The sequence below is a fragment of the Gallinula chloropus genome, assembly GCF_964237585.1.
Source record: "Gallinula chloropus genome assembly, chromosome: 1".
Lineage (NCBI taxonomy): Eukaryota > Metazoa > Chordata > Aves > Gruiformes > Rallidae > Gallinula > Gallinula chloropus.
In genome coordinates, this window is record NC_140085.1 from 107,052,427 (window position 1) to 107,124,515 (window position 72,089).

Below are 72,089 nucleotides of genomic sequence, written 5' to 3' on the forward strand. Positions count from 1 at the left end.
CCAGTGGGGTGGGGGAGAGCATTGAAAAGGTGAAACTCATGGGTTGAGATAAAGTCAGTTTAATAAGACAGAAAAAGACTCTAATTGTAATAATAACGATAAAAGATTATGCGAAAAAAGTGATGCACAGCACAATTTCTCACCACCCTGAAGCTGAACCATGCACCTCCTGGCCAATCCCCACCAGTTATATATGGAGCAAGACATCATATGTTATGGAATACCCTCTCTGGCCAGTTTGGGTCAGCTGTCCTGGCTGTGTCCCCTCACAGCTTTCTTGGTTGCCCCCCACCTTCTCATTAGCAGGGCAGTGTGAGGGGCTGAAAGTCCTTAACTGTTTGGCAACAACTGAAACATCAGTGTGTTATCAGCACTGCTCTCATCCTAATTCCCAAACATGGCACTACACCAGCTGCTAGGAAGAAAATTAACTCTATCCCACACAAAAATCAGGGTTTTAGTAATTGGCTGGGGGGGTAGGGAAAATCTTTAAAAAGGAAAGAAGTCTGGGATGTAGTAATAAGCTGAGTCAAACAGGCTCTTGAAGATATGGAACAACTCTTTCTGAAAGAGTTTAATAATCAGAGCATCAAAGAGTATATTGTGGGTTTTACAAGCTGCAGGATTATTAAGAAAGGTGATCCCAGCAATACCACATCACCCAGACCTGGGCTGGAAACCCATGTCTAAAAGCAGAAACTATTGTAGCAGACACAGCAAAGGCCATGAAGGTACAGGTACAGAAGGAAGAACAGATGCCCTGGAGAGGCTTTATGACTACTTTACTATAGTACAGAAAAAAAAATGAAGTGTATATAAAAAAAAATAATAAAAAGATCACCTCAGAGCCCCCACATCCAAGCGAAGCTCCAGACAGCTTTCAAACAGCAACTGAGTGAAAATGCAGCTTTAACTGCAGGTGACAAGCTCACAATACCTTTTTCTGGCGATGGCTGGTTTAGGTAAGTGCACACCTGTATGTGCACTGCTGGGCAGGGTGCCGCTGCAGCACCCATCTGGAAGGTACCAAAATGACTGTATTTTTGAAAGGACTTTATCACGCCCACAAAAGAATGGGAAATAGCTAATTCTTGCATTCAGTTCAGTGATTTAATATACTGCTTACAGCTGCCCATGATGTAACAATGGTGGGCAGTCTTCAAGAAGGAAATCTTAATGGTGCAGGAGCAGGCCATACCTGTGTGGCAAAAGACAAGCTGATGGGAAAGACTAGCCTGGCTAAACAGAGAGGTTTTGCTGGCAGTCAGGAAAAAAAAGGAGAGTTTACAGTCTTTGGTAGAAGGGGTAGGCAACTCGGGGGGCTGGAAAGATGTCATGAGGTCATGCAGGGAGAAAAATAGAAGGGCCAAAGTCCATTTAGAATGTAATCTGGCTATGTGTCTGTAAATACATTAGCTACAGAAGGAGGGCTAAGGAGAATCTCCATCCTTCATCGGATGTGGGGGGAAACATAGTGACAAAGAATGAGGAAAAGGCTGAGGGACATAATGCCTTCTTTGCCTCAGTCTCTAATGATAAGACCAGTCATTCTTGGGGTACCCAGTCCCCTGAGCTGGAAAACAAGGACAGAGAGCAGAATGAAGCCCCATAATCCAAGGGGAAATGTTTGGTGACCTGCTACAGAACCCAAGCACACATAGGTTTATGGAGCTGGGTGGCATCTGCCCAAGGGTGCAGAGGCAGCTGGTGGAAGTCCTCACCAAGCCGCTTTCATTAATTACCAACAGTACTGGCTAACTGGGGAGGACCCAGCTGACTGGAGGTTAGCAAATGTGATGCCCATCTACAAGAAGGGTCAGAAGGAGGATCCAGGGAACTACAGGCCTGTCAGTCTGATTCTGGTGCCAGGGAAGTTTATGGAACAGATCATCTTGAGTGCCATCATAAGGCATATACAGGACAACCAGGTGATCAGGCCCAGTTAGCATGGGTTTATGAAAGGCAGGTCCTGCTTGACTAACCTGATCTCTTCCTATGACAAAGTGGCCTGCTTAGTGGATTGGGGAACGACCATGCATGTTGTCTACCTAGACTTTAGTAAAGACTTTGACACCATTTCCCACTGTATTCCCTTGGACAAACTGACTGCTCGTGGCTTGGATAGGCATACATTTTGCTATGTAAAAAACTGACAGGGCCAAAAAAATTGTGGTGAATGGAGTTCCATCCAGTCAGTGACTGGTCACAGGTGGTGTTCCCCAGGGCTCATTATTGGGGGCAGTTCTGCTTAATATCTTTATCAATAATCTGACAAAGGGATCAAGTGCAACCTCATTAATTTTGCAGTTGACACGCAGATAGGTGGGACTGTTGATCCCCAACAGGCCAACAGCATCCTGGCATGTATCAGGAATAGTGTGGCCAGCAAGAATAGGGAGATGGTTGCCCCCTGTACTTGACACTGATACAGCTGTTGACAGAAGGCGCAGTTTACGAGTCTTTCAAAAATACCTTGTCATCTAGCACCTTTCTGTCACATACAATGGAAAAGAAAAATCCCCAAAGTTCATGTGAACCTCTCTTTCTGACTCACATTTACACACTCCCAGGCTTTTGCATGTTGTTATAAATCTTGACAAGCTATTTTCATTTTCACATCAGTTCTGTGTTTTGACTCAACTCTAACAGGAGAAAAGGTCACAGAAATATGACCTGCTACTCATCCCTTTAAAGGAGATTTCTCATTGAATTTTTTTTTTGGGGGGGGGAGGGGGCAGGAGGGACAGGAATGTTAGGTCTCAGGCATTGGCCATTTAAAAAAACCCAAATCCTCCAAACAGCGGGCAGCCATTGGTGACCAATGCACTGGATCTAAATGAGCTGGAGTTGTTTTTCCCCAAAGCAGCTGGGTATTGTATTGGTAGCTAGCAAGGTGTTGGTAACACACCAGTGTTTTGTTTACTACTGAGCAGCACTCACAGACAATCAAGGCTGCCTCTCTCCAGCATTTGTGTCACCCCTCAGCAATAGGCTGGGGGTGGGCAAGATCTCAGGACAGCTGACCCAAACTGACCAAAGGGATATTTCATACCATATAACATCTGATCAGGAATAAAAGCTAAGAGAAAGGGGAGGAGGGGGCATTCATTATTTACAACATCTATCTTCCAGAGCAACTGCTAAATGTATGGAAGCCCTGCAGGATATCACTTGTTGATGGGAAGTAGAGGATAATCTTTTGGTTTTGCTTCTCTTCCACATGCAGCCTTTTGCTTTGTTAAACTGCCTTTATTTTGACCCATGAGGTTTTTTCCATCTTATTTTTCTCCCCTCCCTGTCCTGCAGAAGAGGAAAGTGACAGAGCATCTTGGTGGAAACCTGGTGTCCAGCCAAAGTCAACCCACCACAACCAGTTACAACCAAACGGATATAATAAGTATCACAGAACTCTGATTTACACTTAATTTAGCACATTTTTAATAAAGATCTACCATCCAAAGGAGAACTTTTCTCTGCAAAATGCAGTGACAATTTCATTATTCAACAATTTTACATGTGAGCTTTTTCCCATATTATCAAGGAAAAAGTCAAGCTTGTGAAAAACGTATTTTGAAGAGGTTGTACCTTCCAGAGCCATCTCATCTGGTATGGTGAGAACAGGATTCAAGACCTGGACACGTATATTCAGCAATTAGGAACATGAGGCAACTTCATGAACTTCACTTCAATGAGATCAACAGCTTAAAGTATTTAAAGGACCTAAGGCTAACTCACCTGACCCCTAGAAGACCTGAACTCTTTAGTCACAAAGCCTCCCTGTTACTATTTTGACATGAATATTTAGAAAGAAAGAAAGGAAAAGTAATGAAACAGTAGGCATGTAGATGCTGGCTCAGACAACATGAGCATATACTGCAATCCTGCTGTTTCATGCTCACCAAAAAATCAGAAAATCAGGATGACTTCAGCCTATGCAGGTCCTTTCCTGCATCAGGGCACAGAATGAGCATGCAAAGAGCCCCTTCAAGTTCTGATACAAAGCTGCTCTGGGAACACCTCTGTCCTTATCTGTGTGCTCCCCAACAAAGCAGAAAGGTCTTCAACAGCAACAGGACCTTTCAGGGAAAGAAATTGAGTTTGGGAATTTTTGTTTGTTTGCTTTTGGAACTGAAACTTAATCTGTATGTGTATACTTGAACCAGTGTCCATTTCCTATTAATCCAGTCATGGGCGAAAAACATAGCCTCCAACTAATTGTGTAATTTAACTTGTAGCTTTAGTTTTGAATATTGTATTTCTATAACAATTTTTTGCATAAACTATTGAGCAACTCATGCTACATGGCACACAATTTGAACAGAAGTGGAAGCAAAACTAATGAAGGCCTAATCGCCAGCAAATTAGTCACTGAGCTTTAACCAGCGCGTTCTCCCCAACACAACAAGGTGTTACATCAGAATAATGATGATAGCCCCCCCTGTAACTGTTGGGGTTTTTTTTTTACCTTTTAAGGGAGGGTATTTGCTTGATATATCATCATCTCACTAGGAAAAATACCTTTAATTGCATTTTTTGTATACTTTATGCATACACAGGTATAAAATATAAGCACATACAAACACGTACTCTATTTCCACCTCCATTTTGAAGACATCATCTACAAATTCTCATTTCATGAACACTTTAATTTCTGAATGGTTTCTTCTCCCTTCCTATGACACCTGCCACTCTCCTACGCAGTTTATGCTCTGTGAAGGCCAGTATAACAGCAAAAGCTGTAGTTTGGAATATTTTGACAGACATAGCAGTCAAATCCAGATGAATAACATCCTCCAAAAAAAATCATATCAACTCCCTGAGAAATTAGTTTAAAAAATTTAGATTCAAATGTGAAAGAACAGAATAAATTATATTTAAGAGCTCATCTAATACATCAAAAACATCAGCTATCCTGATGAAAAATTATATTTAATGGCTCATGTAACAGATGAAAACTTCCAGCCAACCTTAGAGCTTTTACTCCACCTACCCAGTTCTTCCTCTTCCTTCCACATTTCTTCTATTTGCTTTACCCATTGTGTGTCTGCTTCTTTTCCCCCTTGCTGATCTACCTTACACACTTCCACACATTAAATATTTCCCTTCTTAAAAGCTTTCTAACTTCCTTCTTCCTTTATAACTATTTTTCGCCTATTTTCCTCGTCGTCATCTTCTCGCACAGTTTAGGGGCTACACTGCACGGGCAGTTGCTCAGACTCCTCACCAGCCATGTGACACCACAGGGCCAGTGGTGTCAGCCAGTGTTGTCAGCTCACCAGTCTGGCTTTTGGGACAGTGGCACCGCCTGTTCACACCTATTTCCTACAGCACATGGGCAGGGAGAGGACCCTTCTACTTGACCTGACCAAGTAGAGGAACACCACAAGGGATAGTGTTGTGGGATTCCCTGACCCTGCAAACACAAGAGTCTCAGACTAATTGCAAGACTTATTGTTCTAGTCCTTGTCCTGTCCTAGCTCTGGTTTAATTTTGTCTTCACATAGGCGTTGTTCTGCACCTCATGGGTCATCTCATAAAAAGGCTCAGGCTCTAGCAGCAGCTTGAAGCTGCAAGGCCTCTGTTATTAGATGACACTGCAGAGACACAGGGAGCATTGTTCTTTGTCCCTTTGGACAGGGACTTGTCTCTCCCATAGTCTGGCACATCTTACACACAGGAATTTCAGTGACTTGCTAATGGGGCATACTTGAAAATGGGGCTGTGTGGTTGCACCCATGTCTGAGCTCTGGGGCCACAAGCACGACTGGCATTAAGCTCCTTGTGGAGCCTCACTAGTTCGCAACAGGTTGCCTGGAACTGGGCAGAGGAGGTAAATCCTTCTGCATCAGGTTGACCAGAATTAAGGAACCTGTTTCTTACATCCAGCCCTCCACTAAAAGCTCTTGTACCTTTGTGAATGCAAGCACGATGCTATTTGTCACACTGGCTTTGTAGGCAACAGCTTCAAGTGCCAGTTTTCACAAACATATGCATAAACTCGAGTGCACTAAGCCAGAGGACTGTCCTCACGGTCAGACTCAGTGAAAGCCCTGCTAGTTTGTCTATTTATGGTATGTCCAAGTAACCTATCACCATGGCAGCTAAGCAGAGAGGAGAAAATGCTGCAGATCAGACGGCAGCGCTTGTAAGACATAACCACAAGACTGCATGTTACATCCTCCGCTGCTGCTGCCATGACCCATTTATGACTTGTACCTGAAAGCTGTACAGTATGAAAAAGTTTTGCTAACATACCCAAGCTACAGTCTTCAAAGATCTTACACCAGCAGTAACGGAAAACAAGAACATAAAAGCAGGCTAGAAAAAGAAAAAAAAAATACTAAAATAGAAAACAAAATCTCATTGAAATTAACATTATAAGATGTACTGCAGTGAGCCAATCTCAGAAGAACGCACTCAGCTCACAGGGTGCCTCAAGCAGCTTCAAAGGGGAAAAAATAATACATTTAAAATATATACAGAAGCAGCTCAAGGTTTGTCATCATCAGAGAAAACTGATGGCTGGGAAGACATGAGAGATGGCAGCAGCGGCCAGTCCATCCTGGGCAGATGTATGCCAGCCCTGTGTTTTGTGACCTCTCGCTGTGGGTCTCAGCCTTCTCCTTCCCTCCTGTGTATTACTAAGCCTGGTAAATCCACACCGGCTGCCCACAGCAAGCGTGCTGCCCCCACCCCGCCGGCTGCCAGCGCTGTGTCTTAAAGCAGGCGGCACTCCTGCAAGGGGCTTTTTGGAGGGCAGCTGTGCAGCTGCAGCAGTCTGCTGCCTTAAGCAGGGTGCATCAGTTTTAGCGCTTAAATTCAGGTCTCCCAACTGCCCACACTGAGTGTGTATCATTTCACATCGTGGGGCGGTCTCAGAGTAAGACAGGTGGACTGCTTTTAGACAAAGTTTAACCTGAGGGTGGGTTCCCGGGTCTGACCAGGTGTGCTCCAACTGCTAGCAGCAGTTCAGCCTGCTAGATCCTGTCCACAGCAAAAACCCTCATGGCACATACAGTAGGACACCAGCTCCTCAGCACTACTTGTTTTCTACAGATCCACTCCTAGGGTGTCACACCACTTGCCTGAGCATGAAGTTGGGGTCCCCAACATATATATCTTCTGAGAAATAATGTCATGGCCATTGGTTCTGGTTCACCTCGAGGCAGTTAGAGGAGAACCCACTCTCTTGTGTGCAACGGTGCCATTACCATGAGATTTTGGTCTAAAAACAAAACCACAGGTCAGAAGGCAGGTGCATCTCAGGAGGGAGAGAAATGCCCTAGAGATTTCAGGTTCTTTCCTGCTTATTAACTTAAGTCACACTACTTCCTTCTCTTACATGCATCAACAGTCTCATCAACAGAATAGTAAACACTCTAGTATTATTAGAAATTTCCTTTGTCCGTTTCTCACAGGGAACGCGTGATCTGACATCCAGTTGCTCTGGTAAAGTACTGATTTGTAGTGACCCATTTCTGTAAGAATCAGCACCAGTGACCAAGAGGTCAAGCTAGCATTTGTGAACAAAGGAAGTGAGAAAATGCTCTGATTTGCCTTCTTGGAGATCTTCTGGAAACAACCAAATTCTAAAATTATAGTGAGGTTTACTTTTTTTACAGGATTGACTTTTCCCCCATGAAGCAGCAGAAGAAACTGATCTCTATTGATCACATATAAAATTTGAGAAAGACACAGCAGATGGAGTCCAAAGGTCCTGCGCTATTTCTCGCAGCCAGTGGTACTCAAGGTTCCTAAGCAGCTCCATGGGACTGGCCTGCTCCGCCCCAAGTAGCTACGGGCCTTCGGACACGAACGACAGATATCCTAACCCTGCTCAACCCCTGCTTCTGCCTCTCTTACTAGGAAAAGGGATTAACCCATGGGATAATCAGACATTGTTTACTCTTCTATAGCCCATGCAGAAAAAGATTAAGGCCAAGATTTTAGTAAGTGGGAATCTAAAGTTAGTAAGCTCATACTGAAGCACTTAAATAAATGTCCTGATTCTTTTTTTTTTCTTTTTTTAAATCAGTGACCTCCCCGTTGCTCCCAGAAGCTTGACATGCTCTGTGAATGCATACCCTCTGATAATCCGACCTTTCTGTCTTGAGCCAAGATTAAAAGTGTTATTGGAGTAAGGAAATTATCCTAAGTAAGAATTAAAAGTTTGGAAAGAGTTAAGAATAGACAAAGGCACTCCTGTAATACCAAGTCAAAACTCCAAGCAAAGCAAAAGAGCAAGGAGAAGGAACAGTGAAATATTAAATGCAGATGCTTCTTCTATTTGCAGTTTAATAATTCAAGACCTATATTTATTTATTCATACTAATTGACCGATGAAGTTATGCTGTGGAATAGCTGAAGAGAAACTAATTGCTGTCTCATTTTATTTTAATAGTATATTAAAACGTAAGCTAGACTGGAGACCTCTTCTCGACTTGTGCTGATGTTATCTGCCCTGAGACACTGGCAACTGTCCAGGGACTTGCCTACACTGGTATTTAGGACTAACCTTAGGAGTCAGATTAGGTGATTGTGCCTCTGGCTATAATGGACCACAAATGTGAAGCTCATTTCTTTTCGAGATCAATCTTTTCTCCTTTCCATTTATTTTTTTCCACTTAGGTTCTGTTATCATTTGCTCAGCCTGTAGAGGGGCTTTAAAGTGGATGTAAATGAATTTTTCAAAACCCACACAGGACCCTTTAATACCATTGGTGTAATTGGGGCTTAACTGCAGTGAATCCTGAAGCATGCTATCTAAATACAGGCATTCCCAAGCATTTCTAAAGCCTCATAATTAACACTCCCACAAGCAAAATGAGACAAAAAATACATGCAATACGTGTTCTGCTCTGGAGTCCTCCATCAGTTCCTGACCCTTTAGCATTTTCCCTACACCGCTCTCCTGGTAACTAAAGTGATGGCACTCTCCTCAGCGCCCTTTGTCCTCTCCCTCACAGTCCTCAGGTCTTGGACCCCTCAACATGCTCCTTCCTCTCTCCCAGCCCAATTCCCACAGGCACCCGGCCTCTTTTGTTACCACGAAGGCTGTTACTACAGCTCTGCAGGCACAGTGGCTCTTCTGCTCCTGCCTTGGCTGGGGTGCTGAGCTGCCCTCCCCACAGGCATCACCCCTGCTGCCGCCACAGGCCACAGGGCAGAGGCATGGGCACAACGCCACTGACGTCAGCAGAGTAGCAAACAAGCCAAACCAAAAATTTGTCAGTATTCCAGTATCTCACCTCACAGACATTTGTAGTCACAGTATTATGGATACACCATCCAAAGCGCTAGAGAAGACTCACACCCCTTACCAGAACAGCACGCACGTGGCACTGTCAGCAGCACGTGGTGGGTTGTGAGAGTCCCCACGTATTCAGAGCCCAGCATACAGGCTTGGTTCACCCTAAATAGCTAGACAGACAACAAGGCACTGAACCAGAGCTCTGGCAATTTACATACCCTTTGCATAGATAGAAATAAGCTCAGAAGGTGAAAGGCAACAGAAAAGCAGGTCCTTTGAGTGCAGATCCTTTCATCTTCCACTTTGCTAAGGACAGATGTAAAGGCAGCTTATGATCCAAGTTGTGCACATTCCTCCTTTGAAGCTCTACCTTTCTCCCAGCCCAAACTTTGCCATTTAGCAGTCTCATTACCTCTTAAGGTCTGCTCCTCCCTTGAGTATTTAGGCCCTCAGTGGAGCAGCAGGCAGTTTCCCTCCCTTCCCAGGAATCTTAATTAACTTTTTTTTGGTGTAATTTTTCCACCCACCCACCCCATCCCTTTAGACATACCAATACCCTCAGTTACGTTTCTTTCAAAGCTTGCAAAGTTACCTTTAATTGCATTTTTATTCTGTATAGGTCACCAGATGACCTTCACACAAAACATGGTGTGTATCAGAATTTGAGCATTCATATTGTCTGCACAGCATAACATGCAGAGCTACACCTGTAGTGTTATTTTTGACAGAGATGGCACCTGCTGTTTTGAACTATGTCTGTTCTATACTTAGAAAAGTCTAGAAATTACTTCTGTTGATCTCTGTGTATTTGCAAAACACGCCAAGTCTTCCTATTATCTGTCTATCCCTATTACTTCACTGGCTGGGCCAAAAAGACTCCCTTGGTTCTTTATCATTGTTTGATTTATAATCATAGAATCATAGAATGGTCTGGGTTGGAAGGGACTACACAGATCACAGAGTTCTAACCCCCCTGCCACAGGCAGGGCCACTAACCTCCAGGTATGATGTAGACAAGGTTGATTTCACTGAAGCCAACTGATTCACATCAGTTAAAAAGATCACTTCCCTAGTACCGCATCTCATATTTTAAAGGTGTGGGGACCTCTTTCTGTTTGAGGTCCAGATAGGATTTTGGGGAAGATGGATGTACATGGTCTGAGCATGGTTTGTGACTCTGAATTTGAGCTTGCTCATAAAAGCAGGCAGAACATATTGTATCACCTTCTTTTTTATGCATATCTTCTTGCTTTTCTTCTTTGATCTCAGGGAACCGTAACAACCTTCCCCCAGACTTGCTCTGATGAGAGAGTTGCTATTTCCGCCTCTTGGGGCTCATGACACCACCTCTCCAATACCAGCAATGGTATGTAGAGTCTAGAAACTGATCCAGGAGGCAAATAAATGACCTAAAATCCAGCCCACCTTCACCTTCTGCTAGAAATCTTAGAAACAGCTCTCTGTAGGACTCCAAAAGATGGCCTAGTGGGGTTTGGGGTGGGGCTCTGGATCAGCTCTACACCCTCCCCCTGGGCTGCACCCAGTCCTCCCACACTGCAGCTGACAAACAAGGAGGCCTTGGCTCCCAAGTCCCGGTAAATTCAGCCAACAAAAAGAAGTAATTAGGGGTCTATTCCCTCCCAGAAAGCAGATTACAAATTACCCACATTCAGCACTTGGAAACAAGATTATTTGTGACCTAACAGATTGCCACCATTGTAATCCAGCCGCTGAAAACACTTGTTGGTTGCTCACAGGCAAATGCAAATCTGTGTCAGTGTAGCTGCTTTTAAGTAGAGGTGATCACAAATCACCAGATGCCAACATCTGAACCCTTTTCTGTGCCACTAACCCTGTTTCCTGAATGCCTTCCCTGCTAACCTTAATCTGAACATTGCCTTCATCTTCAGTGGCCCTAGGACTGGGTTTTTTTGGGAATTCTTTTATAAACCAAAATTAGGTGCTATGATAGTAAGTGGAATTTTACGGGGAAAAATTAATGATAAAATAATATTCAGTAGAAGACCAGGCTAACCTGGCCTGTGCTCCAAGAACCTGTTTGACTGTGTTGTTCAATGATTTTTTAAAAAAAATTTAAAAATTAAAAGTCAAAGTAAGAAATCAACGTGTTATGGCTTGGTGGCATCAGGCATCTTCAAACAGCTCTTCCAGCACCTCATTCCTAAATCAGGAAATGAGAGGCTGAACCTGAAGCCAGAAGTCCCTGCAGGTGAAGACTGGATGCACCGATACCGTGCCAACGGGATCTAAGCAACACTTTCACTGCGAGAGTTTTGGATTGGCAGCTGTGCAAACACAGGCATTTTCCCTTAAAGAAGGCTGGTGAGAGCCGAGGTAATGAAGGATTCTGAGGCGGTGTGACAAAAACCATGCAGGGGATAATCATATTTGTTCAGTAAAACAGATATTACTAGTTTATGGAAACAATGAGGTATGAATCAAAAACTGCTTAGCCAAGGTTTCCGCACTCATTATGAAAATAGCACAGAGGCAGCGCCGTTAAAGGCATTTCCTAGCAGTCTTTCCATGCCCTCACCCTGCACTGCCTGTCTCTTAAGAGCAGAAGATTCCAATGAGATGATAAAGGAAGAGCCGGTTCCTGCTCATTTTACAGAACCACACTTGGGCCAAGGGCTGGAAGTCTGAGAACGGTTAGTGCTTGCTTATGTTTTCATTATTCAGGCCTTGTGGAAAATTTTCCGTGACACCCAGAGGATGTAGGAACATGACAATTATGTTTTAAGCCATGATTTAATCACAGTGAAACACTCAGATGGCATATGCATTTGCAGAAGCAATGCACCATGAGAAAATGTCTCCTTTGTAAGTTCCTAAAAGACCTGATAAATCCCTTCAGTGTCAGAGGTTCTGACACGGAGTTATCTTTAAAAATGGCATGTGCAGAGCGATGGGCAGGAGGGTCATAGACCGGTAACTCCAAAACACAAGGTCACATTCTACTGTAACAAGGGCTATCTAGCTGGGCAATGCAAGACACCCCATCGGAAGAAATTTCTCATTTACTTGCTTGATATCCCTTTCAATAGATTTGTAAACCTGAAGAAGCTGAGTAACCCATTCTAGGGAACATTATTTGAATGTCATTGCTTGCAAGACTTTTGGATAAAGCACATATAGCTAGGTATCAGGAGCACTTTGGGTCTCGTATCACCACCGGCTCGAGAACAGTTCAAAACTGTTAAGTGTCTATTTCTTATTTTTCAACAGAACTGATCCCACCTGGAAGCATCTCAGGAAAGAATACATTTTATAGCTAGCTAAAGGTTTTCCTAACCCTGAGCTCATTCTTTCTTGGCCTCATCCCTGGCATAGCAGATGCCAGGACCCTCATGGGGCCAGTGCAGTGTCAGAGGGGTGCCATGACACATGACTGTCCCTCTTTGTGGTGGGGGCCAGGTCGCAGTATCTGTGCAGCCAAACCAGGGCAGGACCTTTCTGCCACTGCCCAAGGATTCCCCTCTGCTGGGAGGTTTCTCCCAGGGCCAGGTTGGCTGGCAGCAGCAGGAAACAGTCCCAACATGCTGTGAAACCAGGGCTGTAATATGTTAATGTGAAGACTTTTTCCAAGTAATCTTTACCATCTGTTGTCTCACACTGATGTTAGTATTAATAATTTATAGGCCTTCTCTTAAGGCAGAGGAAGAAGCCGAATGCAAAGCTCTAACACAGAGACACTATCAACTTTTTTTTTCTTTTCTTTTCTTTTTCTTTCTTTTAATGAGATTGATGTTGCTGCATGTGATAGCCACGCGCAGGGAATATACGGTGCCGTTCAGCTTTCCGTGGGTGTTGCTTTCCTGTGTGTTTTACTGAAAACAGCAGTGTGGCAAGCTACTTGTCTTAGTCCAGCTCCTCTGGTGCTCCTTTCCTTCTAAAAGAGGGCATGCAGCCTATCTGGCGCGTAAGCAAAGCGCACGCAAAGGTCAGAGGCAAAGCACAAGCTAACAGGGCAAGTTGTGTTATAGGATGCAGTTACTGCCAGGCAAGAACAGGCAGGGCTCCTTCTTTTGCTATCCAAGGGACTGCTAGGCTGAGGAGCACAGTTGTGCTACCAGTTTAAGCCAGCAGAATCTCCTTGCTATATTTAACCTTGATTTCCTCAGAGACCAAATATGCAAATCACAAAATGTGATGCACTGCAAACACCGCTTTCATAAGGCAGAGCTAAGTTATAGTCCCAAACAATCAAATCAGCCTTTCCTACTCGCAGGGCTGCACTTTAATCCCTTATTAATGGGATTAATAGCAGATTTAGAGTTCATACCATCTTACTCCTCTTTTACACAAGCCAATCTAGCCGCTTTCACAGAGGGACAGGTGGATTAATAGTCTTAGTCAAAAACTATGGCGATAATGCAGAAAATCAGCCGAAGGGAGGGATTCCAGGGTGAAAACGGACAGCTGGGAGATTGCTATCAAAGCCACTCGGCGACTTCGCCCGCAGATAGAAATGTGAAATGTGTGGGAGACCCTTCTGCTTCTAAATTGAAAAACAAAACAAAACCCCTGGAAGATAAACGAGTACAGTAAAGGAGTAAGTCTCTCTATTAATAAATGCTTACCAGAGGATAAACAAGTGAAGGAATAAAGAACCTGTGAAGCTCAGAAATGTGGAGGCATTTGATGAAACGTAACCCCACTAAGAAATGCAAAGCTCTGACAGACTGTTATACAATCTTTGATTTCTTTTAATAACAGTTGAAGGTCAGATGCCACAGCTCTTCCTGGAAATCCTAAAAAGACTGGGTGGCTCCCCAAGTTAGAAAGGAACTGCCACATCGTATATTGTGCAACATATAGCTATTGACTAAGGTGTATTATGTTACCCCCAGCAGCTGACTCAGACCCAGTTGTTATAAAAGGCTTTCGCACTCGGGCAGGCAGCACGTAGCCGTCATACTGCAAACAGGCTCGGGGCAGCGGGACCCCGAGCGGGCTGGGGAAGGTCGGGGGGGTCAAGCTGATTACCTCCGCCAGCACACACACACACCCCCCCCTCGACACACACATCTCCCCCCCCTCAATCACACCCCTCCTCCCTCTCCCCGTCTCCCGCGCAGGGCTCAGCTGGGTTACCCGAGTTCACACCGAGCTATTGACATTCAGCTGCATTGCTTACTCATTACCGGATCAGCAGGGGACTGTCTGGGTCTAAAAAGTTAACCCTTCGCGTGCCCTGCGTGATGAGGGGCTGTTTGACGGGGCTACGAACTGCACTCCGGGGTGAGGGGCTGGCGGGCACCGCCCCCCCCCCCCGCCGAAACGCGAACCCCCGCGGAGGGGAGCGAGGGGCGATGCAGGCAGCTTTCCTCCCGACAGCGGGGGTGGCTGAGGGGGGGATTGGTGGGGAGGGAGGGGGGAAAGGAACGCAGGGTGCACCCGAGGCGAGAATTCGCTCTACAAAGGCAGCAGAAATGGCACCCGCAGCCCATTTTCCACACAAGCACTCATTTCTCGTGGCAAGGCAACTAAGGGTGCGGGATGTGCCCTGTAAGGTAGAGCAAATTTCCCTCGGCGACCCAGCCCAGGTGTCCCTCAGCTGCGATGGCTGTGCCCCTGCTGCCTTTTGCTCACCGTTTTGCGAGTGTTTCCCCGGTTTGGAGGTTTTTCCCCTATAGTGATTCAGTTCTGGATTATGTGAAAACCTCAGTGCATTTATAGGCTAGCTTCCAGTGCTCCTGCCATCACCTTTTAGGGCCGATAACCCAGAAGAAGCACAAAAAGCCTCCAAAAAGTGAGGGAGGGAATTACTGTTGGGGCCTCGTGGACCTGTGCAAGCAGCACTATGATTTCCTGGTAATGCCATACTAATTTACGGCTTCTGAAGTTAGAAGTCATCTAATACATCATCACAGACCACTAAAATATATTGTTTATTTGGTTTATGTGGGTTTTAGAAATAAAATAAAAATATTTCTGCAGTATAATAATGATAATTAAAAAAAACCCCAACTGTTCTCCCTTTTCCATCAAGTCAACGACTCCTCTGTAAAGAGAAGCTGTATCGTTCTGTCACAGAGAAGAACAGATGGTGAATAGCAGGTATGCAAAATGTTCATACTACTCTTCTTTATTTCACCTTTCACTGTAATTACACTGTGTGCCAGGCTCCAAATGAAGCATTGAATTCAGACACCAGAATTTGGTGGAGATGAATTTTGTAAAGCTTTAAACGTTAGTTCAATTTCGTGACATTTTGAATGTAATTTATGCACATCTCCAAATGTGCTGGGTACTTAGATGTGCACCAGAAGAGGCAAAGGTCTCATTGCTGCTTACAATAACAAATGAAATTTTCAAACAAACAATGAAATGTAAGTAAATAAGCAGTGAAGTTTGCTTGTATCTGGCTAATGCCTCCATTAATCTTTATTAGTAACTTCTAATACTGAGAGCAAGGAAAATAGGATATACAACTCTTTTCAAAGAAGAGCCAATGAAAATTAGATGGACTGGGCCATTCGATCAGTTCCAAGAACAGGGAAAGAAAAGACAGGAGGGGATCTTTGGAAGTGGCAAGTGAAGTGTTTCTGCAGATGAATTGTGTGAGAAGGAGAGGTAGAAAGACACTAAGATGTGCACGTCCAGGAAGGCAAGAAGGAAAAAACTTAAATTTAATAGGAAGATCAGCAAAAGAACTTGAAGAAGGATGGGATTTGATCCAAGTGAAAGGTAAGGTAGAAATGGGCTTAGGTAAAATATCAAGAGCCAAAAAAGAACGCATCTCTTATCTGCAATTTAAGAAGCACTGGCGTATTTGTTCATTAGAGATAGCAGAGAAAATACTATTGTGTGAGTTTTAAGGCTGAGTGACGGCAGAAGAAGTTGGGTAAGAAACAGTAAGTCAAAAATAGGCGATACATTTTCAAGCTTAACAAGCATCAATGAAGAGAAGGAAGCTGATGAAAGCGCACGAGTTTCACCGTTTGTTGGCATGGGGTTTGCTCTCTGCAGAGGGATATTGCAGAAGCTCAGCTGGCGAGGTCCAGGCAAGCCCTTAGCGAGGCAGCGTGGAAATGAAGAAGTTAAATCGCTGAGTTTGTAAAGGGTAGTTGAAGATGTGGAAGTGTGTCATGGCATGGGAATGGAGGAAAACAAGAAGCGTGTGGCATTTCTGAAAGCTGGAGAACAGGTGGTTTTCAGGAAGGGAGGGGAGGGTGTGCAGTCACCCTAAAACGGAAGGGAGGAAGAGCTTGCTGGCGACTTGGCTGGTAGTGCCGCAAGCCATTTCTAGGGGCGAGAGGGAGCAGAAAGCAGATTCTACAGGGGGATAAAGTTGGTTCAGTAGGGCCAGAAGAAGTGGGAAAAAAAAATTATTTTATTTTTTTCTTTACATGTTTAAGACATATGGAGGCAGAGAAAGGAAGCATATGGAGTGGCACTTGAAAACAGGGCTAGGGTCAAGAGAGGTGGTAGGGGAAACAATAACATGTTTCAGAAGCAGAGAAGAGTGGTTGAAGATGTCTCATTGTTTCTTCATGCTCCTCCATCTGTCAATATCCATCTGTTGTTTTTTTGTTGTGCGCTCAAATGTCAACTCCAGTAACTGTTTAATGTAAAATGGGTAATCATGTCTCCCTTTCTCACCCATTTTTGGAAGATGATAAAAAAACCCCCATGTCTTCCATACAGCACTGGAGGGGTGGGGAGGACCCACTTGTTCTCCATAGCCTAGTGCTTGGAGATTAAAGGATGCTGTTCTGGGAAGCGGGAAAGGTCAGATGTGAATCCATAAACCTGAGAAGGCCCCTGAACTTGTGGAGGGGGGAACCCTGAAGCCCATCGAAGTGCTCTAACTACTGCCCCAGTCTATAAAAGGCACTGATATCATGACCAAATCCTAAAGGAAAGGTGTAACAGGAGAATGTACACCAGGGGAAATATTCTCTATTTCCCTGCAGCCTGGTGCTTGTTACCAAGGAAGCTCAAGAGGTGAAGTGTTGGTGATACCTGCTCTTGGTGGCTCTCTGCTTCTCCTCTCTCCTTACTGCTCTGATTGCTCTGAAGCAAGCCCTGTGGCATCCAAGCACTCTCCTCTGGTGAATCCAGATGGAGAAACAGTATCACCACTGGCTGTCTATCTCATGCCATTGCTGTAGGTCACCTTTTACATTGCAGAGGTGGCTGATGAAAGTGTGCACTGGCTTTGCAGTCACCTGCTAGCTGAAGGGAAGGTGCACCTTTTTGTGAATCTGGAGAGGTAGGGGAGAAGAGCACACAGGAGGATGGTGATGTGTAGCATAACCCCAGCATGAGCCACTGGAACCATTTGCATCTTCCATGCATTGCGGGAGCAACGGCTGTGTCATGTTGCCAGTAGCTTGGCTTTTGCTATTGGAGGCAAGTACTTGCCCACCTTCAGAGATCACGCCACTGTGGTAAAGTAAAAGATGTGCCCCTGGGTCACCATCAGCTGGCAACGACCCACAAGGAATATCCACCCAACCAGTCATTTCCCCTCTTGGCAAAATGCAGTGATCACTGCTGCGTGGCGGAGCAGCGCGGGGCTGAGTCAGTCCCTCCCAGGTCACTGGGAATTGGTCCATGCCTGCTGCATCCCCGATCTGCAGTGACGTATCTGTAATTATGATTTTCACTGTTATGTTTGTGATATTAGAATTTGTCTCGCTCTAGCCAAGACTCCTACTCTTCGTTCATGCACAAGCCTGTCATGCTATACAATTACAGTGGAGTCAGGGCCTGATCTGTACTATAATTATAACTGAGTCAGTTACAACAGACTTGTCTCCTGACCTGGTTCCAAAATAGCACTACATTTTTTAAAGCAAAAGGCATTTTAGGTGTATTCTTCAAGCACGCTAATGCATTACGCTCATCTTGGGTTTAAAGCGGGTTCATTTCTGATAAAGCAACCCTTTTATTAGCATAAGCAGGAAATGGTCCAAAGGGGCTGTTCATTAGCATGCAGTGAGCCAGCTTCAAGCACCCTCTCTGAATGTCAGATATTTCCCGCTCGCATTCCCTCCCCACTTTGTGTGTTTGCTACTTCCTGACAGCCTTATCATATAGTAATGAATCACGCTGGAGTTACGATGTCGCATTTAGATACAGAGTGGGACTAGTTTGGCCAGTGCTGGGTAATCGGGCCTCTTAACAAGGAAATGCATTTAAATAGGTCAATGAATCTTACAAGTCTGTGCATCAGGAATTATCAGCACTGCAGAACTTGCAGTTGGGGGAGAAATTCTCTTTCAAGCAAAAGTTCGTTGACGCCACTAGAGCAGCAAGTAACATTTCATTTACATTTAAAATTATGTTTTACCTTCGTGGGTTGCTGGGGGGTCTTTTAAACTGGAAGAAGAGATTCTTCATGTTTCACTATTTTTCCCCCTTCATATACAAAATTTGAAACTAACTGTACAAGGCTGTTAGAGCTGGAAGGGTGCTTATCTATCCTCCCATCTCCAAACTGCAGCTGTAGTTCTTAGTCCTGATTTTTGCCTCGTGCCTTTTTCAGGGATGTGTGAAATGTTGCATTGCAAAGCTAATCACATTGCAAATGGAAAGCTTTTCCCTTTCCTATATCCTTTTAGGTTTCCTATAGGTTATGTCTGTTATGGCAACTTCTGGAAACCACCAAAGATTCTCCTGCCAGAGAATCTCCACCCTGGAGGTTGACAGTCTATAGAGGAGTGAAGGGAAAAGGGACAACTTGAGATGTGAGGGGTAGAAAGGCATGGTGAAGTGTCATGGCAAAGAACCTGCCTGCAGTAGGAGAGTGTCCCTCCATGCTGCTGGGATGGATGTCTTGGCAGCACCTACAGATGGTGATGTATCCCATGCTGGTGGAAGGAGACCTTCTGGTGGCACATCCACATCATCTCCCTCGGTGACGTTAGCAAAGGGGACACATACACCCTTCTGTAGCCATCATCGTGCCCAAAGCCGTGGGGTTTGTGAGTGTAGCTGAAGTGAATGGTTTCTGGTTTCTTGTGGCTCTTAGCTGACAGGGCCATGCCACAGTTTTGCTGCCAACATCTGCCTTTGCTTTGGAGTTCAGAAAATGGATTGGTGGCGATTAGAGAGATGTATTTCTGACTATCAGCCCAGTTCCCCAGCTATTGGTCCAGGATGCCACTATTTGTGAGTATTTAAAATACTATGGTCTATTTTGGATTGCTAGGCACTTAAGTATGATCATGAAAGCCCAAATGTTGTGCACCTCTATCAGTTATATTTTTTGACAACTCCACTTCTTTCTGTGAATTCCTTTTGGGGCAAGAGCTCTGAAATTGCTAATATTTGAAGGATGAAGTCAGGCTTTTTGTTGACAGTCCTTATTTTGCATTCAGCTCAATGCCACTCTTGCAGAAGAGATTCGGGATAAAGCTTCAGGATAAGTCTACCTAAAGTTCAGTCCTGTATTCAAATTCTAATGGTTGAGTTTGTGGTAAAACATGTGCCACTTAACATATTTCTCTGACATTACTTATATGTACCTTTCTTGGATAACATCTGTTAGAGACTGTGTATGTCTAAAAAAAGTGTTTTCCTGGAGTGTTTTAAAAACAGACTAAAATAAGACTGCTTTTATGAGTTCACCAGTATAAGTGGAAGAACTGTAATCTGTCCATGGAGCTAGGTGTGCATATGTTTAAATGTTTATAATATACAAGTTATCAGAATATAGATTATTTGCCATAGTGCTATATTCCATTTTTTAACATGCATGAGTTTATAAAACAGTTGTTTTCAAATTGTGCTCCATTAACTGCTCTTAAATGATGTGTGAAAATGAACTCAAAAAAACAAGCCTATTGTCATTAGGCTCAAATCTGTTATACATTGTTTCCCCCTCTCTCTGGAAAAGTTTAAAGCTCTGAAAAAAAAACAGAAAGGGCTGAAAACCTTCAATTCAGAATTGTATTTCTGTGGAACCAAAAATAAGGTGACAGACTCTGTCCTTGGAAAGATTATTGCTGTCTGATGGCCAGTCTTGCATCCTTCCTTTGCAGGGTGCTCAACTTCAAAACGAGCAGGTTAAAGCTTTGCGCCCTGGGGCCCCTCATGCACCAGCTGAAGTCCTCTCCTCCAACCTACCTTTAAGAGCTCTGGGGGAATATGGCTGTGGGTACACAGGGGGCTGTGCTCATCCTCTTGATCTGCTGTTCTCTGGTAGTGGCCCCTCTGCCCACCCAGGCTTCTCATGTCTCTGCTGGATAACTGGTTAGCAGTCTTTCATCCTTCCTGTGTATACAACATTTTGCATAATGGGATCTTGATCCGTAAAAGAGACTGCAGTAAAGCAAATAACAGCACCATACACGCACACAAACCCTTTAATGGTGAACAGGCTCATTGAAGTCAATATAGAAGAGCAGCAGATGTGTTAGTCCGTGTAGAGCGCCTTGGCATAGTGTGGAGCTACGTGATGCTGTGGGCTAACACCAGCAGCCTGTCACCTCTGTGAAAGTGATTTCTTCTCTCCTTAGCTTTGATCCAGGGTATCTTCAGAACAGTGCGGCCCCAAATCTAAGCTGGGCAAAAACTTTTCAACCCTGAGGGTGCTGCAGTTCATGCAAGGTGCTTCCTGTGGCAGCCCTTTGGAAACCCTGTCGTGTCCACTGACGTTGTGCCTCCCACCCACACCAATTGTGTCAGGACCACAGCAACATTTCTGAAGCTCGCCCAGGGTACCTATTTAAATTATAGATCTGGAATACTGCTGGCGCCCCTCCAAATCTCTGATCTAGTAGCTGTTTTTAATGATAAATTACATATGTTTAATAGCTCAGCTATTTTGTTTGGTTCCTTCAGAACTTTGAGATGAATAGGCTCCAGTCTGAGTGATTTATTGCAATTTAATTTGTCAAGTTGTTTCAGCACTTTTTCTTACGCTCCTCTGACAGCAGTTCACCTTCACAAACCAAAGATAGGTATTTCCCCATTCTCCTCTGTATGAAGACCCACTCAACTATTTGGCAACCTCTTTGAGTTCTTTCTGCTCTTTGACCTCTTTTTCTCCTGCTCCTCTGTTTAAACCTAGGGATCTTCCTGTGACTGTCCTATGCTGAAATGCTTTATCACCACAGTTTTATCATACCATCCTTTTCATAAGCTGATTGATCACAAGTTTAGTAGTAGGTACAATCTTTGCCTGTGTTTTTCTAGAATCTCTCTCTTCTACATTGACAGAATCTTCTGATTTCCAGTCTAGTTGTGACTGTACTCTTTCTCTGATCATTGTTCACATCTGTTTCATCTGAAATAATCTTTTCCTGAACACGGATGGTCAGACGCCCAGAATTGCAAGTGAGGTTTTATATTCTTTTCTTTCTGGTTTCCCAGTCCAGTCTAGGATTGCTTTGTATTGATGCAGAGAGAATAACTATATCAAAGTCTGTCAGGTAGTCATCTCATTTCCACTTTGAAAGTTCCCAATTTCAAAAAGATTTCTGCTACTTGTCTCTGAATATGCGACCTTGCAGTTGGTATAATTGAATTTAATCCAATCTTCATTACTCCATTTGTTGCTTATTTCTTTCTGTGTGATATCCTAATAGTCTTCTGTATTAACAGCACCTCAACAATAGCATTGTGATCATCAAGTTTCATTTGTGCATTCCTACCTGTGTGCAAAGGTCCTTAAAGAAATATTGGTAGGCTTCAAGATCTTTCCTTGCACCGTTCTCCTGCATCCTCATGCTTTGCATTTTGACACTCTTTAGAGAAGTCCTCAACTCTGTCTTTAGTCAGATTAACTTTTTATGTGACAACATATGAAATTCATTGTTAGAAATCTAGATACATGGGTTCTACTGTATTTTCACTGTCTGAAACATATACCTAATTATCAGAGAGAGATGTCAGAATTCCTTCTTGTAGTCTGCATTTGTGACATCAGTTTTCCTTCTCTATTTGTAATTAATTTTGTGCCCCTCTACTACCCACCTTACAAATTAAGAGAATAGTAATGCATCTAATTCTACAGTACCATCAGCAGCTCACTAGAGTTAATTTTAAGAAGTCTTAAACTAGATGGGTTGCTCCATTTGCTTGATTTTTATTTTTTTTTCCCTAGTGTATGGGCTTTTTCAGAATTATGTATGTTTTTAAGTTAGCTTCTCGGTCCCTGCAGAGATGTCCTGGCCAAAGGAATGCAGTGAGAGCTTTGTGTCTCTTTGCAAAGAACAAATGCATACCCTGTTGTTTTGGGCTGTAGCTGGTTTTCCCTCTGCTTCCTGATTCTTCTGTTTTATTGGTCTGAGACATGTTGGCTTTGGTGTGACTGGAACTGAGTTTTCTGAAACATCCTCTAGGGTTAATTCCTCTGGATGTTGAGTCCTAAATTCTCCTAAGAAAAAATTCTTAGGTTAATACACCCTTGCCCCGCCAAAGCATATTTTTGGAATGCTTTTTGAAACATTTTTGGCAACACTTTCCCCAGGAGGACATTAGGCTTGCAGACCACTGTCATTGGAAAGCCTCTGGGTGCCCTGCAGGGTAAATTGCACCCAAATCATAAACGAGAGGCACTCCTAACCCCCTGTGAGGTTGGCAGCCTTTTAATTACAGCACTGAAGGGATGAATCAGTTGGGTGTCACTTGATGGGTGAACCTTGTGGGTGACTAAAGCTGTGTCAGATGAGGTGAAACCAAGGTATGAATGCCCTGGCAGTGGGACACATTTCCTAAAGGAGTAGATTAGCAACTGAAGAGTTAAATAGGTCACCAAATGAAGGCTGATGGACTGAAGGGGAAAGAGAGGTCTGCAGACCTGAGAATGAGAGATGAACCGAGACAACTATATTGCTGGTGCTTTGAAGTGTGGTGGTCACTTCCTGAACAAGCTTCCTGTGAAACTTGTTGGCTTTTAACTGGAGATTGTAGAGATTTCTTAGCCTTCAGAATTTTTTTCTTAGGATACCACCCTCATCTCTTTCATATTAATGATTCTATTCTTTGCAACCTTTTTTGGAAATAATTCTTTAAAACTTGTTGTACATTCAAAGATTATGGTGGGTGGGGGTTTTATAGTTTGCTTTTAGGTAGAACCACATATTAGGTAATAGGAAAACTTGAGGAGAACAATTAGGTAATTTGGAAACTTGAGGAGAAATGCAAAAAGTTGATATTTTGATTAAAAAGTGTTTATTAAAACTATACAAAACTACCAACTGGGTCAATCTTGAACACTATGTTGTGCAAATAGCTCTCTGAGGTCAAAGTGTTTTGCAAAATCATTCCCCTCCCTTCATGTAATGATCATGGTCACACTGCAAATGCCTGTCCCAGGTCAGACGAGCATCACCGCATGTCCTGCCTGTATGATGTGGGACTGGAAGTATGTTTTAATTTTCACACATCTGAAGCCTTCAAAGGAAACTTCAGAAGGTACAAAGGTACCTTCATAGGAGAGGAGGTGCACACTGTGGTTTTCCCATCTATCAGGTACCAGGAGGCATCACAGAAGATCAAGCCTGAGATCCATTGCAAGTCAGGAGGAACCTGTCCTTTCTTTTCCAGTTCTCTCCTACTTGTGACATCTCCGAGCAGCCTGTCAGTGTCCAGACTTCTTTATTCCTTTCCAGTGCTACAGGCCTTGTGAGCACATATACCCTACCCTGGCCAGAGATATGGATTTTTCCTCTTGCCATGCTGGATTCTGAACTGAAACAGCAATTAGTGAGAAACAGATGAGAAAAAAATGTCTTCATCTACCCATAATGGGTAAGTATACCACAGTATGCTAGGGAGATGTCACAAAATATCAGACTCCTGGTCACTCCACTGCGCCATAACCTCTGTCCATTTCCTGACTGTCAGGCATGTGAAGAGATCTGGCCACAAACTCCGAATATCTGAAGAACAGCCTCTGGCTCTCAAGGACCTGAAGCAGCAAAGATGGTGCAGTGCTGTGCCATGGGAATGCATCAAAATCCCCCAGCTCTCAGAAGGCCGTAGCCAGTTGTATGAGACCTGTTTAAAGCCCAGAATAGGATAGATCATCTGCTCCAGGGGCTGGTGTGCTGGTGGCTCGAGCTGGCTGCAGTGGCGCCCAGGGGCTGGGCAAGGGGGATCCCTTGGGGTGCTGCCTCTTGTTTGTCTCTTCAGGGCACTGAGACAGCCAGGAAAGGGAGGAATGGAGTGTGGCATGAGCTTTGCGATGTGGGGGCCGCTTCCCTGACCCCTGTTGGGTATTTGTCTTTATCTCATGTATCAAAGCACATGCACTCACTCACCTTCAAACAGGGGATGCCTTACTTCAAATTTAGAGCTGTTCTTCCTTGTACCCAGCCAGAATTTGGGAAGAGAAAATCTCTGTTGACTAAGTTGTCAAACAAACATAGGGGAGTTTTTCTAACTGGGAAAAGGAGACAGAAGAAATGAGCCACCAGTGACACCGTGATATAGACACCCAAGGCCATCTCTGACATAAGCCTCTCCATGACAAACCCTTTCTTACAACATTGCCGGATGGTGTTTATATTCCAGCCTTGGAAAATAAATCTTGTGCCACAAAACAGGAAATAGTTTAACACTTTACCAGTGCTATCATAATGAATTGATTTGATATTCATGGGAATACCACATGTGCTTTCCTAGGTGTTCTACTACCATTTCACTTTCACTAATGGGCACTTAAGTCATACTGATTTTTCCCCAAAGCCACATAATGATCTATAATATTCCTGAATAATTGCACTTTAAGTGGAAGCTAACAGGGTTGACTACTCCCCGAAATATGTCAAAATATTTTTACTATTTTAAGTAGGAATTTGAATATTAACGTGACCTGCCAATACAATTAATATGCGGAAAAGTTTTACAAAAAGAAAGTTCTGGAATATTTTTTGAAGGTTAAAAAGTCCTCAAATGTTTTTTCCTGAATAATTTTTATAGCCATCTGCAGAGTAGCAAAATTGCTAAATTGTGTTAAAGAGGAAAAAGAAAAGACAAGCCTGTGTGGCACAAAAAAAAGGGAATTATTTAATAGTAGCTAAAATAACTTCACAGTCTCATTTATGCCACTGCTTGTAAATAAATCTTGGTGGCAGGTATCCTTAAAGCAGGGTGGTAAGGAAATTTGTGGGGAGAAAAGGATTTTAAAAATCAGTCTCCTTTCTGAATGGCTTAACATTGCTGCCTTTCTCATTAATAGGTATGCCAGGTAGCTTTGCATTTAAGGGTTAGTCCTATTTCAAGGTTTGAATGAGTGCCTCCTGCAAGGAGGTGTTACTGCCCAGGATGAATCCAGCTTGCTCTGCCAAGCCTGTGGGATGGAGCTTGGTGCTCGAAAGGAGCCAAGACTTCCCAGGCAACTGGTCCTGGACCCTGGCGCAGTGTGGGGCAGGATCCCTCCCCAGAGCAGCCAGTGGGGGCTTGAGCCTCATCCCGAGGCCATGTATGAAGCGCCAGCTGTGCAAATGGACACTGCATCAGCTCTGCCCAGGATCTCATGCAAAACCCTCTTTGGTTGTACCTTTGGCCCGGTCACATGTGAAAGCGGGCATATCTGTTGTGCACAAGATGAAGTCTGTGGGGCATATCTGATGCATTAAGCCTGCTTTTGGGAGCAGGAAAAGCAGGGAGCAGGAGTGCGAGGTGTATGTAAATGATCTGCTGTGAGGTAAATTGCAGCAGGCAGGATGAACCCTCAGGGTCAGGAGCTCTACTTCAGTAGTCTCTGCTGCTTTTTGCATACTGGCCACCATAGTGTCACTGAGGAGAGCACAGAGAAGTCACTGCAGCTGTGTCCTTGAGTGACACCCAATTGTCAGGTCAGACCCTGAATGCAAATGAGCCAAGAGTCACCCTGTCATGCTCATGTTAATAAAAAGGGGAGGTTCAGAAACAGGACTGGGTAGAAGAAGTGGAGCAGGGCATCCGTGTCCTCAGGAGGATCCTGTGGTTCCAGAAGGAACCACTGAAGTACGTAAGACTCCTTTAATTAAAGGATTTACCTGTAGTCTCAGAATGGAAATTATATGTTTTGGTGTGCCTAATTGGGTGGCTGCTCTCCAGAGTCAAGCACCTACTCCTAAATGTTCAATGAAATTTTTACATGCAAAACTCAGCACAAACCAAACTGTTGGCGGGGGTCCCATAGCAGAATACACAGCAGTACCTCAGAAACATCTAATTTTTATCTGATCAAGAACTGTAAAAAATGAGGGCATAAGCCTTTCTCATGCATTATTGAAGGGACTTGCAGCGATGCTGACGGGATGGCAAAGCGTGCCTGTTGATGCCGGAGGAGCGGAGGCTCCTAGGGCAAAACACGGGAAGCCTGGGAGGCATGCATTGGCAGGGAGGGGTGAGGAGGATCTGCGTGCCGCTGAGCTTCCTTGCAGGTGGAGAACGTGGAACAGACAGAGTCATCACAAAACGTGCTGCATCCCCCCCGAGGGTTCAGCCTGATCAAAGGGAAACGCTGCAGGAGACCAGCAGTTACTCTTGTCTTTCCCTCTGCTTTGGGCTAATGTTGAATTTGGGTGAGCAGCAGCTCTCCTTTGCTACAAGATCCTTCATGCAATAAAACATTGCCTCCCTTTTGGATCAGAGGAATTAAAAATGTATGCATCCAACCCACCCCATTTGACAAACTCACATCTCTTTTGCCTCCTCCAGCCCTTTCCACTTCAAAATGCATTGACTTTTCAGAAGGATAATTAACCCTTGTCTGCTTATAGCTCTGTTTTTGAGGAACCCCCAGATTGGAGGCATCAGTAGGTATCAGTGAAAACCTTTTTCAGGTAGAAGTTTCCAGTGAGCTCTAATTAATAGCCAATGCTGGTAACAAGCCCTTGTGGATGCGTTCAGAGGGAGCCACATAAATACTTGGTGTAATGTTCCAGGATAACATACATGTCCCTGAAAATTCAGAAAGTTGAAACTCTCAGTTGGGATCCGTGTTGAAACTTGCCAGAATGTCTCGGCTGGGTGCCCCCCTCTCCCAGCAGAGGCCACAGGTTGGGTTGGACATGCCATGGTTCCCGTTGGACAAATTAAAGTCTGGCAAATCAAAGTGACATAAGTGGCATTTTAAGCTAATATGCTGGGTTATGAACTCTGGTGGCAGAGGTGCAGACATGATGCCTGTTCTCCTCTGCTAACTAGTGACTGTGGCAGTAGCAGTGACAGAGCAGGCAGCCGGCTGTGATAAACTCTTCGAGCCATCCCTGTTACGTCTGATGGGGACTGAGCCTCAATCTTTTTTGCATCACTTGGTGACATCACACAAAATTGCTGACGAAGCAACTGCCCTTTTGCAATATGTCTACAAAACATCTTCGAGTGGCGGCCCTCCTTCAAGGGAAGCTCTGCTAAACCAAGTAAGTGAAGTTAAACTCAAGGCAATTAAGGAATCTCTTCTAGTATTTCTAAGGTTTCAGAAATTATGGTAATGTTTTAAGCTGCACTTAGGCTAGCAAATTCTGTTCTTCTTGCACCTTTGAAGCGAAGTGTTACTGAAGGCTCTGTGTCTCTGGATCTGAAATACAGGTGCATGATACATTTTGTCTTTAGAGGCTTACTATATGAAGTACTGCTATATTTAAGCAGCTTTTCTAAGCCCTATTTTCCCCCTCATTTTCCTTTTGCACTGCAGGCGTGCAGTTCTGCAACTGGGCAAACTAGTTCTTTACTGTAAGCTGGAGCTGTATTATGCTTTGGAATAAAGTTCAGTCCTTGCTGAAATGATTTTGTTGAGAAGCAACTCTATCCATTTCTTGTTTTGCTGCCGTTGTATAGTTGTAGTGATGTGGAGTAGACTACCAACCCTGCACCTTTAACAGCTGAATTGAGGAGCCTGGGAGCAATTCCCAGTATATCTGGTTGCATGTTTGGATTAGGTCTATGAATGCCCTCACTGGTTTCCGTGAGAGGGAAAATATGGTTGTATGGGCTGTGTAGGAGCTGCTGTACCATGCATACTTGCAGTCTGTGCAACTGGGGGACCAGAGCCCTGAGTGGAAATCAGAGTGCCCCAGTGTCCTGGTGCCTTCCCTCCCAGACCTGGTTTTTATTGTAATTTCCCTCCCTCCCTGGCATTAACTCCACGGGTCCAAGAAGTCCACTGCAGACCCCCCCTAGTATTATTCTTTCATCAGTCAACTTTAAACATAAGACAAGATGCATTACATTTTATATGTATATAAACAATTTAAATGCAAGTCCAAGTATAACATATCTAATTTTGATTTCAAATTAGTAATACTGTTACATATTTTCCTATTAAGCTACACTTGCAAAGTTACCTTGAAGAAATAGCAGCAAGTATCTCATCAGAGGAATTCAGTGCTCAGCTGACAAAACAGACAAGTGTAGTACCTTCCATTTTACAGCATCCATAAAAGAAAGGACTGAATTCTTTGCCACTGTGAATCAACAGTTCTATTTAATGGAAATGTTCCTGTTTACAGCAGTGCCTTGATAATAGTATTTAAGGTAAAGAGAAATACCCAAAGTATGTTGACAAGCAGAATTAACAGTTGGGGTGGGATTGCGTGGTTGTATTTGCTTGTGTTTTTTTGAAGTCAGTAACTGAGAAATTCTTGTGAGTTTGGAAAGAGGCACAGATGTCAGCATGAGTTCTGAAACCTGGGTTTTCTGTTCTCTGATCCTGTCTATGACACTTGTCAAAAAACCCAAAGGGTCCTTTTACATTATGTTCTCTTTAAATTGAGGAAATGCACCTCAGCCACAGCCCTTTTTCTGAATCATTCCCCCCTCCTCGCCTGCAGACATCTGAGCGGCAGCTGGGAATCCCCAAAGACGGGAGCGTTCACGGGAGTCTGATTCTTTGACATTTAGGGCAGACAAACAGCTCCAAGGATCTGGGACAAATAGATCCAAAAGCTGGGGCTGGGCATAATACTGAAAAATTGCTTCACTTTAGGCTATTCTGCCTATTTTTACATGTAGTATGGGAGTGAGAACTAGATTAGGAGGCCTGAGGGGCTGAATGGATTACAAACAAAAAGCATTAAGCTAATCATAGGAGTGTTCCTGGAGGGCAAGGATGAACTAAGGGCTGGATGTTCCTTCATCCCTGTATTACAACCATGGAATGGTAAAACAGTCAAAACAGCAGCTGCTTCCAAGCCAGGTCTGCTACATTATGAATTTCTGTAAGTTGTATAAATATAGGAGTTGCTTAACATGGATTGCCTGCACAATCTTTAGATATACTCATAGGAAGGGAATTCAAGGTCAGCAGTCCCTGAAGGCTGTCAAACTATTTACAAGTTTGCTATTTATAAGAACTAGTCTGGGAGTCCTAGAAGCAGTAAGTTCTTAGGCAGGCGGTTTGATTTCTGCATGACACAGAAGAGGTGCTGCTTCTGTATCAGTGCCTAGATGCCATTGCAGTTATCTTAAAATATATCTTGTTATCTACTAGTGGTTTCAGGCTTACCCTTAGCCACTCCACATGACCCGAAGAACGAAGAGAGCAATGAATATCACTACAGCAACTGTTCCATGCAAGTTCCGTAATGTTTTCAGGGATGACAAGAGTTAATCAGAAGTTCAATGATTAATATAGAATATTAATTGATTGACCTTGGGAGTATAGTGCGCTATAAAACAGCAGGCAGGAGGATTCGTTGCGCTGCCGCAGAACACTCTCTAAAGGAAAAAACATTTCTAAGGAAAGTGAAAAGTAGGGCATACTCGTTTCTGCAGACCAGCTAAAGCATGCTGCTTGCTCTGGTATTAGGCTGTACAGCACTCAAGTGAGGTGGAAAATGTAGACAAAAATTTGAGACTGATCTGTAAACATGGCAAACTCAAAAGAGCTGCTGTGCTGAATTCAGAGAAGCCTCCCATGAAGAGAGAGACTAGTTGTTCCTTCCTCAGTAATGTTACCTACGAGTATGTACATACTGTACTTTTTGTTCTTTTGGGTAAGTGGATGGTACATCCTAGAAGGGCATCACTCATTCTAGGAAGTGAATCTTTAAAGTCATCTCATTTGGCTGTAATACCTGAATGAAAGCAGAGTTCAGTGCTCTTCATCTGAGAGCATCCATTTTCTGGAGCCAGTGCACTCTTCCTGAAACTGTAAAATAAAACCAGACCCTAAACCCCCAAATTTGCCCTTAAAATAAACCTCAGCAAATCCCAAACCCTTGAAGAGGCATCAGGACTTGCAGGTGACTTAATCTGTTTACAAGTTTCATGAAGGGCTATTTTCCTCATGCTCTTCTGCAACGCCCTGTGCTTCTTTCAAGACACCAGTTTGCATCGTGCTAAGGCAGCGGGGAGATGGTAAACAGAGAGGGGAATGTGATACAAATGCTGGCAAAAATCAGGGAAAGCAAGGTGGGAGCAATATCGCTCAAGCTGTCAGATCCGCGAGCAAGCCTCGTGAACCAGCTGAGTTATGGCAGGCTCCTGCTATGAGGGAATTGCAGTAACTGAGCCTTGCACTCAAACATTTATAAGGGTGTCCTGGGATAAATAAAGGTGCAGCCTCTGTAAACTCTGCAGCGAAAACAAACACCTTTGAACCAAACCAGTTACAAGGCTCTATAAAGCACGGGCAGAGCTGGCGTTAATTACAAGATTTGTGTTTCCTATCTTGAGAGCAACCGTCAGTGTCCTCTTGGCTGGCAAGGAGTTAACACAAGGCCCTGGCCCCAGCTACTGCGAAAGGCAGGGCTGGCGCTACTGCAGTATCCCCGCTGGCACACAGAGCGCTCCCAGCTCAGGGTCTCCACTGGAATATACAGCTAAACACTAAAACCTCCTTGATTCCCAGGCAAAGCCCCAGCTGCCCAAGGCCCGGCCTTCTTAAAATGGTGGTTGTATTTCGTCAGATAAAAGACATTCGGCTTATTTTAAGATCATACCTCATGCACTCAGACACCGCTATGTGTCACATTGAGCTTTGTTTAGAAGCCTGGTCTGGATTATAAAGGCATTTTGCAAATCATGCGCTTATCAGAAGTTTGAATCAGGCTTGCAGTCTATAACCAAACTCAATAATCAGACTCTCGAACCATGTAATGGGTTAGCAAAAGAGCAGGGGACATGCAGGGAGACAATGATTTAGCAGAATTTCACTCGGCATTCAAGCATGCTAGCATGCCTGAAAATAAGGGATACATTATTAATTAGTTAATGTTTGCAAAGTGTTTTGACTCTGGAAAGTGCCAAGTGTTCTTCTTCATTAATTTTCAGTAAATATATGACTAAGCAGTATAGGTAATAAGGACAAAAAATGTGGTAAGTAGGCAAAAGGCATGAAAATACACAAAACATTATAAAAGAGAGGCACTATTAACAGGGGAAAAAAGTGTTCAAACTGGTGGAGTAAATATTTTGATGATGCAGCTAGTTATCTATTAACTCAGCACGAATGTAGGGATGTGCCTGATGGCACCGACAATCAGTTGAGACAGCCAGCGTCCTACAAGACCTGTAAAGCTGACCTCTATCACCTTTTCCCTTCCAGCGCTAAATTTGGCTCAGCCCATACTCAGCAGACCTCCTCTTACCTTCTGGGGCTGCCTAACGCCTGCTCTAAGAGTTACATGTGCTTCTGCAGCTTTAATAATGTCTGGAAAACCACTTCTAGATGGCGGTCACAACCCCTGACTAGCTGCAGGGAGGTGGGCTGACACCAGGCCCCGGCAGCACAAGCTGCTGCACGCTCTTCCCCTCCCTGGTCGTTCTCACATCCCCATCTGTTCCTCTCCAGTCTCTCAAGTGGGAAATAAACTGAGTTAGAGTCAAACTGTCAAACTCATAATATTCGAGTGGGTTGAATGTCACACCAGCAGAATTCATGCAATCCATATTTCATTCAGCGCAATAAATATGCAGTCTCACACAGATCTTAGAAATCAATTATGTTTTTTCGGGAAGGCTTGGAGAAACAGTAGGGGCACTTCAGCAAAATGATTTCTTGCCGCCTTTTCCAATGAAGTAACTTTTTTGGTACTATGATTGCAAGGTCTGGCTTCCTGAAAACAAGATCATAAGTGCTCGAGCCATCTGCTCCTGCCCTTAAGTCAAAGTCATGGTCCTCAGTTTACAACATCATACTTGGAAGTTTATGACGTTACAAATAGAGGATTGTCACTTTTGTTGACAGCTAGCCAATAGGATCAAATGAATTAAGCAACAAGCCGTGTCCTTGAAGTCTTTGGCCGTAAAGACAAAGACCAAGTGGAAGCCTTTCTAACGGAAAGGAGTTAGCATTGCCTTCACAGGTGGTTGGCATGTCAGAAATTTGCCATAAGCTCAGTAAAAATAAAAGGGAACAACCTTGTGGCTTTCTAAACATACCATTTATGATTTTTTTTAAGACACATTCTCTACCTGTCAGCTGTTCTGCCTAGGCAATTATGTACATGCATGATAGTTTTTGACCTAGGCTAAGGAACCAAACAATAAATCAACTTCTAGGGCCAGACATGCAGCTGAAGCAAACTGACTTTACATTAATGCAGTCAAGGGAGCCATGCCAGATTTCTACTGGCTAAGGCTAAGGTCCAGGCAAGGTATTACATGCGCCGCAGGAGCTTCTGTGGCTGCAAATTTTATCACATGTGGAAGTACCAAAATTGGTGGGAAAACACCTATTGATCCCATTGTGCAGGGTGTAGCCCTGGTGTGTGTCAGTGGAAAAGAGTGTGACAGGTATTTAATAGTAGCTCCAAGCCCTTCAAAAGTGTACAGGAAGTTCCTCAGCCGCAAGAAAACTGCAAAGCCTTGTTCATTTTCACTAGTTAAATGTCTAGGTATGGGTCTGGGTCCCAACAGTCTTACTCCATCCAAGCAAAATCATGCCAGCAAAGCTGTCCCCATTGACATTTAAAAAGTAGAGAGCTTTTTACTGCATTTTAATGTACCAGCAGACAAATTGGGAAAAAAAAACCCAAACCAAAACCCCAACCACATAGCGTACTGCAACTCGAGAGTGGTACACAGGAATCTCCCTGGACATCATCACCTACAGAGTAGGGAGGCACCATACAGCAGCAAGTGCAAAGCCAGCATCAGCTGGAGTCCAGTGCTGGGAACAGACCTTGAAAGGTTATTGGCTGGGAAGTAAGAGATTTTTATGAGGGATTTTAAGCAACAGTGTAGGATCATTCACTGTTTGAAACCGCTTTTAAGCCACTGTCAACATGGTTTCCCTTAAAGAGATGTGAGTACTAACAGGAACTATTATCCTAATTTGATCTGTAGGTCAAAAGCAAAAAAAAAATTGTAAGGGAGATAGCAATTTTATTTATCTTTCTAGAATGAATTAATCTACTCTATTGTTATTATTATTTTAAGGGAAACAATTATTAGTTTTATAGAAGAAGAAAAAAATATTTTTAGACTAGTTTTAATTGCCCAAATAACTTAATAGAAAAAGGAAAGAGCTGCCTCTAATTATGATGCCTACTTTAAAAGATAGAAAGTCTGCTTTGTTTTAGGAAGGAGCTTTAATTGATTTTTTTTTTGGTAGGTAACTTAGAAATAACATTTTATTTTGATCAGAAAATAAAAGGTATTCAAAGAAAAATTTAATGAGTCAAATGCCTGTAGCTATTTCTAGCACAAACAGGTTTGCTTTATTGAAAAAAATGATGCTAAATGGTAGGTCACTGGTCCTGTGCCATTTTTAAGTTTCATTTGATGGCTTCAATGTAAAGTCGCAATATGATGCTAGAGCTAAGGACCAGAGGAGGACAGGATTCTGGTTTTAAGTTTAACTTTGGCTTCATTAAAATTTAGTTGGGATTCACTTACCAAAAAAGGGAAAGGGTCCTGTTCCAGGACAGTAAGATAATTTGTCTTCTCTCCAGCACTGATATTACTATTGTTAGGGAACAGGCACTGCACTGTGCTAATCAGCCCAGAATTATCCTTGTCTTCTCTCTGTTCTGGAGGGACGGTAGTGGGTCTGTATGTGGGAGCGTATTTTTATAACCGAAGGGGTAATAGTTTGAAAAGTGAAATGGGAACCTAGTCCTCCTTGCAAAAATGTCATAAGTTCTTTGTGCCTTGAATTTCAATTCTGATTCACTTTTGAAATTAAGTCCACGAGTTCCTAAATAATTGGGGGACTTTTAAATATTTGACCTAAGAAGCTGTGCTCCACTCTCAAGTTCCTCTGTTTCCGTCAGACCTGGATTCATACGAGTCTCTTCTGGAAAACGCCAGCTTTAAGCCTTTTTTTAGAAATTGGTTACATTGGAATGATGTACTTAGCAACCAGTAGGCATTTCTGCAAAGCCCCCAATGGCTCAGGCAATGTCATTGTCTCTGTGATCTGTAGGAGCGGCAGATGTGTTGAATCGCATCAACATTTACAATGTTAGTCTCTTGTGGCCAAGGGAGGTGGAGTGTGGGATGGGCCGACCTCAGAGCTGGGGCTGACTTTGTTCTGTCTGAACTATATCTAGCTCCATGAGAGTCCAGGGCTGTGACTGGGCTCCAAAATGCTGCAAAATGGAAGAGTATTAAAATAGAGCGCAGAGTGTTTCATGCACATGCTACAAGGAAGCATCTATTGCAAGAGCAGGAAAAAAAGACTGTGAAGGAAGGAGAGGAAGCAGCAGAAGGCTCTTTTCCCCCATCACAAGCCACCCAGAGAATATCTCTCCATGTTTCCCTTGGTTGTTTATTTTGCATTATGATACCTGACATATCAAAAAACATGAAAGGCCTCTGTGAGCCCGAGACAAAAAGTAAGATGGTGCTTGAAAATGATTCTTTGTGAAGGCTTATATTTATTTTGTTACCCGTGAGACTAATCAAGCAGACAGGTTTATTTTAACTCTGTTACAAAATTTAGTGACTGGGGACAAACAATTGTCTGCTATTATCATTCCTGCCGCCAAAATTCATTAGGTTTGGGACCGTCAACTAAATCATGTGCTAGAAAAGAATGAACAGCTACCTACACTGCTGCTGGAGAAATGACCCTACAGTCAGCACAGTATCCCACACGCATCTAAGAGACTGCATGGCCTATTAAAAAGCAGTAGTCCTCCTACAGTACCTTGCAGGCCGTCTCCTTCTGTGGCTGCACGTTTCTCTCTGCAGTGAAAGACCTTGCTGTTTGTTGTGAACCGTGTATCTGGCGTAGCTTTTTAAGGCCTGTACTTCATCAAAAAGTAAATGCATTCGCTAATACACAGGTGGTTGGTTGCCAGCCTGAGAGAAGCAAGAGGCTGGCTGGGAATGATGCTTGGATTTAAATGTGCCCTTTTAAAGCCAGCTAAAGGAATTATTTTTTATTTTTTATTTTTTTTTTCTGAGATCTCACCTGTGGAGAAAGGAAGTCAGGCCTGGCCTCAGCCATATAACCTGCTCTAGAAACGTAGGCCCACATCCCAGGGACGCCTCTTACCCTGAAATGGATTTGAGTAAAAGTGCTTAACACCTTTGCCTTCTTTTCTCCAGAGCAGTCTGGGTCTAGTTTGACTAATGACAACTGAAAAACCCAGATAGCTCTGAACAGTATAGATTCCTTATGTGATTGGAGTTTTTTTCCAGACATTCAGTTACAGCAGCTTTCCATCACATTTGCACTGGAGAGACGCAAAGCAACAATGGCATAATTTGTCTGTCGCATTAAAAAACGTGGAGACTAGAGGTATGTGCTCAACTGCAAGCAGTCTGTGGTGTCTGTGACCTCAGGGAAGCTGGTGGACTTGCTAATCTGGAATGTGCCAGTGAGGTATTTTGAAGTCCACTGTACTCTTTTTAATCCATGTGAAGTGAATATATAAAAGCAATCAGTTAAAAGGAGCTCTCTTTGTATAGTGTATAAGAAGATAAAGGAGAGAGGTAATCTGGCATTAGGTTAGTGGTTCTGGAGAAAAGCTTAAGAGTTGAGTAACATTAGCTTCTGCAAGCCCAGAGAGGAACCAAATAGGTGTGCCCAAAGGGTGATTCAGACTCAATAAGGAGTGAAGACAAGTTGTGGATTCACCAGTTGCCTACAGAGACGTGCTGAACGCCCAACATGCCTATATGAGTGGCAGTAATGCCTGTTGGAGCGAGCTATAAGCTGACCATCACGCGTTATAATGGCCGTGGACTGTGGGGTGATATCCATGAGGCAACTGGAGCCACTCATCAAGGCGGCACTGCATAGGGCAGGGTCTGACACTGAGCCCTATGCAAGATAACCTTCTGCTTGTATCCAAGCAGCTGTTTGGAGGTCAAATGGACACCCAGAAAAGGAGGCAGCAACTGGGGTAAAGAGAGAGATGGAGCATGCTAAAGCTACCTATGGGCTGGTGTCTGAAGCTAGGAAGCTGAGGAGTAATAAAAATGAAGAAATCAAAGGTCAAATTCTAAGTCAGGAGGTGTTGACAAAAAAAGCTGGTTTCCCCTAAGAAAGCAAAATCCTAACCTCCATAGCATTATCATGGCACAGTTGTGTTTATTTCTTCACAGAACCTTCTAGTTTTGGTTGTGTATGTATATATATAATTATATATATATATAGGTAGGTAGGTAGGTATGTACATAAATGCATGCATGTAAAAGCATATATTTGTATTTAGGTTTGAATTGTACATGGGCCAAAGACACATTAAAATAATAAATCAATTATTTAATTAATCAATCAGCCAATCAATAAACTTTTTAAAAGGCCTTTTGGATTGTCACCAGTAATCTTGCAACCTGAAGGAATGTGCAGGACACCAGACTTCATGAACTGCCTCTGGTTGTACATCTACACTGTGTGACTGATGCTTCATACTTAGGGATAAGAACAGTTCTTAAAAATTAGTGTAAAAGTTATACACCCATTTCCATCACTCTATAGATTACAACAAATACTCTGTATTTGCCAGCAGCCAAGGCTCTGGAATAGCTATTAGCAGATGCTGACTCTATAATGATGACCACTGTAAGTGGATGCTTATTTAAGGGACGTTTTCAGGAAACGGCTTGCTCTTAGGAACACTCTATAAGTGAAAATGCACTTTGCAAGATTTTTACATCTTACTGGCTTGCCTTTTGCCTTTTTACAGCAGAGGAAATGTTGATGCGTAATAGAATTAGCATTTCGGAGAAGGCTAGAATACTGTCCTTTATAATATAGCCCAGTACTTATTATTCAAGACAGGTCTTCTCATAGTGCAATTTAAGCCCCCCAAAATTACCCGTCATTACACAAGACAGTCCATTTAACATTCTGAAGCTAATCGTACAACAACCTACCCTTTCAGAGGAGATACAAAACCTCACTTGGGTTTTAAGTTCTGATTACAAGATGAGGTTCCAATTGAGAATTTCAGCTATAAACTAAATGACCTTCAATGACCATAGACTGGAAAACCTGGTGACTAATCTAAATAGATTTCCAGGCAGGGGGAAAAAAACACCACCCAGCTCTTGTTTCTAGTCCTCTGCATTATTAGGGAAATGACAAAGACAAGCAGAACGTTGAAAAAATCATGACTCCAGTGACCTTCATGCCTTTGTCCCAGAAAGGTCAAGAGTAATCAGCAAAACTTTAACTAGAGTTCAAATTCAGCTTTGTTGTCCTTAGAGGCTGGTAAAATTAAATATTCTGTTCTTGCTCTCTGTAAACAGCCACAGTAATTGGTGATGCTTTCCAGCATCATCTATGAAGATGTATTGACATGGGCTGAAATTCATAGAGAGACAGTATTTTGCATGATATGTAGCAGTCTACAACCAAATCCTGATTTCAGTTCGTAATGCTGGGAAGTCACAATCACATTCCTTAAAATGAGATCATACCAGGATATGAGCACATACCAGAAAATCTAGTATGTGACTTTGCAGTTTATCATGCTTGCCATCTAAGGCAAAATACCTATTGTCAATATATGAAAAAATTCCTATGAGACTGAAAGGCATCAGATAGTCAAAGTCTGCAAGAGTAAGCCATGTGAAGAAAAAATAAATACAGAGGATAATCAAGAAGAGATCTTGTACAGGCTTTCTGACCTTGGCCTGGAGCTCTTTGTTCTTCTCCTCCTTTTGCATGTTACAGGGAAATTTATTTATTTGCTGAATATCTGTTCTCAGTAGAGCCGTAGGAATCACCATGTTGGATCAGACCCCAACAGTCTGTGCTTTCCATCGTCATGTCTTTAGTGAGCAGAAGCTTGGAGAAAGTGACAGAAAATAAGGCAGGAATAAACATATATACTCAGGAAAAATTTCCTCCTTGCTCTTGACGATCAGGTAGCCACTTATGCCTTACAACACAGGAAGGTATATCCTCTCCAGTAGGAGTTTAAGAAGTGTTGGGTTTATACCTTGGGCGTTTAGTGTTTTCCACATCGATGTCTAGTCATTTCAAATCCTGCTGCATGGCTGACGTAAATTATGGCCTCAGGAAACAAGGTCACCAGACTCATTTCAAGTGTGGGGAACACATGCATATTTTCCTACATATTTTTATTTTATTTAGAATTTTGTATACTTACCCACTCCCACCCTGCACCCTCACCCCACTGTTATGATTCAAGGGCTTCTATATAGCATCCTGCATTTTGTATGGCATCTTCTCTTCAGTCTGTCTTTATGAGAAGGGTCTGGGTAGCTCTGGCAGCTCTGCATTCCCCAATTGGGAACCTCCTCTAACTACTGTGGGCTTTTTGGGAGGGGGAATCCAGGAGTGTGTAAGTATGGAAGTCTGCAATTGATTTATTTATCAGCATGTAGTCTTTTCCACGGTCGTCTTGAATTCTGTAGGAAACACTAAAAATGAAAAGCGAGTTTTAAAATCAAGTACTTCAGGAGCATTAAAAGCTCTTGCCTCCTCTAACAACCTAAAAATAATGGCATTTGCCTTGAACTTTGAAAGGCTCCTTCCTTCTTATGCATTCAGATACTGAGTTGCACTTCCTATGTCTCAAAGCAAAATAAGACTGGACATCCTGTGCTGCAAAGCATCAGTAAAACTGCAGCTGCCAATACGGGACACCTGCAACATCCACTTTTAGAGCTGTTAAAACGGTGACCAGCATTTCTGAAAAATGTAACATTTGGGAGGAGGGCACTGTGGTCCAGGATTCAAAATCAATATCTGCACACTCTGCTATGAGTCTTGCCGACTTCAGGGAGTGCATATGAAGTAAAATGCTATTTATCATGAATAAAGGTGACAAAAATCAATCTTCTGGGCATGATCGAGTGCTGTTGGCCTCCGCGTATGCTGCAGGCACATTTGGTGATGGGGACTTCCCAAGCAGGATGTTTTATCGTTTGAAAACTGGAAAAGGGAGCTGCAGCTTTTCCTTGCCTATATCTTCCTTGGAGGAGACAGGCTGAGCACATCTCAATGCAGCAGGTCAAAAGTGTGAGCAGCTGGAAAGGGGCAGGGACAAAACCACCTCCCACTACTTTTCCAGTTGTCACTCCACCTTTGGTCCCTGTAGGTGATGCCAACAGTGTTGGATGGGTGGTATATCGGCCATGTTGGCTCAGAGGCGGCTGCTGTGGCACAAATACCTTACTCCAACAGGTTTTTCAAAAGTACTTGGGGAAAGGGATTGGGTTTTAGCTAGTAAGTGCTGTGATATAATGACAATAAGCTCTGTGTAGCCTCACTGCAGTTGTATCAATACATTTTAAACTGTAAAAGAAGTAAAATGAGTTACGCAGTTTCATTAACACTTCTCACAGTGCTACATGTAAACAACTCATAAGGTCTATAATAAGGAAAATAAAAATAACAGTAAGGAAGAGAGAAAGATTAATTATTACTTAAAATGGCATTTCCTTTAAAATGCCAGAATGAAGTTGTTAATATCTTACCAAGGAGACAGAGACAGGAATGTTCCTAAGAATGAGATCACAAATGTTATCTGTCCTCCTTTGCTTCCTCAATTTAGGAAGAAATTTAATATTATTTTGCATCTAAAATTGCAAGCAGTCTTTGCCCAATGCATTATCCTGTACTGAGGGTAGGTTTATAATAAAGTTAAAATATTCACAGGGAAATAAAAGATGCTCATACCCTTATGGTTGCTTTAATTCTAAGGAGGCTAACCATGCATTTCTTATGATTGTTAATGAGAGTTATCAATGCTAAATAATTTTGTAGTCACTGAAGATCACACTCTCTAGTACTGTCTAGGAAAAAAATAAATGGAGTCTCACCAGATTTAAGTATATTAAGTGAACATCAGGGTATAACTACATTATATGATTAAATGATTTAAAACCCACTCTAGGACAGAAACTTCAGTGCTGGGTAATGGTTTGATCCCAGTATTTTATATTTTTCCTGTCTCCAGGCATAAGCCACTGCAGAAACTATCAACCATTACAACAGGACAGAAGATCACCATTTAAAAGTTATTAGAAGGGGCAGGAGCATCAGAAACGTATTGGTGTTCTGTTTCTAAAAACAAATCACCCATTAATTCACAAAAACAACCCCATTACTGCAGTAACAAACTTAGTTTAGGCAAATGTCCCTATCAACATTATTCAAGCTCAAATTTGATTTAGTTTGGAAAAGGGATGGATAAAGCTCAGGGTAATGGCAACCTATTAGACGGTGCAGACCCTAACAATACATTTGAGACCATGTGCTGAGAGAGTGACGTGAACATCAACAGAGAAACCAAGAAAATGAGCTGCAGAATAATGGAGAAATCATACCAGAGAAGGCTGAAGGAGAAACACAGGCAGAAGGAGCATGTACCTAACTGTAAGTCAGAGAGAATAATCATATTAATGACTGTTTCCCTACACAGTTTCAGTTTGTTTCTTTATTCTATTTTTACTGAATCTGATTTCTATTCAAGTTCAATTAATAATAATGAGCCTAAAATTAATTTGCATTATCATTTACAATGGATGCTTTGATCATGTATGTAGCTGGAACTGTAATGCATACATTACCATATTATGCAAATCACATTTCCAGCATCAGCTACATCTGTATATCATTTCCCCATGCCACTGGTTTATCCATTCTGTGCATCACTTCTTTGTGTACAGTCCTGAAGCTCGGAGGATTTGGGGAAACACTACCAGGGTGAGCTACTGGTGAGCCCTTTTCTTATGTTCTGTCCCTAAGCACCTGGCCTTGGTGCCAGGCAGGGAAGAAGTTTATTTTAACACAGGTGAATTGTTTTGTGTCCTGTGTGATTCAGCCATTGGTTAGAGTAAGTTACGCTACTCCATACAGCACTGGTGTTTGTCTAGCACCCTTCCTTTTTGGACTGGCTTCAAAGCAGGCAGCTAAACATGCACAAAAAGCCCAAGCACTTCTTTGGGGGGTTTCGTGCTTAACAGAAGTATATCTCCTGCAGGACTTCTAACTGTTTGCAGCACAAATCAGATGAGGATCTGACCTAAAAAGGAAGCAGAGACAGTACCACGATGTACATAAAGATATGATTTTTAGGTCAAACTTCTGCATTCATGATACTAAACACTCCAGGAGAAGTGTTGTTTCACATCGGTGGTTAATGGAACCACTCAACACTGTCTCAGCTGACTGTACTTTTTTGCCAGTGGCCAAATTCTGTATTGCAGCGAGCAGGTTCAAAAGTATTAGTAGCTTATACTTTCAGAGTGCCTTTCATCTTGTGAGACACTCTGCCTTGCTTTACAGGCTGATACAGAAACTGTATGATGATTGTTTAATCTACTGCAGCGCTGAAACTTTGTGGTGAAACACAGGAAGAACTTAGCGGCCTACAACAACATAGCTGGTTCAGAGAGGAAATGAAGGCTCTTCTACAGCATCCGTTTGCAACAAAGTGGGAATGCTGGACGGGAGAATGTAATTTTTAGACTTGGCATTTGGCCAGGTCATCAGAGTTAACACGCTTTACAGATGTAATTACTGCAGTGGGATCTTTAATGACCACAAGTAGTCAGAATTTTCCTTTAACCTGTCATCCAGAAGATGCACTTGGGTCACACCTTGCCTCTTCTCATCATGCTGACTCATGGGCTGACAAACAGATGAGAATATCCTCTTCATTCATTCATTTATTTATCTCACTTTTAGTTAGAGCCTTCAGTTCCCTCTCAAAAAACCCAAACCAAACAGCCAAGCACTATCAAAATAAAATTTTAAGCAGTTTCCAATCTTGTGAAAACTTTGCATGAAAACTGCTCCCTCCAGCCAAGCTAAGGATCATGTAACTTCAGATTCCTCTTCCCACGGATAAATTACTTCAGAGTCCCCCTGTGGGCTTGATCCTGCCTTCCAAAGAGATGATGGTGAAATTCCTCTGATGAGGTTACTAGGCCTCCAGAAGATGATTCATTTGGCCATTTTACCGTGCTTAATCTGTTTGACAGGAGATCAGAGCAGTGCCTGAGGAAAGGGAAGGGGAAGAGCGGGACCGCCCTTTTTTTTTTTTTGTTGCCAGCGAGATGGTCAGTGGGTTCATCCCACCTTTTGAACTGGGTCTATTTCCACTACCATTTACATTCCCAGGGCACACTGGGTTGTGAAGGATCCTTCACTTTCAGGTGATGGAATTTAGCTTGTTGCTATCTGGTAAATGACGAGCATTAGGTATTGCCAGAATGAAGTATTCTTGGGGAGTCTTTAGCAAAGTGTTAATCTGATTAAGCTCCTAAAAAATGATAGCCATAAACCACAATATTAATATTGTCAACAAAATGCAGCTCATAGTCACTCAAACTCAAATGTCACATATTTGTTGCTCAGTATGCAATTAAAGATGATCTGATCACCCTCCAAGCAGAGAACTGACAAAAAAAACAGGGTGAGGAAACATTTTTGTTTTATCCTCTGCATATATGCAAATGCTGATACTGATAGCAGTGAAGAATCATTTTAGTTCTGCATAGATAAAGAGATTGCTCTTGGCAGAATAGATTAATGTACCTGTCTATACAAGCATGGAGGAAGAAGGAAGAAGGGAAATAGATTAGTATTCTGCTGCACATGAGACAATCAAATATGATTTTTGGATTGGCAACTGGACTAATAATAATCACTGCAATGAACCAAGGGCTTTATATCTCTGATATGCAGTACTAGCTAAAACATAGTTGCTTCTTAGAAATAATGAGCTGGATTCTTCATCACTCATCACCTTGTGTAATTACTGTGATGAGTTCAGAGATTGTGATGCTACCGAATCAGATTTTTTTCCTTCCGTGTTGTGTTTGTCTTGCATAGGCATAATGACTACTCCCAGTGTAGACTGAATAATTGGGTTTAGTGTATTTATTTTCTGTGTGAGACTAAGGAAAACATAAGAGATCTAATGGATGAGTTGGACATGATTTGTTATTTAAAGGTTAGGTACTTAAATGCTGCTGTAGCCAACCCTGTGGTTATAAACCCAAGGAAGAAAGAGGAATGGATTAAGAAAAGCAATCTGGCTTAACACCAAATGATACTTTTTCTTCTTTCATAATGATTTATTAGCAGCTGTGTTAGTAAAAGCAGGCACAGCAGTATCAAATGATATTAAGACAAGTACACGACAACCAACTTACTAATCTAAAACTCAAAACATTTGCTCAAGAAGCATCTCAGTTCTGAGAATGTTTTGTATTAGCCAATTTGTTTTTAGTTTCATTTTTTGTTCTGAAGTACTGTGACTCTTCAAAGCCAAAGTGAGGATAATCAAGGTAAATTATGAAAATAACCTAGTCATGTGGTAAAGGTCAACAGAAAGTCTTGTTAAGGTCTGGTTCTTATGAAGATATCCTGTCTGTATTGTCAAAATGAATTACCCTTATAACACAATATAGCTTGTCAATTGGAAGAAAAATAGACGTTAACACAAAGATACCACAATTAAAATCAGGTTTTGACTTAGACTGTGAAAGCAAGAAAATATCACAACTCCATTAGGTCTCCTCTTTATTTATATATTTTTAGAAAAGGTGACAAGAAGGTGCTGGTGTACATCGATGTATAAGGGTTTTTTGTTAGCATGTGGACCAGATTTTTACTCCTGAGAATAACAATTTTTAGATTTATAACTCTAGTTCTTTAAGGGGAAATTTCCTTTCTAATTCTTATCATAGGAACTACATTCAGCTTTAGAGGTATTGTGGCTTCCAGCACCTTACACACTAGCAGTGAACTGGGAATGGAGGGTGAAGGAATTGCCTACATGCTTGAACAGCCCTCTGTTTTACAGGATTACTAACTGTGTAAAGAAAACATGTTATTCTGCAAACATGAATAGTCTTGGGCTCGCTCGTTTGTCTTCCAGCCTAAAACTGTACAAAGGGAACCTCTTCTTGGGGACGTAACATGAAAGATTTAGCTATTTCCCACAACATTTTATATGTCGAGTGTGCAAGTATAGGGAGAGTGGCTGAGTTAGAGCCTGAAAATTTCCAGGGAGCTTCACTGTTACTGTGTCAGCAGCAGTATGAGCAAAGCCAGGTCAAAGACCTCGGTCTTAAAAATCCTTGTAAATATTCTTACATGGTCAAGTCCCACCAGTAGTCAGGCCAAGAGTTACCAATGATGTTCTAAAGAAACTTGACCCAGGAATAAAAAAAAACACTCTTTGCATTTCAAAATACCCACAGGCCTTGAATTGAACAAAACAGGAGCTGGGAAAGAATGCTAGCTCAACTCGTGGCCATGCTGTGAAGGACTTTGGTGTCCTCGTGTTTGTGAGGGCTTTTACCTTCAGCGATTTGAATCCTTGAAAAGACATACCTGTGACTGAAGTGATCTGAGACATAAATCTGGCAGGACAAAATATGGCGTATAGTATAACCCTTGATACCCCCTACATAAATTAGAAGCTTTCTGAGCTGTTGGGTTTAAAATACTTCACACGTGTTTCAGTCGTTGCTCCTTATAAATGATTTGGTGTTGGAAATACCGAGCACAGTAGTTTTTCATACTCACTAACTGTTTCTTTCTGAGTGACTACCTGAAGTTGAAAAGGTCTCAAAAGCATCCTAAACACATCTTCATACTATGCCAGAAGGCTAACCGAAAAATCCACTTTTCATCCTCCCCCAATCCGGGAAGAAGCCAGTGCAAATTGTAGCGATGATGCCCAAGCTAGTGAGAAGCCCGATCAGTGTGTCAGTCAGGGTTTAATGGTAATGAGACTGTCACAACACAAAATGCAGCCTCACTTTTCTAGCCGCTTAAGCGAAAAAAATCCGCAAAAACTTCCAGATGCCTGATTTGCCAGAGCTGGCACTTCTGTAATTTTCCAGTGACATAAAAACAGTTAGTACCAGCTGAAATGCGCTAGCAGCTTCAGTAATTAGTAGGCAAAACCATTTCTTGTCAGTTCTATGGGCCGTATCCTCAGCTGGCGTAAATCAATGACACTCCAGCACTGGCACTGTACTGCTTTATACACCTTGAAATAGTTATGCATACTAATTATTGCCTTACCCATTACTGCTGTTGACAATTCAGACACCTGATTTACACCAGATGAGTTTGTTCAACATACTTAGAAGTTTCTGCATATTCCTCAAAGGTTCTATAGTGCTGAATAAACTTTCTAAATAAGCTCTCCGTTATCTATCAAATCAATGTTCAATAAAGTGACACCATTATACATAAATCATGACTGCAATTATTAAATCAAGCGGAGGTTGTATTGCTTTTCTTTCGCTGTTGGGTAGAATTAAGCACGCAAGCACACCAGAACAGTCACACCGCGATATCCTTGGAGCTGGAAGAAGGAGTTAAAAGCCCCACCCAAACTCTCACAACCTAACCTTTGGAGCATGCAGCTGATAATGCGAAACAGAACATAATGCCCTGGAGGAGATACATCTGGAGGTCAGCTCAGTCAGATACTGTGGAACCGTTCCAACAAACCAATCAAATATCTAGCAAAACCTATAAAAAAAATAAATAAAAATCACATCTTTCGTATATAGACATCCAGCCTAAGCTAGATAAGGGTAGAGAAGCCCAATTTCATTTTCATACCCCTGTCAGGCAACCTAAGCACTGAGTTCTCCCTCCACAAACACAAAGTGAGGTTTTTAACTGAAGCTTATTAAGGCTTAGTTTGTCTAACCCAAGCATAATAAATTCATGTGTCAAGATCACAGTTGATTGTTCATCAGAGAAAAATGAGACAAGATAATCCACTTTGCAGAAGATGTAATGCTTTAGGAATGTTACAAACTACTGCAAATGTTTAACTCCCCCAGCCTCGCTGGTGGTTATATAACAAAACACCCATTCAGGGGCTGATTCTTATCTCTGGCTTGCATAAGGCCCTGTCTAGACGAGGATTTGAAGGTGTGTTGTTTGAAAGTGTTAGTGGTCTAGCTGGCAGATCAGGAAGCCCTCTTTGCCCCAGAGACTCTCATGCATGTGGAAAGGGTGAAGTGTGGGTCCCTCTCCTTCAATTTTTGGCTTAACTAATTTAAGCCGCTGATGTTTATTTGTCTACACTGGAGTCGGAAGGTGACTTCAGAGAGGTGAGGGAGGAAAGGATCATCTCTCTGCCCAGTCCTAGTCTAGAGCTTTCTAAGGGTCTGAGGCTTTGCATATTGAGGGGTCTTCAGCATTATTTCTAGTGTATCCACCTACATGCCACATACATGATATATGTAGGTATCTCACATAAGATTGCATGGTACTTTGCCACTGTGAGGCCCGTAGTAGAGTTAGTACCATCACTTTTCCAGTGATGGTCCAACCTTGACAGCATACCCTTTATAGGATTACAGTGCCAATCTTGATTTCCTGGTCCTACCTTGATACAATATTTTTACGTCTTTAATATCCCCCATTTCCAAACAACATGGCCCAGCCACCCACTCCTAAAACACATACACCTTCAGTTTGTGTTTAGTGGAAGTGGAGAAAGATTTACACAGAGAAGGACTTTTTACAAGGACATGGAGTGATAGAACAAAAGGTAATGGCCTTAAGATGAAGGAGACTGGTTTTAGATTAGACATTAAGACGAAATTCTTCCCTGTGAGGGTGGTGAGACCCTGGCACAGGCTGCCCAGAGAAGCTGTGGCTGCCCCCTCCCTGGCAGTGCTCAAGGCCAGGCTGGATGGGGATTTGGGTAGCCTGGTCTAGTGAAAGGTGTCCCTGCCCTTGGCAGGTGGATTGGAACTACATGGGCTTCGAGGTCCAATCCTACCCAAACCAGTCTGTGATTCTAATGTGATTTTTAAACTCTTAAAAACACATTTCCAATAGATGAAGGGAAGAAATTAGGCCTTTGTAAATGTAAGGGGTTTATTTTTATAATCAAAGTTAGTTGCATTTTCATTTTTATAAAAGAAGAAGTATGCAAGAAAAGGAACTGGGTAAAGTTCAAATCACATTTTGAGGGAAATCAGGTAAGTGGTCAAACCACTCATGAGAAATGTGAGGAGAAAACCTGTCCCACTAAAATCCATGGGAAGGTAATTTTATTCATTTTACTGGTGCCAGGATTTTACCCTGTATTTCATATATTAAATCCATACAGAGAGACAGCTACACATGCACATATATGCTACGCATGTACATATATTTGCTTTTCTTCCATACTAAAGCAGGAGTTGTGAGGGCAGTTGTGATAGGTTTTTTTGTAATGGAGCTTTCGTTCTATATATCCAGGCTTTAAATCTGGTATGGTAACCAGTGGTTTATAGTGTCATTAGGAAGGTTGAGATGGTGAAGTAGCTATTAAGAACTAGCCTGCTGTCATATCTGGAACATATCAGCTCTTGATAAAAATATATTTTTAATAAATAGAGATGCTTTAGAAGTTTCTGCCTTGACAGAGGCCTAAGTTCAGCAAGTTCAATCACACACCTGACTTCTAGCCTTCCAGTACACAATAGGGTTTTAATGTTTAAAGTAAGGTACATGTTTAAGTATGTTAGTGAATAGGAGGCAGGGTAAAAGCATCTTTCATTTAAGATGAAAATTCCTGCTTTAAGTTTTCTTCCTTGAACTCTGGCTCCAATTTGTGAATGCAGTGAGGATGTTCAGGTTTCTGTGTGGAGCCCAGCGGGAACGTCAGCAGTTCTGCTTCACTGCCGAGTATCAATAGTGCTCAGAGATCAGAGCTCAGAGCGAACACTTAGGAGGGGCAACCTTGTCAGTCAGCACTTGAGTACTTTGCTCTGTTCTTGACCAGCCCATGCAATTCTCATCGCCCTCAAGGTAAGATGAGTGGGTGGATCATGGAAGTGTACAAACAGCCTTCAGGATAATAATTCAACTCCTCTCCTTTTACCTTGAAGCAGTATATTTCCACACACAATCAAGGCACATAAGACAATATTCAATTTAAAGAGGTGTTCAGAATAGGACAGGCTGTATTTAAAAAGAAGAGAGCAGTATGCCTTTTATAAATAATGCAGTGGCTTGCAGTCATAAGACAAGCACTGGATTTAAAGACAAATGATGCAGAATCCCTGGCCTCTCTGCAGGTTACTCTGTGAGTAAAAGCTCACAAAGTGACTGAGCAGACAGAGAGGTAGGTACTGCTGCTAACCTCCCTGTACTCTCCCTGAGTACAAGGGCTGCTACTGGCTCACACCACAGGCCTTGCCAAAGTGATGTAAGACTGGGAGTGGGTTGCAGCAGAGGCTCTCGTGTCTTTGCATTAGCCTGTGGGAAGAGCTGGGCTTCCAGGGAAGGCAGCACAATGATCTTCTTGGCAGGGGTACCAGAGTACATGTGCTCCCAGAGAAGCCAGGCAGGCACCCCGCCTCCCCGATGGGGGACCTGTCTTCAAGGCACAATGCAGCCCTTCCTCTGAACAGAAATTTCAAACTTTCTGACCTTCAGCACAAGGAAAGACAGCAGATAACAAAAATGTATTTGGAGACCTATATATTGAAGATTTCTCGTCTCTCTAACTTATGGAAATACTTAAAGGAAAAATATCACATCTTGTCACACCTTTTGTGTTCCTGCTTCAATTACAGCAGCTGACAAACATTTCCAAGCTAAAAGTGAGTAACTACTTCAGTGTGGCTCTTCAATGTAAGAGTTACTCTCTTCACAAAAAGATCACCTCAAATCTGCCTGTTGCAGTTATCAGTTATGCCGCACGTCTCATACTGGCCATTTGTCTTCAATGTTTGTGTCCCTGAACTGTCTATTGTCATGTCAACAGGTAGGACAGATGGAAAATATGAAGAAAAAAAATCTTATTGCAAATAACAACTCAGTCCATTATGTTACTGCTAAAATATTTATAAGTTTAGTGTGCCTTTTTTAATAATAACATTAAAGAATTCTTGTGTAATTAAATGTGATATATAAATCATGTTGTTTGCTAGTGCTATTGACTGCACTGTTCTCATTCTGCCAGACATAATATAAAATTAATTGTAAATTTCCAAGCCACTAGCTTTTTCACCAGTGCAGATGCTGGCTGCTTACGTCTGAGTCAGTGAGATATTAATACCACAACATAGATTTCTTCTTATATTCTGATAAAGAAGTTCTGATCAAAATATGACCCCTTTCTAATAAAATTACCTGTACCTCTGAGGTCCGTCATGGACAATGCTGAATACTCAAAAGTTTTTTACCAGTCTTGCAGTGGATACAGATTGTCTCATTTCATTGCACTTCTGTGTCTTAGCCAACGGTGGGCCCAGATCTTGAGCAGGTGTGGACAGAGCTCACATGGCTGTATGACTTGCACCTCTGGTAGATATAGCCCCTGCCTATATATTTCCTCCTTGAATAAACTGTGGCATGTTGAGAATACTAATCATAATCCAAGTTATTCTGGGGGCTAGTGCTCACAAGGTTTATCTAGTATTAACAGTGATTTGACCTTCCTGGGCAGAGCAAGAAGAAAATGCTCTTTTACATACTCTTATGCAAACGTCTTAAATATTAAATGAACTGCGCACAAAACTTTTCTTGTGTGAAGTACCGATAATACTTTGGACCTCGCTTGAAATCTAGGTCACTTTGACCTTGTGTAAATGAAATCTTGCATTTCACCAATTTTTCACATGCTTGTTCCGTCTTGAACAAAACCTCAGAATCAAATAAGCACCAGCTTCAATGTAGAGGATGATTAACTTAAGGAGTTCTTGGCTTCTTCTTCAAGAAGGTTAACGTGACCTTGAATGGCAGGAGAACATTATGGATTTGTATTGTTGAATCTTATGCGCAGTGTTGTTATGAGAAGTTCACTTCAAAACATTATTTTAAAGCCTTAACAAATAGACATTTCTCTTTTGCTGCTGTCCTGGGGTTATTAGTCCATCTACAAACTGAAAATAATCAGTTGGTTGGCTCCCTTCTATCATAGCAATACTCAGCCAAATTCATGCACATATTTCCCGTTTGCTTCAGTAAGAGTTTTATTGATGGCAGCACTATAAATTCTACCTCTACCTTCTCTCTAATTGGCACCAACATCAAATGTTAAAGGATGTCCTTGGAAAATCAAGAGGCCAGGAAGCAAAAATACACAGCGCAACTCAGTTCTCCATTGTGCATGTGGCTATCTATTAATTCCTGTGAGCTCGTTCCACATCAGGGCTTTGTTCGTCCCTTGTTAAAGTCAACAGTAAAAATCATGTTATCATGAATGTGGCAAAATTAGGCATATAAGTGAAAGTGAAGTCAAATCTTGTCTGAAGAATTCCCACTTAGGACTTGCAGCCTGACACAGTGGTCACTGAAGCATTTCTAAAGGTCATTGTCTGATATGATCTTTTCATAATTGTTAGTGGAATGAAGGCATCTTTATTCTGCTCTGCTTACTAGCACTGCTTACATAAAAAGTGGATTATTCACAGCTCCTTTCCTTTTGAAAATGGGAACTATTTTTTAGGGAGAAATAAAGCACACCCAGTGTGAATCAAACTGAAAACAATCAGTTGAGGTTTATATGCTAGCCAAACAGTGCCATTTGTATTTTGAAGTTGTAATTTGTATAGAAGGTCTGTCTATTTTGAAGAGCAGTGCCATCAGCTTAGGAAAAAAAGTCTCAGAAATTAAATTCTATTGATAATGGAAGAGTAGGAGTGATTCCAAATCGTGGTAATGCCCTTAATTATGTGTCGATTGCCATTCTAGTCATAGGGTGTATACTTGTAGCTCTTTGTTGAGGAAAGACATTCCCATTGTACTGCTGCTTTCAGAAAACATGCTTCTTCATATAGCTGCATGTAAGCGTGTTGTCCCTGCAGCTGAAAAGTGGACAAGCACTCGGATTTTTCAGTCCACACCTATGTTTTCTAAATTTCCAGTGAGAACCTTCTTCACATTTTTCCTAACCTCATTTGTACACTGCTGAATTCCTCATTAGGGTGAAAATGGAAATACACTTTCTCAAGCTGACATTAAGAAAGCAGTCTCATTGCCCTGGGTATATCAGAGGTTTTTGACACTGTTAATAGTCTGTCAATGTTGTTATGGGTGTTGTTATTGAATGTATTTATGCTGCAATAGTATTGATGCACTGGCTATAGCTCAGAGCCCCACTGTGCACTAAAAAGGTATCTATCTCAGATAGTCCAAGTCCTCTATTAAAATCTGTGAAATGTAGAAACTTCTTCTAAGGAGGCAAGTACTTGTACTAAGGAGCAAAACAAGAGGTAGAAAAGGGACAAATTAAATACAGGATTATAAGGAAGAGAAGACAGCTATTGCAGTACAGGCAGAAAAAAAAGTAAGCCCAATCAAAACTAATCCAATTGGTCTACAGGGTAGCAGGGAAGAGAAATAAAACCTCGGCAGTCTCTTTGTTCAGACTGGCTAAGTTTCAAGCCAGTGAATAGTTCCAGTGAAGTCAGTAACACAACTCAAACCCTCGTAGATATGCATTTACATAAGTCTATTGCAGGACTGATTAATCTCCCATGTTTCAGGAGGTATTCTACTGCTCTCAGGACAAATCATTTGAAAATAAAACACATGGGAAGATACATGAGAGAGAGCTAGATGCAGTTTTGTGTCTCATAATAATTTTGGTACAATCAAGCTGTATTTTCAAGTTAAATTTGTTCAAATGTTCATACACACATTTCACATAGAGGATGTGTTTACAGATTCTACATGATGGTTACCTGGTAAAAGGGTGTTTGATTAAAACGTGCCTGTTAAGAGGGAGAAAGATACTATAGTCACTGTCTGAAAGTTGTTCATTTATGTCTACTTGCAGATGTGATATATCAGGCCAGTTCTCAGGAGCAAAGTAACAGTTTTCAGAAGTAGGTTGACTGTTTTCAACAAATTTGCTTGAAACACTTAAGAAAATAAACATTTTGGATTTGAAAGCATGTCAGCATGACTGCAATTTTAAATAGTTTTAACAAACAGTGTTACCCATGTTAGCACACTCATCTCACTGTGGCAAGCCCAGTTTCTTCTCAGCCAAAAATCAAAAGTTTGGAGGCTGTGATTTGAATTTAGCACTTGTAGCAGTATGTGTTGGAGGCAGCAGATCTTGATTCCTTCCATGCAGCAGGAATGCCTAACTTTTCTGTAACCAATACCCATTTCATTTCCCTGCAAACAGTATAAAGATGAATCATTTATGAACATTTCTGCATTGAAGCGCCTGCTAGCAGCTTTCAGATTTGAAACCAGGAGGGTTTTTTGTTAAAAAGAATATGTGTTCTGATATGGTGCTGGTCACGTAAAGATCTTCCAGATCCTTTAGGTGGGTGATTCACATTGTTAGGCTGTTTAGCAGCTGCTTTTTTTCACAGCCAGTAGCTATGACAGCAAAACTATCTCCATCTTTTTTTGTCTGCCACCAAAGGAATGCAATAAGGCACTGTCTATACATGAGCTCACACATGGCTGTCAAGGGATGCGCTGTTGGCTTTCATGGGGTGAAATACCGAAGGGGTAAGTGGATGTGGGACTGTGGCCTAAAGAGTTTCTGGGAGCTCCCAGTTGAATGGAAAATAATGTCTTACACAACTTTTCTCAGAAGTATCAGGTTTAGACCAGAGCTGCTCAAGAGTAAAATAAACTTCATAGACTACTGTCATTGCTATGACAGTTCTTTTATTCATATGTAAAATGGCAACATTTACATCTGCTAAGTGGAAGTACCACAGTAGTGGTACTGTTTCCCATCCCTCTGGAAGCCTACACTCCCTTTCCTTGCTGCCCTACAGAAGGAAGCAGCAAAGAGCAGTGAATGTGCAAGTTCCTACAATGGTTGCTCTAGCTGCTGCTGAGGAGAAGAGACAGCAGCTCCCCAGAGGCACAGTGAGTAGGAGGCAGTAGTGGAAGTGGCTGGGAAAAGCCCAAGAAAGGGGGCACGCAAGCATCAAGCTCCACAGACTTTAGCTCCAGGTCCACTCCAAGATCACAGACACAAATGACACTACTGCCATATCACCGCTGGCAGTCCAGTCCCAGTCATTCAGGGATGGTCAGACTTCTGCCCTGAAAAAGGCCCCCCTAACAGTACTGATTTCTCTAAGAGGGACAAGGAGCCCCCGCCTTGAATATCATTTATTCTAGCTCTAACGTGACTCCTCCACCTGCTTTAACACCTTTACTTTTGGTTATTGGAAGGCTGTAATCCAGAATCACACAGCTGAGCACAGACTAACTTTTTCCAGAAGTAAATTGGCTCCTTTTAAAGAAACAACAGAAACAGCAAAGAGATGGTGCATTAATGAATGGTACAATGGGCCACTGATGCTGCCCTAGTGAAACAAAGGGCTCTTTGCAAGAATTCTCTCCTTTAGCATGTGATAGACCTTGTGCTCTGGGATCACAAAGGCTCACAGACCAAAATAAGAGAGGAAGCAAGAAATCTCGTAATTTATTTTCCCCATGGGATAAACAACATTTTATTCTACCTTTAACCCTGGAGGGAGACACTGCCACTTAGCAAACAGATCTATATTAAGTGCACTTGCTGGAATTATTTACAGTATCAATTGTTCCAGAAAATGACACTAATAATATATTGCTGAACTCAGAAAATGGAATTTGACATGGATAAAGGCCTTCTGTGGAGTAAAAATCATCGTCCTGAATCAGCATGTCTTATTAAGGAATTCCCTGTTTTCCTGTCCCAAAAGAGCAGGAAAATACCGTTCTTCTCCCACAATACCCTTTTGCAGCACACAGACAAGCCACTTTAAGCATCCCAGCTTTAAGAATAGATGATTCCACAACAAGCAAGAACAATTCTCCCACACCTTGACAATGTATTTCTGAGACAAGTAAAAGCTCCACCTCCCTCTTCAGAGATCAGTCTGCAGAAATAAGGATTCATATGCATTTCTTTACACCACTGTAGATGGCTGTGTGGTTGTTTACTTCTCCTACCAAACAATATTACTTGTTAACCAATGAAAAGGGTGATGATCATATCAAAAATTAAGGAAAAATGTGTTTGCATTTTTTTTTATTATTTTCAGAGTTTCCTAAGAATTAATTTCTTTTGGTTGCTTCTTCTTCGAGTTCCCAGACATGCCTGTGTAATTTCACTTTCATGTAATGCGTCAGGAGTTTATTCAGGAAATAGAGATGTCCTGCCAGCCAAATATGTTTTTCTAATGGCAGCCCTGCAGGTTGTATGCTACTGGCACAGGTTTTATGCCAAAAAGTTCCGGTATTAAACAGGGGAGGTTAAAAGTCAATCCTGCCTTGCAGCTGCTTTTAGTGAGCTTTGCCAAAGGTTCGCCAGTCTGTCCATAAATGTACGTTGTCGTTGCTATATAGGAACATTAATCAATGTTTTCTGCCCCATGAGGACTGCAGAATTCTCTTGCATTGTTATCTTGATGGGAACTTCAGACAGGACCACATGTTCCAACTATTTCTTATATTTTTAGTGGAGCAGCTGTAAACATTAGTTAGCTTTAGGTTTATTTCAAGAGTTAATTTCAAAAGTGAACATTCTTTCAGCAGAGGTTAAGAAAATGACCTCCTGATAATGCTTCCTCTCCATAAACTCCTTTTATAAATAGTACAAGGTGATACCAATTATCTCTCTCTGTTTCAGAAGGTTTGGATTTTTTGTTATTTAAATAATGTCTAGCTGCAGTAAGGGCTTCTTAAAATGCACAATTAAAAGGAAGTAAAATACACGCAAGTGCATGGATTTTATGTACAGTAGGTATATAGAAGACCCTCTGCTTTCCCACTGCAAAATGTAGAAAAAGATCAAAAAATATATATTGGATTTTTTTTTTACGGTAAAAGGAATTCAGTGGGGATTTACAGTGCTAGTGTTAGACTAAATTGTTGTAGGTCCCTTCCAACTGAACTATTCTGTCCCATCCCATCCCATCCCATCCCATCCCATCCCATCCCATCATATGAGAAATTTTCTCACTGTGTACTGTCAAGTGCTTGGATGTACTTCAGGAAAACTCCAGTTACCTTCACTGACTACACAGGAAGCCAGAGGTGCCGATACAGATAGTGTGAGCAGCACTTCACTTTGACATCTGAAGTCAGCCATGTGAAGGCATCTGCTCAGCTGCCACTTTTTTGTAAGTAAGAGGAAGAGAAAAAATGTAATCAGTAGTTATCTTATTATCACCTTGTGTTTGTAAGCTATAGTAGAATGTTGGGTTCAGCAGGTGGCAGTGATATATTCTGAGTATAAACGGACATGGTTTTCAGAATGCAGGTAGCTGAAATCCCGTGTCCACTGCAAGACATATCGTTGCTGAAATACAGGAATGATAAAGGACATACTAATATGTAGATGGAGAAATTACACAAGCTGCTTATGTCTTCAAAACAGAGACATAGTTGTGCCACGTTCTGAACTCACAGGTGCCACAAAAGCCATTTTTCTCTGTTACAGTCTCATGTGATCCAATAAAATACTTTTTTGAAGCTTAATGCATACCATAGCACTTGTGTGCTTGACACACATACGGAACTTACTTTTCTTTTCAACCCTTAAAAAACCCCAATGCTGTTCAACACCTCTTCTATTATTGTTGTTGTTATATTTGTGTTTGAAGAGCAACAAAGCAGGTGAAGGGTCTAGAGAATATGTCTCATAAGGAGAACCTTAAGGCTTGTTTAGCCTGGAGAAAAGGAAGTGGAGGGAAGACCTTATGGGCTTTCTACAGCTACCTGAAAGGAGGTTGTAGCAAGGTGGGTGTCAGTCTCTTCTCCTAAGTAGCAAGCAATAGGACCAAAGGAAACATCCTCAAACTGTGCCAGGATGGGTTTATATCAGATATTAGGAAAAACTTCTTCACCAAAAGGGTTGTCAAGGGAGCATGCTGCCTAGGGAAGAAGTGGTTTAGTCACCATTCCTGGAAGTACTTAAAAGACAGTGTTGAAGTGGCACTTAGAGACATGGTTTAGTGGTGGACTTGGCACTGCTAGGTTAACGGCTGGACCTGATGATTTTAAAGGTCTTTTTGAACCTAAATGATTCTGTGATTCTATGGTTATTACTATTATTATAGAAGATGGCATCTTGGCATCTCATACACTGGTTCTTTACTAAATTTAGTGATGTACAAAATGATAGTCCCTGACAATAGTGACTTACACTCTACAGCTCCTGTCTGCTGTGTAAAAAAATATTTATGTTCCAACATCACCATCTTACTTTTAGCTCACCAGTAACATCCTGTTAAGGATACTCCAAAATGATGCTTAATTAGCCAAAATTATAACAGCATTCTTGTATTTGAAAGAAGGTGACACAGTTTAGACCAAACCCTGTCCTCTTTACATTGGGTAGAAACAAACAAACCCCCTATTCAATACCAAAATGAGAGCAGAGAAATCCAAGCAAGGAGGGGTTAAGTGATGGGAGAAACAACTGCAGCTGGTGCTCACTGAAACATTTGCTTGAAGAGGGAAAAAGAGTGGGGTAGGAGAAATAACGATAGAGAAGAGGTTCAGCCTGTACATTAATCCAGTGAAAACAGTATTTGGTCTTTATGAATGCAGAAGTGAGAGGTTCTTTTATTCTGAAGACCTTTCTTCAAGAATCTTATGCCCTTGAAAATGAAGTGGAACTTGCGTCTGTGTCCTTCAATATTGACCTCTTTCCATTGTGGATGACAGCGAGCCCTACCTGTTTTGTGTTCTGTAACAGAACTCAATTACATGTAAGGAAAATAGGTCTGTTTTCAAAATTAAATGTATTACCTGGAATAAGAAGCTTTCTGTTCTTTGTGTAGCAAAAGATAATAGGCTCTTCTAATGTCCTGTCCCTTGTTGAGGCTACAGTTTAGCAGTGCTGTCTGGTTGGGGCTGAACAAAAGGTTAAGCTTCTCTCGGTGTCTCACTGTTCTTGCGAAGAGTACAAGAATTGGTGCTGCTTTTGGATGAGAAGGTTGCAAATGAGGTGTTATCATAGAATGGTGGATCTTAAGCCTAATCTCTAGAACAGAGGATCTGCTGGCCTGTTTTGCCTCCTGATAACCTGTTTTATTATTTTCTTATAACAAGAATTTATTTTTAAAAGGTTTTTCTAACTGCATTGTCATACTGTTTGTCCCCAATTCATTGTACTATTTATTCCTAATTGGCTTCATCAACCTTACCATGAATCAGGAATTACTGCTGCATCAGTTTGTGTGGTCCTAATCATAAAGACAGGACTGTGATTAAGTATTTGTTCCTGCAATATGTATAATGCTGCATTAAGCCTCTCAGAGAAATATATTAATCTTCACTGATTAAGTGAGTTACCTTGGTCTATCAATGCAACTTCATTACATTCTTTAAATAAAAAAGGGTAGCCACTCTTAGCAGACCTTTCGTTAGCTGTGCAATTATGGCGCTAATTTAAAGCTAGTTAAAATCTGTGATTTCCTGATCAGGAGCTGAACCTTGCTGACTAATAAAAAGGGTGTACTTGTGCCTTGGGGGCTGAACTGGTTAAAAGAAGAAATAAACAGGAAAGTGGATCTGGTGCAAACTCAGATGATGCCTTGACTTTCCCTATACCAAACATTTCTGAACGTTCCTATATACCTGTGCTTAGCAAATGAAATATTTAACATTTCAATTTTGGAAGAACATGGGCATGGTGAGAACAACTCACTCCACTCCGAACCTCCTGGAAGTGATCTGCTACAAAGGGTTAGCGCTGCTGTATTCAACAGTAACGAATCTCTTGTTTTCAAATAAAGAGGTTAATTGGCTTTGTACAAAATATGCACATGCAGCACATACGACTAATAATGGTTTTGTGAAGGCTCGTTGCAAAGGAATCAAAATCTGTCTTTTATTACTGTTTTTACAATAACCTGTCCTTGACCAATACTTATACTTACAGAGCATATGTTAGCCTGTCATTACAACTGCTTAACAAGTCATCTGCACCTTCCCTGATTCTGTTGTTATGTCACAAACGTGTTACCAGTTGCAAGGCCTTGTTTTGCTTCTTTCTTTTCTGTGTTTTGTCACTGGTGTCATGGCAGAACTGATGAGCTTCCGCTTGCTTAGACTGTAAACCCAAGTAGCTGTGAAGCAAGTTCTAATCCTCCCTGGTATCTCAAGTTTTGGACTCAGTTTAAGAAAGTAGAGGGGGGTCACTATGTATCTGTGTAAAATCTAAATAAAGACACACATTATATATCTGCCTGACAGCTGAGGAACATGCACTTACATCTTCTATTTAATATTCCACATGGTGATACGTATGTGTTGTTATCCTTTTGGCAAACATTTCCACAGTTTTGACACTGAGATGGTGGTCTCTGCCTATATGTGTTATCTTTCTGCCCTAGCTCCGGAGGCATATAAAATCTTGGTTTGACAGAGAGTTGGCTGGCACTGTCTGAAGAGACATCCTAAAATTTGTCCATAGCCAAAAAACAACTATATTTAAATGACTACATATACATCTCTCATGCAAATTTCATTGGTGATGGTGTATCTTTCAGATTCTAAATTCTTCCGTTATATTCTCATTTCTTAGATCTGTCCCCGTTGGTAACTTGAAGTTTTTGCAAGTTCCAGTGTAAAATAATTTTTAAGTCTCTTATTTCTCTACTTTTGTTCCTAATGTTCATCTTAATTGTGATGGTTTTTAGGTTAACTTAATTAACATACTGTTCTGTCTTATCCAACTACTTGGCTAGATCTACTTAGTGAGTAGATAAGTGGTGCTTTCTTTTTATTTTATTGTTTTTAATTCATTTCAGATAATGTTAGTTTGCTGATGGTAAATAATGTATATTTTCTCAAGTTTGTCTCCACTGTCATATGATGAATAGTAATGAAGTGTTAATTTTATTTTCTCTGTACGTAAGAGTATTACTGGAAAAATCTCAAAAAAGGTAAAAACTCATTTAGGCAGTTGAAGAATGAGCAATGTCAGAGTCCTACAAGCATTGCATTTGTCATTGGTGATAACAATTCCTTTCTCTCATAGTCTATGAAAATTTCAGAGCAACCTCCACACATATCATATAAAAGTCACATGCATTTGTGGAGATTTTGTCATCAGCAAACAATGGGCCAGATCCTCAGCAGATGTAGATTTGTCATAGCTCCATTTATGTTAATGAAGCTTTACAGCTTACAACAGCCAGAGGTCTGCCCTGTTGCTTCCTAGATGATGGGGTTTCACAGTTATTCTTTTTCAGGGAAATAGTGGTTCTAATTTTAATGTCCTGAGTTCCTAGATCCATCCTGATAGCAAGTAAAAGAGGGGAAAAAAGATGATGAAACCGGTTAAGATTTCAGTGGTACATGCTGCAGGGCAGGCAATAATGGCTAACAATAGCTATGTCCTGCTGGTTCCATACGGGGCTATTAATGAAGTGGGGGTATACATGTTGTTGGAAACATCTGTATGAACACCTTACTCTAACGTGGTGGGTGGCTGCATTTAAAGGACAACTTACACTGCAGCCCAAAATAATTTCTTCAGTTGGTCACAGTGTGCATGGATATGGTTTAGGTACTCTAGCTCTTCCTCCAGCAAAACTCCAGTTAGCCAGACCTCGCTTCTCTGTTTACCTACAGTCGGGATCCACACTAGCTGATCAAAGTGTGAGATTTCTCTCTCATGCAAAGCCAGAATTATATATTTCACAGTGTGAATTTGCTTTTAAAACCACTTGGGAAAAAAAAAAAAAAGGAAGTTTTTTTCTCTGAATGTATCCTCTCTACAAAGACCCTGGGGTTCAGTGTTACGATGACTGAAAGACATTGGGTCATAAAAAAATATATCAGCAAACAACTTAACAGGCTTAGTCTATCCTTAAAAAAAATATTGTTGCTCTTAGGAATAAGCACATTATTTTTAAATAAATTAGAACCTGAACACAAAAGGGTATTTACTGCTACATAAAAAAGAGGAAATGAACTGAAAGGGCAATACACTGTTCTAAAACTATTTGAATATATGCATTTTTAATGACAGTTCTAAAACTGCAACCATTCAATTAAATGCAATCTGTCATGGTGGGGGGAAAAGGAGGCAATCATGGTAAAGAAAGACATTTTACCGTGAATGGTAACTTATCACTGACTTAAAATGTGTGTGCGTGGTGTTTAAATAACATTAGACAATTACAGAAATTTAAAAATTATGAGCTTGCAAGTGGATTTTCTTTTCTATTATTCATTCCCTTTTTAGGCTGCTTCAGCAGTACAGACCACACATTCTTCCTTTATTTGCCCTTTCATTTCTTGAAGAGTATTCGTCTTTGTGGAAGTTAAGCAGGAAAATTACATTTGCTTTCAGTTCACCAATAATTCTCAAGAAAGCAGCTGAGAGCAACTCCTAAGCTGTCGCAACTCAACGCTATTCAGATATTTAGGACATAATGTTTTTTTACCTATTCAGAACTCCAGCTGCACTGCACACTTGTACAGTACTATACCATGTAGTGTGGTACATTTTCTTCACATTTTGTTTTCAGTTAGTACCCACTGTATAAACACTCTTTTTCCACATGAAGAAGTTGTCATAGGCATTTCAAAAATGCATACCAATCTAAAAATCAACAAGCAAAGTTTTTAAAAAAAGGTAGCAGAGGAGTCTAGGGGTAAAAATAAAAGATCATGATGTTCCTGAGAGCTAAGGGCATCATGTATCTCAAGGAAGACTGCATTATGGGTGCCAAAAGTTATAAATGATTGACATTCAATAGAAAATGAAAGCAGGGAATAGAAACCTTTTTTGGGCATATTCTTACAAGTACACAACCCATTCTATCTCTTTATCATTTCAATTTGGACTGTGTCTGTCATTAGCAAAACCAGCCTGCTTAATCACATTAGACCAAAGCTTGGGGAGGGGGGGGAGGAGGGCACGAGGGGGGTGGTGTACACAACATTTCATACTTCTCAAGTATCCTGATTTAATTGGGACATCCTGAGCTTTCATGGCAAATCAGAGTTCCAGCTGCCCCCAAACTAGCAGGTGAATTTGCACTTTCCCTTATTCTTCCCTTACGCTGGCACTTTCCAGAGGGTAAACAGAGGTCTGATAACACATGGACACAGAAATGTCAGATGTCACTCTATTTAAATACAAAGGCATTTTAAGGTTGGCTACTTGGGCAGAACTGCTTGCGCATATAAATTGCCATTTCCAGTAGATTAAAAGCAAGAAAAATACTGTTTGGATTAAGATACAAGCCGTTCAATTACACTTTCACTTTAAAACAACTCCAGGAGCTTCTATTTTTCCATGCTTTGTGCTTGGAAACAATACTGATTTAACATGCCAAGTCCATTTACTTTTTGTCTAATTTCAGTGGTTATTTGTACGAAACTTACTGAGAATTTTTGACGGACTTTTTTCATTAAAAGTGCCTAGTCATAGAAATTTGTGCCAGGAAGTATCTATTTCAATGACAGAGTCTGCGGGAAGCATTTTTAAGATTATGGTGGGGAAGAATATCTGGTGGAGAGAAGAAAATGAGCTTAGAGTAATGAAAAGCAAGCCAGAAAATGAGGGTTCAGTGCTCCGAGGGTTCAGTGCTCCAAGGGTTCAGTTCTAAGGTTGCTTGTATTTCAAAAGAGAATCCCTAAGCTACAGGCTGTTGTGAGGTGCTCCTGTCCTTTTCTTACACAATATGATTGGAATACAAAGTCTTAAAATACACTCACAGACACACACATGTGTATATAGATTCCTAATTGCAAACATTGTCATGAACAGAAATTCATTTTACAGTTATCATTCTGACATGGCTTCTGAATATTTTTAGCTGTAAGATTGATTTGTGTGGTCAGTGGGACTTCCTGGGGTCAAGTGCTGTCACCTTCTTTTACCATACACCCTCTTGGCAAAAAAAGCACTCACAGACCTGGAGCATGGAAATAAAACTTCGGTGTAAGAGTAAGAGGAAATTACTTCGGTGTAACACAAGCAGTAGAAGATGTGAAGTGCAAAGTAGAATAGCAACAAATGAAACACAAATATACAGATGCTAATACGGGAAACCTGGTCAAGAGGTTTCACCCACGGTTCGTACAATGAAGATTCATCCTCCGGGAATGTTCCCTGTGATTGATCATGTTTCTATTCCTCTCTGTGACGTTCCCTTCCGCCCCATGTGGTCATTTTCAGCCGCGCAAAGAACCACAGCACCTTCACATCTCGCTCTGAGGGCGGTGAATCAAGCCGCAGAAGTTTGGGACGAGCCCACCCAGCTCAGTTTGGCGGCCGTATGGGTGGAGTGGTTTGCAGGCTTGGTGTTGCCTGCTGGCTGCAGAGCTAAGCCACCCAGTACCTGTTGCATCTTTCTCCCCTGCCGCAGCAGCCAAACCACACACGTTTTTCGGAGAGGCCATGTTGCTGCCTGCGCGGCATCGTGTCTCTTTGTAGCCACCTGCACAGGGGGGTGAGGCTGCAGCACAGTCTCTAAACCCAGGGAAGGGAGCCTGCCCTTGTCTCAGTTTCCCAATGCGAGGTGCAGTGCACTCAAAGGATGGGATGGGGGAAACAGGGCAGGGAGGAGAGCCGGAACGGGGGACGACAACAGATCTTTACAGTCAAATCCATTAGTGTGGTAGTTTTAGATGCAGCACTGAAATCTTGAAGGCAGCTTTTCGACAGCACCAACTGGGTATTTAGAGCGTACGGAAGGGTAGTTCCCATGCTGAGAATGCTGCTCGCCACAGGGAAAGCAACGGCTGGGACACTGAAAATCCCACCCTGAACCTGTTGGGCTTGTATGTAAGGGGTTAAAACACTATTGCTTAGTTTAAAATACACAGTTTCTGTCTCTCAGGAAATAATTCTTCAGTGCATAAATTATTCAAGGCAGCTCAGTTTAGGCAGGAATTTAGAAGGCCCTGTCTAGGCAATGAAGACTCTCCTCTTCATCAGTCTGTAGCTCCATCTGTGCAATTGCTTTCTCTTCAGTTTTTTTCATTCCATTCTTCTTCTGTCACTTGTACTCTTAATGCTTGTGTTTGGCCTTTTAACTCCCCTCATAGAGCATTTTAGATTTTAGGTTCAGGATGTGAAGTTATATCATTCCTTGTGATTTATTTTTTTTTTTTACCTTCAGTGATCAACCAGGCAAGTGTAACATTTGCTGTAGATTAGATTGAATAGACCTTTTTCTTATCATTCTTTCTGTACTAAATATTCAGTGTAATGATGTGTTCTAGTAATTAGCTTAAAGGTAGCAGAGGCACTTACCTGTGTTGTATCCATTATTTATGTCTCATTGTGTGAGCTAACAGCTGAAAGCCTGCATTTTTACTTACTTCCTTTACTGTTTTTTGTATTGCTACAAAGTTTGACCCCAAATCAGTCACCCTTTTGTTAACCTAAACAACAGTATTTATTTATTCTGCCTGTTAGGAATCTAGGTAACTTGATTCTTTCTGCACTTCGCCCTTTCAGTTTTCCCACTTTATTTTTCAGAGTTTCTAATTTCAATAATACAATAAATCCTAGTAGCAAAAATTATAATTGATATATGTGATCACATTCTCCTTAGCTGGAGGAAAGCACTGAATATAGGGTTGCGTTTTTGCTGGGAAGTAAAAATAAGCCAACCTACATATAAAGCTTAGTCCTTCATCTGAATCACATTTTCTCACATTTCGGTAGGTAGACAGTAGTATTGCTGACCTGGAAAGAGTACATGTTCAAGATATCCCTGACCATATAGGTCATATGACAGGACATTTGTCAGGACAAGGGGCGATGGCTGCAAGTTGGAGCACAGGAAGTTCCGCACCAACATGCGGAAGAACTTTCTCACAGTGTGGGTGACAGAGCCCTGGGACAGGCTGTCCAGGGAGGTGGTGGAGTCTCCTTCTCTGGAGATATTCAAGACCCGTCTGGATGCCTATCTGCAATATGAGCTAGGGACCTGCTTTGGCAGGGGGGTTGGACCTGATGATCTCTTGAGGTCCCTTCCAACCCCTACGATTCTGTGATTCTGTGATTCTGTGATATTGTATATCCCAGTTTGCAGAGATAAGACTTTGCCACCTGGGTCTCAACGATACAAAACATGGTCTGTATTCAGACAGAAAACCAATAGAATAGAAGTTTGGGATGTATACTTAATGTATAAACCTTGAACTCCCTGTTGAATTTAAATGTTTACATTCACTGAGGATCATTATAACCTAGAGCAGAGGAAGTTCCGTATGAATATAAGGAGGAACTTTTTCACTGTGAGGGTGATGGAGCACTGGCACAGACTGCCCAGAGAGGTTGTGGAGTCTCCTTCTCTGGAGACATTCAAGCCCCGCCTGGATGCGTTCCTGTGTGATTTAGTCTAAGTGACCCTGCTCTGGCAGGGGGGTTGGACTAGGTGATCTTTTGAAGTCCCTTACAACTCCTAATGTTCTGTGATTCTGTGATAAGCCACCTACATCATCACCCACCAAATCTTACTTAGAGAACTGAACCAGGTCCTAATGATCTCCTGCAGATCAATGACTCTCCTTCAAATACAGTGGATGTTAGTAAGTAATTGTCTGTCTTTAAATAAATCACCTGTGGTAAAGCTCCAGGCTGGATTTCTGTAGAAGTCTTCAAAATACTGTGTGCTTTTGGCAGTTCTTCACTCCCTGCAGATGATGGTACCAGCTCTGTGTGCCTTAGTGAGTCCTGCCTCTCCTCAAAGCGGGATATGCCTTTCAGTGGCTTAATTAGGATCACATCATCTTAGTAAATGAGATGTTTTTTCTGAATGCAGTAGTATCAGTCCTCTTAATGATAAGTGCAGGGTAAGAAGTATGGAGTGTTTCAGCCAGAAATACATGATGTTGATAGAGGTGTTTTTCCTCTTCATTGGACTCAAATCCTATACTCAAACCATACCTGAAATGGATCATTCCTGACCTTTCTTAAAAGCTGGATTGATTTTTCTTTATATCAGCATCAGCAGGAATGTGTGTATAGCAGGAAATGGTTATTGCTATAATCTAGTTCCAAAACTGTGGTTTGGAATCAATTAGCAGGTCACAAAGAGTTTCTGGAAGAATATGGCTCAGCACAGCTTCAGAGTAAAGCATACTGTATGTATTCCTAAGATGTGAGTGCCCCTCTGCTCCCTAGCAATAAAATACCTGCTTCACCTGGCCTATGTCAAATAACCATTTCTGACAGTGGCGCTTTCCTTTACTCAACCTGAAACAACCAAGCTTTTCTGGATTTAAAACCCTTCTTTTTTCTTTTCTTTTCTTTTTTTTTTTTTTTAATTATCATTCGTGTGAATCTATCTAGAGGAAATATGGGATCTTCCTTGCTCTTTAATATGTAAAAAAAAAAAAAAAGGCAAACAGCAAATATCCTGCAACTTCTTAGTGCTGCTTGCTTGAGAAGACAGGACCTGTCCCTGAGCAATAAGATCAGACTGTGAAAATGGATAGGAGGTGATATTGCCTTCCAAATTTTCTTTTCCCATTGAAAGAAAAAAATGAAAGAGCACGTGGGTGTTTTTTTTCCCCACCAATCCAAGATTATTTGTACAACTATGCTGAAAAATATCATTTAGGCAAGTTGTATTATTCACAAGATAGAAGTGACACTTTTCCTGAGTACTGTAGGAAGAGTAGGCTTTCATCTGCAGCCTGCTATTCATTTCTGCAATCCACACTAGAAACACTCATCACCAAGCTCTGTGAAGAGTGCCTCAGCATTGTGTGCAAGACACATTGAAGAAGAAGCAATTGCTTCCAAGGGTATATGCCACCCTTTCGAGGACAAAACCACGTGAAATGATAATGATGCAGATCATCCGAGACAGTCAGTATGATGGATTCTATTCATCACTTTGAGATGTTAATCTTTAAATCTAATGGTGACAGTCAAATTTAGGGATGTTCTACAACAAGGCTTTATTCACAGTCCCCCTACCTGAACAAATACAAGTGAGAAAGATGCACTTTGGACTCAGCACAGTATCTCAGCATCTTTGTCCCTTTCCCAGCTTTAAACCTTGGTTCCACCCTTCTTCTGCAAAGCCCTCAGCAAGAAGGAATGTTCTTTGGCCAGACAGTAAAGTAGCAGTCAGGAAGCACAGTCCTTTTGAAAGAATTTTAAGAATTTGAAAATTGCTGCCAAATCCTGGTTTGAATCTATCAGCAAGAATACATGCGTGCGTTAGAGAGCAGAATGGTGATCCAAATACGATCATGCACATGGGTGCAGATGGCTATCTGTAGACAGCAACCAGAGAGCAGTGAGGCTATTTTCCTCCATTTGGTTTTTTATCTCCCTGATATTCTTCCAGCCACACCTGCTAGCAGTGTAATTTCATACAGGATTGTCAATGTAAATGCATCCATACTGAGTTGCACAGAGAACTATGTTTTATTTCAGTAGTTTCTCAGGACAAAGAGATGAATTGTCTTGATCGTTTGAACAAATGCTTGCTACAAACCTGCAACAAAAATCCTTTTAGTAAATGTTGTTTGTGTCTAGGATACAATGCTTCCACGTCTCACAATGCTTCCACCTTAAATTACTCTGGATGGCTGAAGCTTTAATTGCTTCTGATAAGTTACTATAACTATCATTGGGCCTTATTTTGCCAGATTTCCTTGTGCAAAGCAGTATGTCACTCTGAGAATACCTGAAGTGATTTGAAAGAGTTTGCTGATGATTCTGTATCACATTTGAAAAACCATGCTACAGAACATCCCTGTATCTATGGAGCAAATTGTTAAGACCTTTTAAATAAAAAATAGCTGAAAAAAGACAGCCAAACCAAACAAACCATTACATGTATACCAGATCCATGTCTTGTTCCCCTTCTGCATTCTTCAAAGAGAAGTGAAGGGATTGGGTAAACTGGGTGCAAAATGAATGGATTATATTTTTGCTTTGGTCTCACCTTAATTGGCTTTGTCTGTGTGCAAGATGACAGAGAAGGGTTGAATCATTCAGAATTGTCGGTTCTATAATTAAAAAGAATTGTTACCAAAAGAGTAGATTCATTGTTCAGGCTGGGATTGAATTACAGAGCGTGTTTAATTATCAGCCCTTCTTTCTAGTTATTTTAATGTATTATTAATTCAGTTTCTCAAAATATCCTTTTCATTTACAGCCGTTGATGGAATAAAATGTGACACAATTTGTTTTCTTTTCTCCTGAGTAGATGATGTACTCTAACAAGAGCAGGTCGACATGACCTTAGCTGTAGTTATATCACATGATAACTACAATAGGGCCTTATCAGAATCTCCTACTCTTTTATGTATTTGAAAAGTCAGAAAAAGAAATTAATCTGTCTGAGTAGACCTTAACCCTTGATAGCAACACAACAAAAAATACAAATATAGTTATGAATTGCTAGATAATGTTTGTCTGTGGCTCTTCCCAGCTGAAGTTGCACATGGGAGAAAAAACCAAAACTGTCTTCAGTAAAGGGAAGATGAGAAATAAACCCAAGCTGGCAGTTGTTTCAGTAATCACATGACTTTCAAACTACGTATATGTTAGTATTTGCTTATCTTGTTGCCATTGAACCTTTTTCGTTTTTTTCTTTTTTTCTTTTCTTTTTTTTCCTTCTTTTTTATGATAATGAGCTTCGAGCAGTCCTTTGAACTGTGATCAATTTCCAGTCCTTGCTGGGTTTTTTAAGTTTAGTATTTGGAACTGCCATGGACAATCTTAGCATATAACTTGACTAAAATCTCGTCTGGTGTAAATCAGTAAGACTGTCTCATCATGAAACTCAATTTTTATTCCATCCAAAGGGCTTCAAAATAGAGATGGACACCCTTATATTTGACAATGGCTTCCTGGCACCAGCCATACAGATAACATTGCTATCTTTAGATTCAGGGACTATTTTTTTATACCCTCTGATGCAATGGAAAGCTGCACCTTATGGAGATGTCAGAGACCATGAGTAATACCTGCTCTGAATGCTGCATGTGAAGAATTACTCAATGTTTGTTAGTCACTGACAATCTTTTCTGTGCCATTAATAAATTTGCAGCAAAATTCTCTGCACCCCAAAGATTCTGCACTCAGATGGCTGGATAATTCAAGCGTCCTTGAAGACCTGGAGAATGATCTCACCTTAGGAGATGAATCCTTGCCCCTCTTCCACTGATTGCTGCTGATATTAGGCATCTTACTGAAAAAGAACAGTATATACCAAATGCACCTCTAGCTCTCATTTCTTTCTAATTTTGATGGACTAGTGGATTACCTATGTACCTAAATCCTCACGCTTGCTTACTTAGAGGGACAGAAGAGTGTTCAGCTCATTTAGGAATGGAAAGAATAGGGCCCATTTTTATAAAGATACAGAGATAGCTCTGCAATAGCCACACAAATAAGCACTTGGTAGATCAGATGTATATGTGTAAATCTCAGGTGAAAGATGTGGTGTTAGATGGCCTGGTGTGGACCAGGTCACAGTATTTACTAAGAGTCTGTGAAAATAGTAGCATCCTGTTGGTACCTGAAGCCACCTAAAACTACACATGGCTTTTTTGTGTAGTTACGTGCAGTGCTCTTTGGAACCATACATGACAGCAGGCATCTCTTATCAAGTACCTGCTATTTTCAAGTATCCAAGCAACAAATCTGCTGTAATGTGAAATGTCTTATTTTGTCATTACCTTTCATGTGGACAAGCACATATTCAGGGAGACCATTGACCTGAGTGAAAATTTCACACGACAATTCGAAAATCTATCCCCAAATGAGTATGGCCTGGACATTGACAGTTTTGTAGAGCAACATTTCCAATTGTTCCTAGTGTGTTTTTCAAAATTAGTCTCTCTGTGGTATTACAAGCCTCACCTTTGACCAGACCTCCATCCAGGTACTTGCTGCCTAAGGATTAAATATAAACCTGTAGCAGCACTTGAGATAGATACCCAAAGATATTTAAGGTAGGACTGGAAAATATAAGAGAGGACCTACAGGAGACTTGCATCTTTTTGGAGTGTTAGTTGGAGGCCAAGGATAAGACCAGGCAGCCCTAGAAGAGCAGTGGATTCTAGTTTTTATTTTAGGACTGCAATTTGTAGCTTGTCTTTGTTGGGGAAGACCAAGGATTTGAACTAACTGGTTTTGCTTTCTCGGCTCTGAGAAAATACTGCAATAGGTTCTTTTGTAAAGCTGCTACTAGACTCTTCTTAATACAGAGTCTAAGAGTACTTTTTTTAATTTGCCAAGTTTGGTCCTGAAGAACTTTAAATACAGGGATTGTGGCAAAGAAAAGGGGGAGCTAGAAAAACAGGTAAGGTTTTATGAGAATTAGTGATATTCTAACTTCTGGACAATGAACTCAGAAGACTTTGCCCCATTCCAACTGATGACTGAAACATAAGCTTTCAGATAGATGGAGGTACAACGGAACATGAGAAAGAACAGGAGAGAATTGCTTAGGTATACAGTGTCAATCATGCCGAGTCAGTGAATACCAAAGCCTACAGCAACTGTCCAGTGAAGCCTCGTAATTTCAGGAGTCCCATAGCCAGAGAGGTTACTTGTCTCCTAGTTTCCTGGGACTGAAGTGAGCTAGCCTCAGAATGGCCTGTCTGCATCATTATATTCTCACAGTCTTCAAAGCAGGAAGGCTGCATTTACACTGGCCAGTGAGATACGGCAGTCCATAATACAAACTGTTCCTCACTAACCCTCTGAATCTGCCTGGGAATATCCCGGAACAGTGTAAACCGTCCCTGAAGAGAAACAAAACACATTCAAACTATTTAACTTTATAGGCAGCTGAGTAGTGCCTGGTCACTACTTAAATTACTGATCTAGATATAACCAAAGAGAATCACTTAGTCAAATTACATGCAGGGTTTTTTTGCCTGTGCTTTTAAAAAAACCAAGCATTTTTAATCCACAACATAGTGCTGGCATAACTTCTCTATAGAATACAAACCAAATTGGTCATGCTTTGTGATTTTCATGCATTGAAGCCCAGTACTTTTTTTGCTATAGTAATAAAAAAAATTTTGAAAAAGGAAAAAAGAATTCCAGTAAAACTGGCTGTATTTCAGCAAGTGCATATGCTTTACATATAAATCTACAAAGAAAAGCTGTCATTTCCTAATGTAAAATCTCTTTATTTTTTCATTATGCACCACTGAGCCCTCATTCATTGTAAAGCAAGTTAAAGATCACCCTCAAGCCTAGGATAGAGAAGTATGTAGGACCTGAGACATTTTTACAGATGGTCTTGAAGAATTATGTAATTCTTTAAATCTATTAGAACTGAGAGATACTCTGGATTGCTAGGTTATTGAGTTGAGCTAATGTTAATGATTTGCACTGTTCCTGACACTATGTAAGCTATGAAACTATTTAAAGCAAAAAAAAAGCCCAAAGAAAAAATAGACCCAGCAACTGAACGATGCCTTAATGCTTACAGACCTTTTGCATTGAATCCATCTTTGAATTAGGGAGGGATGAAATGAGGAGAGAAAAACTAACTCTTGTGAAGTCTAAAAATTTTTGAACTAGAGATACTCTGTGGGAGTAAAATCTGAGATTAGTATTTGAATGCTAAGCGCTGTGTCCTTTTAAACACTCGGTTTTGCTTCTGGACTTAAGCAAGTGATGTAATCAGACATACCACTATACCCACTATGCCCATTCAGGCAGCAATTCTTGCTTCCTTCCAATTTGTCTGACTGTGCCTGTTGTTCAGATGCTGCCACTCGACTTTCTTTTTTTCATCTTTCCTAGTTAATTGAAGACTGTTGATATTTTAAATAAATGTTGATTCTCTATAATTGGTACTTTATATTAAGCCCAGCAACTGACTCAGTGCCCAGATGAGGTCCAGAGACAGAGACAGCCCCCTCTGCAACATGCCAGCTTATTTTTTGCAGTTGTTATGGTGAAGAATGTAGAGAGTTTTCTCTGCCTTGAAAGGACAGAACTGCAGAAAATACAGAATCATACAGTGGTTTGTATGTAGACAAAAGCTCACTTTACCACCTTAGTTCCTTTCCTAGCAGTTCATTTCTCTGTGTACATCAAATCTATCAGACATGGTGATGTGATGGGCATTTCGGTAGAACTTCTTTTCCCCACCCCATACACAACTCAGCCAGCTTACATGTAACACTGGCAAAGTGATGTCTGCCTTCCCAAGCTGGCTGAGGTGAAGGCATGGTAGGAGTTCACTTATGTCAAAAAAGAAGAGGAAAATACCTATATTTACATTGCCTTGGTTGTTAAAAAGATATGGAAACTATGAGTGTGCCTGTACCACTGAGACCCCAAGATGGTGAACCCACTGCAATATAAAGCCTGGGAAAAAGTACAGGAGGACTATTTGGAGATGCTGATGAATGTTATGGCGTGGAAATCCAGTCATAAGAACTAATGACTGTCTCACTGACAGTAAAATTCTGAAATTTAAGGGCATTATTTCAAGTTTATTACAGAAGATCCAAACAATAAATTATTAACCCTGGTTTTCAGAATGAGCATCTCTCTTCCTGATAAATGAATAGCTCTTTGAGGTTTATGCACCTTTTCATACTTATCATTATAGTAGGGGTTATAAAAAGGGATTGCAGTGGCAGTGTGCTTTAGATGTTACATATTTATAA